At 42.7% G+C, this 63,870-nt stretch overlaps 1 protein-coding gene across 3 annotated transcripts; it reads left to right on the top strand.

Moving 5' to 3' along the window:
- The first annotated feature begins 23,310 nt into the window (after positions 1-23,310).
- Positions 23,311-48,067, top strand: LOC115435685 (catenin beta-1). Of its 3 annotated transcripts, none has more exons than XM_030158261.1 (17): positions 23,311-23,472; positions 35,666-35,716; positions 38,208-38,435; positions 38,532-38,785; positions 38,873-39,111; positions 39,499-39,700; positions 39,869-40,013; positions 40,118-40,221; positions 40,661-40,795; positions 40,913-41,116; positions 41,568-41,726; positions 42,093-42,212; positions 42,467-42,617; positions 42,738-42,859; positions 45,941-46,001; positions 46,591-46,839; positions 47,330-48,067. In XM_030158261.1, the coding sequence occupies exons 2-16, from the start codon at positions 35,704-35,706 to the stop codon at positions 46,803-46,805; spliced, it is 2,352 nt and encodes a 783-aa protein (XP_030014121.1). In that variant the 5' UTR covers positions 23,311-23,472; positions 35,666-35,703; the 3' UTR covers positions 46,806-46,839; positions 47,330-48,067. The 3 variants fall into 3 exon arrangements, with proteins under 3 accessions (XP_030014121.1, XP_030014120.1, XP_030014123.1); XM_030158260.1 differs by having other exon boundaries at positions 35,666-35,720; positions 38,200-38,435; XM_030158263.1 differs by lacking the exons at positions 23,311-23,472; positions 35,666-35,716 and adding an exon at positions 37,953-38,013.
- The last annotated feature ends 15,803 nt before the right edge of the window (positions 48,068-63,870 follow it).

Genomic DNA, 63,870 nt, shown 5'->3' with positions numbered 1-63,870 from the left:
TTAGTTTATAAAGCTCTGAATGGTTTGGTGCACCGTCACCAAGGAGCCCACCGTCACTGAGGAGCCCAATGTCCCAAGGAGCCCACTGCCACTAAGGAGTGCACAGTCACGAGGAGCCCACCGTCACCGAGGAGCGCACCATCATCGAGGAGTCCACCATCACCAAGGAGCCTAACATCATGAGAAGTGCACGGTCACAAGGAGCCCACCGTCACCAAGGAGCCCAGCATCATGAGAAGTGCACGGTCATGAGGAGTCCACTGTCACTGAGGAGCCCAACGTCACTGAGGAGCGTGCAGTCACAAGGAGTCCACCATCCTCGAAGAGCACAAAGTCACCGAGGAGCCCACTGTCACCGAGGAGCCCACTGTCACCGAGGAGCACACCGTCACCGAGGAGCACACCATCACCGAGGAGCACACAATCACGAGGAGTCCACCATCACAAAGGACCCCAACATCATGAGGAGCCCACCTTCACCAAGGAGCCCAACATCATGAGGAGCGCACAGTCACGAGGAGTCCACCATCACTGAGGAGCCCAACATCATGAGGAGCCCACCGTCACCGAGGAACCCACTGCCCCTAATGAGTGCACAGTCACGAGGAGCCCACTGTCACCAAGGAGCTCACCATCACCGAGTAGCTGTTGTTATAAAACCTCAGATCCAGTGACAGATCCTCATAAAACAAATACACCATCGAAGAACCAAATAGACTGGATCCCACAGAATAGAGTCCAAGTGTTTTTGTTTAGTTTTTGCATCAGTGGCTAAAGGTTAGTGTGTCTATCCTGTGTTTTATTTAGTTAGTGTTAGTTTTTCTTGTTTTTTGTCGAATCAGTGTTAGTTTTTCCTGTTTTTTTGTTAAATCAGTGTTAGTTTTTCTTGTTTTTTGTCACTGAGTGTTAGTTTTTCTTGTTTTATGTCAGCTCAGTGTTAGTTTTTCTTGTTTTTTGTTGGATCAGTGTTAGTTTTCCTTGTTTTTTGTTGGATCAGTGTTAGTTTTTCTTATTTTTTTGTTGGATCGGTGTTAGTTTTTCCTGTTTTTTTGTTAAATTAGTGTTAGTTTTTCTTGTTTTTTGTCATTGAGTGTTAGTTTTTCTTGTTTTATGTCAGCTCAGTGTTAGTTTTTCTTGTTTTTTGTTGGATCAGTGTTAGTTTTTCCGGTTTTTGTTGGATCAGTGTTAGTTTTTTCTTGTTTTTTGTCAGGTCAGTGTTAGTTTTTCTTTTGTTTTGTTGGATCAGTGTTAGATTTTCTTGTTTTTTGTTGGATCAGTGTTAATTTTTCTGTTTTTTTTGTCAGCTCAGTGTTAGTTGTTCTTATTTTTTGTTTGGTCAGTGTTAGTTTTTCTTGTTTTTTGTGGGGTTAGTGTTGGTTTTTCCCGTTTTTTCTTGGATCAGTGTTAATTTTTCCGGTTTTTTGTCAGGCCAGTGTTAGTTTTTCTTGTTTTTTGTTGGATCAGTTTTAGTTTTTCTTATTTTTCGTGGCATCAGTGTTGGTTTTTCATGTATTTTGTGGCGTCAGTGTTGGTTTTTCTTGTTTTTTGTTGGATCAGTGTTAGTTTTCCTTGTTTTTTGTGGCGTCAGTGTTGGTTTTTCCTGTTTTTTGTGGCGTCAGTGTTGGTTTTTCTTGTTTTTTGTTGGATCAGTGTTAGTTTTTCTTGTTTATTGTGACGTCAGAGTTGGTTTTTCCTGTTTTTTGTTGGATCAGTGTTAGTTTTTCTTGTTTTTTTGTGGCGTCAGTGTTGGTTTTTCCTGTTTTTTGTTGGATAAGTGTTAGTTTTTCTTGTTTTTTTGTGGCGTCAGTGTTGGTTTTTCCTGTTTTTTGTTGGATAAGTGTTAGTTTTTCTTGTTTTTTTTTTGTGGCGTCAGTGTTGGTTTTTCCTGTTTTTGTTGGATCAGTGTTAGTTTTTCTTGTTTTTTTGTGGCGTCAGTGTTGGTTTTTCCTGTATTTTGTGGGGTCAGTGTTGGTTTTTCCTGTATTTTGTGGGGTCAGTGTTGGTTTTTCTTGTGTCTGTGGGACAATGAGCCCACTGGGTTCATAATGTGAGTGTAGTGTTGACACATGTTAGTGCCGCCTGATTAGTTGCAGCTCCTCCGTCACCATTCAGCCATTTTGTGGAAGGACGTATGAGATTGGGAAGCTTTTGTTAAGGTAATGCATGAGAGAGAAAGAGCATGGAAAAGACACCGTAAGAAATGACTGCGAGCATCAGCCGCTGTGTTTTTACTGTCATCTGTTGACATCTGCAGCATTTTACCTGTTTGGACTGTGCGATCAAACAGGCCGTAAATGAAATAAATATCTGTTAATGGTCCGGTTCGGTCCAAGGCGCTTTCGGAGCAGATCAGTGGCTCTGTTGTCTATTGGTGTCTGTTGTTGTCTATTGTTTTCTATTGTGAGTTAAGTGGATTAACTGAGATGCACAGCGACGTGGCAGCCGTAACCGCCCTTTTTCACCGCCGTCCACGCACATTTCACACTAAAATGAGCTGTTTTTCAACACGCTGTCACAATAGCAGGTGGATCTTCTGCAAAATGTTGTGTAATGTTTTTATTTATTGATGTTTTTAACTAAACATATAGGTGACATGTCACATATTTACAGACATTTCTGTCTAAAGTTTATTTAGATGACGTTGACAGCCTGTACATATTAAAACTAAGCTCTCTTTAATATTCCAGGAAGCAGAAACAGGCCAAATATCAAGGGAAAATTATAATCTACAAGAATCTGAATCCCAGGAAAAACTGCAGCATTACTATTTGGAAATAATCATTGTTTTTTATCAAATATCACAAATGTACACTTTTGTTTTGTCAAACTGTAATAAGGCAAGACAAATGTATTTCTATGGCACCATTCATACACAAAGCAATACAAAGTGCTTTGTAAATCATAGAATTACATCCAAATCATAGCGAATAAAACATTAAACAATAGGACTATAATTATACAATATTTCTGAAACCAATTAAATGAGCTATTCATTGAAAATAATGTCACATCAATCAATGAAATCTGAAAAATAGTTTTTTCTCTTTTTAGAATCAAATTATATAATTTACAGTGTGGCTTTTTCATTGAACATTTTGTGATATATATAATATATATATATATATATATATATATATATATATATATATATATATATATGGCATTTATTTTAAAATAATTTAAAAATATATCAATCATCAAATGAAGTAAATTATTTTTTGGATTCCATTTCAGTTCATTTGTCTTTCACCATTTTTAATCTAAATATCAAACATGAAAACATGATGTTCTGAATCCTTTATGAAATTCAATAAAACTACATTTATGTGTTGAATTTAAAGAACATTCTTGTGGGGGTTTTTTGTTTTTGTTTTTGCTTTTTTTTCATTTTAATAAACTCTAACTTTATGTATGTGCATGTGAATAATGAGGGTTGGTTCAGTGTTTCCACCTGCACAAACAATCTGCTGTTTATTTGATCATTTTATTTTAATTTGATCATTTCATTTTTATTTGATAATTTTAATTGTGTTTTCATTTAATTGTAGTTTTATTTGATCATTTTTATATTTATTTGATCATTTTAATTGTATTTTTATTTTAATCATTGTAATTTCATTTTTATTTGATCATTTTATTTTTATTTGATCATTTTAATTTTATTTTTATTTGATCAGTTTAATTGTAATTTTATTTGATTATTTTGATTTCATTTTTATTTGATCATTGTAATTTTATTTTTATTTGATCATTTTAAATGTAATTTTACTTGATCTTTTTTTTTTTTCTTTTTTTTTTTTTTTTTTTTTTTTTTCATCATTTAACATTATTTCTGACCAGTTAAACTCACTGTTTTTAATTGCTGAAGTGGGAAAAACAACCACATATTAACAATAATAATTGTGATGAAAACTGCATTAATCCTTTAGTGTGTGACCGTCCGTTCATAGATCCACATTTAGACTGGACAGATCTAAGTCTATATTTGTGGTGGATCTTCTTTATTTCTTCTCTAGATCCATATTTATCAGCTCTTCAGACAATCATCGGTCTGATCTGCTGCGGGTTTTTGTTTTTTTTTTCCTTCTACTTAACCTCGTCTACATTCACGTCTAGAGGATCTGCATCACATCACAAAGGCTGCACACACTGGACTTTTAATTTATTTCATTTATTGTATTTTATTTTATTAGTTAATTAATCCTTTATTAGCCTTTAGTAATATTTGGGTTAAACCTGGTTTGGATCCTGTGTGATGCGTTCACGTGTTTTTCATGGGCCTGGATCCGATCCTTGGCTTTGTGTGTGTGTGTGTGTGTTGTGTGTGTGTGTGTGTGTGTGTGTGTGTGTGTGTGTGTGTGTGTGTGTGTGTGTGTGTGTGTGTGTTCAGTCGGGTTTAATCGGGTTTTTACGGGTTTTCGTCCGAGGCCTTTTCAAGAAAAAACGGAAACCAAACCTCTTCAGTCTGTGGAAACGGAGACTCAGCTTCAGCTGCAGCAGCGGCTCTGTGTGTGTGTGTGTGTGTGTGTGTGTGTGTGTGTGTGTGTGTGTGTGTGTGTGTGTGTGTGTGTGTGTGTGTGTGTGCGTGCGTGCGCGCGCGTGTCCGTGTTTCAGTGTCAGTGCGTCGGTCCTCTGCGTCCTCATCCTCATCTTCTTCCTCATCTTCTTCAACTTCTTCCTCATCTTCTTCCTCGTCCACGGGCCGATGCACGCGCTTGTCTAAAAGGACTTGAAAGGCTCTGTTCCTAATAGTTTCTTTTAAAAAAGGATTTTTCACGTCACCATCGGAGTCCGTAAACGCCTCACTGTTTGTGAGGGAGGGGTTCGGGTTCAACAGATCCCGACCTAAAAATGAGCTGGACTGATTTACTAATGATAAGTGTTCTTGGTTAAATAGACGAAGAGAACCGCCGGGTCTGCGGCAGTAAAAAGATTCAAGTGAAGATGAAAGCGCCTAGACCCGGGTTTAAAGCCGCCTTAAAGATGGGCCACATCAGCCACTTCATATGTGTGTGTGTGTGTGTGTGTGTATATATATAATAGTATAATAATAGTGTATATGTGTGTAATAATATAAGAATAATAATGTGTGTAATAATATAATAATAATAATATATATGTTTGTAATAAAATAATAATAAGGATAATAATAATAGTATATATGTAATATATGTGTATATATTTCCCTTTGTCATAATTTCACGTAAAATCAATTGTATTTGATGGATTTATTGTTGTGTGTTTTTCTCAGATTTGACTCAAAGAATATAATAAAAAGACAATTATTATTTTTATATTTGGTTTATTGAGTAATGAAGGATGTCTTCTTCATTTACATACAGTGTAATTTAAGGATTGATGACACATCTGTCAGATGAGACATGTAAATATATAATAATAATAATAATAATAATAATAATAATAATAAAGGTTGCAGGTTTGGTCAGTCCATAACACCTTCTTTCAGTCTTCAGTAGTCCACTGGTGGTGTTTCACGGCCCAGCCAAGCCTCTTTTTCTTCTTCTGAAGTCTCAGCAATGGCTTTCTTGCTGCAACTCGACTCGTCAAACCTGCAACTGGAAGTCTTCTCTTCACAGTTGAAACCGAGACTTACTTACTATGACCACTATTGAGCTGTACTTGAAGCTGTTGTCCTGTGAGTCTCCTATCACAGTGTTTCTCAACCACTGTGCCATGGCACATTAGTGTGCCATGAGAAATCATCAGGTATGCTGCTAAAAATTTTCCAGTTTCACCTGGTCGGTACTGGAAGCGAGCAGCGTGATATAGATACATACGACTGCATGATCCACTCTACAACAACAGTCTCCTGTTTCCCTTTGCAAAATAAAAGTGAAAGTGAATCAGCCCCAATGCAGTGTGTTCTGCTGATAAAACCCCCCTCACTAGTGATGTGCAGATCAGCGAATTACCCACAAACCCTGGGTATCGGGTTGGGGCAGGGGGGATGTACCTCCCATACTATTATACAAGGGACCTCAATCCGAGGGTCTTTCCAAAAGATCACTAACGCACCCTCTCAGGTTTCTTGTTCCAAACACCCTGTGACAGTGTTGCCTGTGCACCCCCAATGAGCCCCCCCACACATACACACAAAAAGAAAGTGACCCAGAGCTGTTGAAGATTCATGTGTGTCTTTCTTCAGTTCCTGCAAGAATATCACCTTTGTGTTCAACTAAACAGGCCCAGGTTTCACACTGAGTAAACTGAGACTTAATTTGCATTATATTTCAATAAATATACGTTTTGTGACATTTTTGTTTGGTGTTGTGCCTTGTGATTTCTCTAATGTAAAATATGTGCCGTGGCTGAAAAAGGTTGGGAAACACTGACCTATCAGACAAACTGTTGACTCTCAGAAACTTGTCTTCTGATTACCTCCACCAGGAGGTATTGTGATCACTTTGCTTTGTGTGCATGCATGTGTGTGTGTTTGTTTGTCTGTTAGCAAGATAACTCAAAAAGTTATGGACAGATTTTCATGAAATTTTCAGGAAATGTTGATACTGGCACAAGGAAGAAATGATTAGATTTTGGTGGTGATCGGGGGGGTGGGGGGCAGATCTGTCTTGGCAGAGGTCTGCGCTCTCTGAGTGCTTTTCTTGTTCTGTTGTGTCTTTGGCTCTGCCAGACCTCTTCCTATCAGCAGTTCCCAGTCCAGTTTCTGAGTGCCTTTGGATGGTGAAGGAAACTGGACTCACTGACACCTGGACTTTCTTGGACATTTCTCTGTGGGACAGACCTGCATTTTTCACTGTTATGATGGTCTGTCTCTCTTGTATCGTTAATTGCCTTTTCCTCTTTTCCATTTTTATAGTAACACACTACTTTCTGCGGTACAATACTGTTCAAATAATGCTCCCAACGGTATGGTACCAAAGGGTGTTCCAACACTACTTTTCTGCAGACAGAGGGGGTTGGAAGGAATTCACAAACGTTGGGACACCTGGAGGAATTGGTAGCACTAGCTTACCTTTTTTTTTTTTTTTTTTTTTTTTTTACCTCTGGCAGTTCACCTTTGTACCATTTCAAGCTGTTCATTGGACTTGAACTGCTTGAATTTCAATACAAAACTGGAAAAATTGGGGTGTTCTAAAACTTTTGACCGGTAGTGTGTGTGTGTGTATATATATATGTATATATATATATATATATATATATACATATACACACATATATATACCCCCTCACCCGTCAGAGGGAGGCGGAGCCTCAATGCCCGGGGCCTCGCCTCCACACTGTTGCTGCGTCGGCTACCATGTCCCTGTGTTTCAATGCAGAGCGTATTGATTAGTATTATTACTGAGACTTATTATTGATACTTATTATTATTACTATTATTATTGATTATTATTGATTATCATTATTGATACTTATTATTATTAAGTGTTATCGATACTTATTACTTCTGCAAAGGAATAGCAGAGGTTATGTTTTCATCAGGGTTCTTTTGTTTGTCTGTTAGCAAGATAACTCAAAAACTTATGGACGGATTTGAATGAAATTTTCAGGAAATGCTGATGCTGGAACAAGGAACAATTGATTAAATTTTGGTGGTGATCAGAGGGGGGAACTGATCTGCCTTGGCGGAGGTCTGCGCTCTCCAAGTGCTTTTCCAGTTATTATTGATTATGATTATTGATACTTAATGAGATTTGACAGGTGCGTTTCAGCTGCTTCCGTCCTTTTCCTCTTCCAAAGCAGTGAGTGTTTCCTCTATTGTTTGCTTAAGATGGAGGATGGTCACCATGGCAACCACTAATGCAGTTTGGATGCAAGACTGAGCCTCCACGTGGCTGGAATCACAGACTCATGGGTGCAGGTGGAATGTCATGCAGGTAGTGCATGTGCAGCGTTCGGACAGAAAGATACACCTCCACATGGGTTTGGCTTTTTATGAATGACCCTTAGATTCTGGTCTCAGCTTAAAATTACTGTTTTTTCAGAGTGTCGGCTCCTCTGGTCTCACATTGTTTCCTACATTGGCTTAAAATGTCCAGCTTTCTCAACCCACTGTAGATGGGTCAAATAAACCCACTGTAAACAGGTTAAAAAAAAAAAAAAAAAAAAAAAAAAAGGTCAAATAAACCCACTGTAAACAGGTTAAAAAAAAAAAAAAAAAAAAAAAAAAGGTCAAATAAACCCACTGTAAACAGGTTAAAAAAAAAAACAAACACTCAAAAAAGGTCAAATAAACCCACTGTAAACAGCTCAAAAAAACCCACTGAAAAATGGTCAAATAAACCCACGATAGATGGGTTGAAAAAAAAAAAAAAAAAAAAAAACACTGAAAAAAGGCCACATAAACCCACTGTAAACAGGTAAAAAAAAAAAAAAAAAAAAAAAAAAAACTAAAAAAAAAGGTCAAATAAACCCACTGTAAACAGCTCAAAAAAACCCACTGAAAAATGGTCAAATAAACCCACGGTAGATGGGTAAAAAAACAACAACAAAAAAAACACTGAAAAAAGGTCACATAAACCCATTGTAGATGGGTTAAAAAAAAAAAAAACATGAAAAAAGGTCAAATAAACTCACTGTAGATGGGTCAAAAAAAACCACTGAAAAAAGGTCAAATAAACACATTGTAGATGAGTAAAAAAAAGAAAAAAACACTGAAAAAAGGTCAAATAAACCCACTGTAGATGGGTAAAAAAAACAACAAAACAAAACACTGTAAAAAGGTCAAATAAACCCACTGTAGATAGGTTAAAAAAAAAAAAAAAAAAAAAAAAAAACACTGAAAAAAGGTCAAATAAACCAACTGTAGATGGGTAAAAAAAAAAACACTGAAAAAAGGTCAAATAAACCCACTGTAGATGGGTAAAAAAAAAAAAAAAAAAACACTGAAAAAAGGTCAAATAAACCCACTGTAGATGGGTCAAAAAAAAAAAAAAAAAAAACACTGAAAAAAGGTCAAATAAACCCACTGTAGATGGGTCAAAAAAAAAAAAAAAAACACTGAAAAAAGGTCAAATAAACCCACTGTAGACAGGTTAAATAAACCCACTGTAGATGGGTAAAATAAACCCGCTGTAGATGGGTCAAATAAACCCGCTTTAGATGGGTCAAATAAACCTGCTTTAGATGGGTCAAATAAACCCGCTGTAAACAGGTCAAACAAACCCGCTTTAGATGGGTCAAATAAACCCGCTGTAAACAGGTCAAATAAACCCACTGTAGATGGGTCAAATAAACCCACTGTAGATGGGTCAAATAAACCCACTGTAAACAGGTCAAATAAACCCACTGTAGATGGGTCAAATAAACCCACTGTAGATGGGTCAAATAAACCCACTGTAAACAGGTCAAATAAACCCGCTGTAAACAGGTCAAATAAACCCACTGTAGATGGGTCAAATAAACCCACTGTAGATGGGTCAAATAAACCCACTGTAAACAGGTCAAATAAACCCACTGTAGATGGGTCAAATAAACCCACTGTAGATGGGTCAAATAAACCCACTGTAGATGGGTCAAATAAACCCACTGTAAACAGGTCAAATAAACCCACTGTAGATGGGTCAAATAAACCCACTGTAGATGGGTCAAATAAACCCACTGTAAACAGGTCAAATAAACCCGCTGTAAACAGGTCAAATAAACCCACTGTAGATGGGTCAAATAAACCCACTGTAGATGGGTCAAATAAACCCACTGTAAACAGGTCAAATAAACCCACTGTAGATGGGTAAAAAAAAAAACACTGAAAAAAGGTCAAATAAACCCACTGTAGATGGGTCAAAAAAAAAAAAAAAAAAAAAAAAAAAAAAAACACTGAAAAAAGGTCAAATAAACCCACTGTAGATGGGTCAAATAAACCCACTGTAAACAGGTCAAATAAACCCACTGTAGATGGGTCAAATAAACCTGCTGTAAACAGGTCAAATAAACCCCCTGTAAACAGGTCAAATAAACCCACTGTAGATGGGTAAAAAAAAAAACACTGAAAAAAGGTCAAATAAACCCACTGTAGATGGGTAAAAAAAAAAAAAAAAAAAAAAAAACACTGAAAAAAGGTCAAATAAACCCACTGTAGATGGGTCAAATAAACCCACTGTAAACAGGTCAAATAAACCCACTGTAGATGGGTCAAATAAACCCACTGTAAACAGGTCAAATAAACCCGCTGTAAACAGGTCAAATAAACCTGCTGTAAACAGGTCAAATAAACCCGCTGTAAACAGGTCAAATAAACCCGCTGTAGATGGGTCAAATAAACCTGCTGTAAACAGGTCAAATAAACCCGCTGTAAACAGGTCAAATAAACCTGCTGTAAACAGGTCAAATAAACCCGCTGTAAACAGGTCAAATAAACCCGCTGTAGATGGGTCAAATAAACCTGCTGTAAACAGGTCAAATAAACCCGCTGTAAACAGGTCAAATAAACCTGCTGTAAACAGGTCAAATAAACCCGCTGTAAACAGGTCAAATAAACCCGCTGTAGATGGGTCAAATAAACCTGCTGTAAACAGGTCAAATAAACCCGCTGTAAACAGGTCAAATAAACCTGCTGTAAACAGGTCAAATAAACCCGCTGTAAACAGGTCAAATAAACCCGCTGTAGATGGGTCAAATAAACCTGCTGTAAACAGGTCAAATAAACCCGCTGTAAACAGGTCAAATAAACCCGCTGTAAACAGGTCAAATAAACCTGCTGTAAACAGGTCAAATAAACCTGCTGTAAACAGGTCAAATAAACCCGCTGTAAACAGGTCAAATAAACCCCTTGTAAACAGGTCAAATAAACCCACTGTAAACAGGTCAAATAAACTCGCTGTAAACAGGTCAAATAAACCCGTTGTAAACAGGTCAAATAAACCCACTGTAGATGGGTCAAATATATTCTCTTGCCCACTCCCACACCTTCCATGTGTCTCCTCACCCTCCTCACCCTCCTCCTCCTCTTACCCACTGAACCAGTTACAATAGATGCTCAAATGAAGCTGAAACTCGGTGAATGTAAATACTCTTGTGCTTTTATTACCTCCGCCAAGGAGGTTATGTTTTTGCCAGGGTTTGTTTGTTTGTTTGTTTATCTGTCTGTCTGTTTGTCTGTCCGTTAGTGTGCAACATAACTCAAAAAGTTATGGACAGATTTTGATGAAATTTTCAGGGTTTGTTGAAAATGGGATAAGGAAGAAATGATTAAATTTTGGTGGTGATCGGGGGTGGGGGGGCCCACGGGGGGGCCCATTTCCAACAAACCCTGAAAATTTCATCAAAATCTGTCCATAACTTTTTGAGTTATGTTGCACACTAACGGACAGACAAACAGACAGACAGACAAACAAACCCTGGCAAAAACATAACTTCCTTGGCGTGGGGGGGGGCCCACAGGGGGGGCCACTGATCAGCCTTGGCGGAGGTCTGCGCTCTCCAAGTGCTTCTAGTTCATTCTGTGGAAGAGGGTTAGAGTTAGGGGGTTAGGATAAGAGTGTTAGGGGTTAGGGTTATCATTAGGTTTAAGGGTTTAGGGTTAGAGGATTAGGGTTAGGATTAGAGGGTTAGGGTTATCATTAGGGTTAGGGTTCGAGGGTTAGGGTTAGGTTTCAGGTTAGGGTTATGATTAGGGTTAGGGGGTTAGGGTCAGAGGGTTAAGGTTATGATTAGGACTACGGGGTCAGGGTTATGATTAGGGTTTGGGGTTAGAGGGTTAGGGATTAGGGTTTAGGGTTAGGGAGTGGATAAGTGTATCCAGGGTTAGAATTAGGGAGCAGATAAGTGTGTCCAGGGTTAGGGTTAGGGAGTGGATAAGTGTGTCCAGGGTTAGGGTTAGCGTTAGGGAGTGGATAAGTGTGTCCAGGGTTAGGGTTAGGGAGTGGATAAGTGTGTCCAGGGTTAGGGTTAGCGTTAGGGAGTGGATAAGTGTGTCCAGGGTTAGGGTTAGCGTTAGGGAGTGGATAAGTGTGTCCAGGGTTAGGGTTAGGGAGTGGATAAGTGTGTCCAGGGTTAGGGGTAGGGAGTGGATAAGTGTGTCCAGGGTTAGGGTTAGCGTTAGGGAGTGGATAAGTGTGTCCAGGGTTAGGGTTAGCGTTAGGGAGTGGATAAGTGTGTCCAGGGTTAGGGTTAGCGTTAGGGAGTGGATAAGTGTGTCCAGGGTTAGGGTTAGGGAGTGGATAAGTGTGTCCAGGGTTAGGGGTAGGGAGTGGATAAGTGTGTCCAGGGTTAGGGTTAGGGTTAGGGAGTGGATAAGTGTGGCCAGGGTTAGGGTTAGGGTTAGGGAGTGGATAAGTGTGTCCAGGATTAGGGTTAGGGAGTGGATAAGTGTGTCCAGGGTTAGGGGTAGGGTTTAGGAGTGGATAAGTGTGGCCAGGGTTAGGGTTAGGGTTAGGGTTAGGGAGTGGATAAGTGTATCCAGGGTTAGGGTTAGGGTTTGGGTTAGGGAGTGGATAAGTGTGTCCCGGGTTAGGGTTAGGGAGTGGATAAGTATGTCCAGGGTTAGGGTTAGGGTTAGGGTTAGGGTTTGGGTTAGGGAGTGGATAAGTGTGTCCAGGGTTAGGGTTAGGGTTAGGGTTAGGGAGTGGATAAGTGTGTCCAAGTCAGAGTGTGGGAGCAGTGGTTTGATTCTAGAAATGGTTCGTACATGGAGAAAACAGGACTGGATCAGTTTATTGATGTGTGGTTGGAAGGTGAGGTCTGAATCAAATATTACTCCAGACAGCAGCACGCAAACCCTAACCCTAAACCTAACCCTGTTAACCCTAACACTGTTAACCCTAACCCTAAACTCTAACACTAACCCTAAACCCTAACCTTAACCCAAAACCTAACCCTAAACCCTAACCCTGTTAACCCTAACCTTAACTCTAAACCTAAATCCTAACCCTAACCCTAAACCCTAAATCCTTAAATCACTTCTTAAAATGCATTTTTATAGACTTGCCTTTATGTGATATTGTCTCTTTTTAATGTTTTTAATGTTGAATATTTAATTTGACCCTGTTTTGGTTATTCATTTATATTGACATACATGATGGTGTTTTATTCCATTCCTTCATTTTGCATTTAGCATCATGTTCTGTTATGTCTGCCCTCTCCACTACGATACATTCAGAGTTAGTCATGATTTTGTGTTTGCCGTACTCATGTCTTTTATTGTGTTGTGTTATTTTTTATGTTTTTAATCTGATGTTGTGCACTTTTACTTTGTCTGTCAAAGCAGTTTGTAAACACAGTTTTTAAAGGTGCAATATAAATAAAGTTATTAATATTAATAATAATAATAATAATAATAATAATAATAATAATAATAATAATAATAACTAGAAGCACTCGGAGAGCGCAGACCTCCGCCAAGGCTGATCAGTGGCGGAGGTAATAATAACAATAACAACAACAGTTGAACAGACATAGTGTTTGATTAGGGTTAACAGGGTTAGGGTTAACAGGGTTAGGGTTAGCATTAGCAGGTTTATAAAAACAGCAGTTGAACAGACATGGTGTTTTTCCCAGGGCAGATCATTTAATCCCTGATCTTTAATAGAACGAACAGTAAAAACAGGACAAACATTCTCTTTTCTTTCTAAATCACTTCATCTATTGTCAGTGGATCAGCGCTTTGTGAAGGCTGTAAGTCTGCGACCGCCACATGCACAGTCATGTCCTGACCTGCCATGGGGGGGGTTGTTTAGTCTGCCCCTATCTATAGCTCTGTCCTGCCCCTTTCTTTCACAGCAGGAGAATGGGACCCCACCCCCGAGGCCTCAGCCCCGCCCATGTGAGAGCATAAGCACTTCCTCCTCCCTGGCTTTGATGTAACTACACTTGAATACATGAACATATGAAAATGTGAACATATGAACACATGAAAATGTGAACATATAAAGTAAGTAAAGCTTTATGTATATAGCACTTTTTAAAACAACATGTTACAAAGTGCTTCACATAAAGGGGAGACAGATCAAATAAAATTTTAAGCCACTTTACAGAAACCCAACAGAATCCTCCAGAAGCAAACACTTATGACTGGCGACAGTGGCGAGGAAAAACTCCCCTTTAACAGGCAGAAACCTCAAGCAGACCCGGACTCCTGAAGGATGGCCGTCTGCGTTGGCCAGTTGGGGTTAGAGCGAGAAAGTAAAGGAGGAGAAAAGAGAGAGCGATAGAGATAGAGAGAGACTGGGGCAGAGGGTGGAGAGGGGGGAGGTAGGGGGAGACACATGCACAGATAACTGAACTAGAACATATATAGAACAGTATAATAAACACTATCGTAACAATATGGATAAGTGAGTGATGACGATAAAGGTGGAGAGAGGCAGGACCACAGCAGCAGGTCCAGAGATGATCTTAGGAAAACCTGTGTAAATCCAGATTTAATGAATTGCTTGTTTATAAAAGTGAGTTTTTAAGAGTCGTTTGAAGGTGTCTATAGAATCTGATGATCTGATGTCATGGGGAAGACTGCTCCAGAGGGTTGGGGCCAGAACTGCAAAAGCATGGTCGCCTTTTGTTGAGAAGTTGGAGCGGGGGATGGATAGGAGGTTAAAGTTTGATGAATGGAGTGGTCGTGACGGTGAGTAAGGAACTAGGAGGTCAGAAATGTAACTAGGGACATATGACATATATAAACATATGAAAATGTGAACACATGAACATATGAAAATGTGAACATATGAAAATGTGAACACATGAACCTGCTTTCACACCGGCCCACCTGTGCACCATACCCTGCACACCTCATGCAGAAGGGGAAAGTGAGGAGGTGTGTTGGTAAAAACCAGGGCTAGCTGTGACCCAGACAGAATGGCTCTTTCTGTCCCATGGACTTCCAGCTACAGCTCATCTGAGGAAGCGCTGGTTTGCACCTGTACCGCCAGCCTGGATCTGCACCAGGACTCAGCTGTTGCCACAGCCCCTGCTACGACACATAGGATGGTAGGGGAGGGTACCGCCTTTCCTGCCTCTGATTGGCTAGAAAGGCTGTTCTGCGATTGGCTACTTGATCTGGGGTGCTTACTCATGTCCACGGCAGGCCGTGAACAGGGTTTTTTCGAATTTTACAATCTAGCCAATAGCCAGGCTGCAGAATGTACAGTTCAAACTGTGGGGCATGGCGTAGTTTTCAGCCAATCAAATGAAGGCGTCCACACAGCACCAAAAGGTATAAACAGGACCCATGTCCCAAAGAGGTTCACTCCTGTATTGGGGGGCATGTTGGCACTGTGCAGACTATCTGGGGCTGGTGTTGGCTGGTGGGTTGATAGCCCCCTGCAGGGGCGGGCGGGTGGGCAGCAGCAGTGGTGGGCACATGCTGAAAGGCATGAGGACCACGGCGCTGTCGGGGTTGGTCAATAGCGAGATAGTGTCCAACCAATGTCTGGAAGTGTGCCGACCCTGACAGGGGGGGTGGGAGGTTCCCATTCCCATTAATATCCAAAAAATAATAATCAGTAAAGTCATGTGTTTCCCTCCTTTCGGCCAATCCCAAGAACGTACCCCATGTGGGGGTGGGATGTACTTTTCAGCCAATCATATGAACGCTCTGCACAACACTGTAAATGCCCACCAAAGCAAAATTCGAAAAACCCCTATTGACAGCCTGCTTTGGACAAGGTGCAAGGTGACTTTACGTATACCTGTGGGTAGATTTGTTTTGCAGCAAGCTCTCACTCACTGCCGGTCACTGCGTGTGCATGCGCCCAACATAAATCTTCGAAATTTGCAGTGAAGAACAGAGGATAATGTAAACACAAATATAAGACATCATACAGTTTTCCTACATTACACGTGGACACATGCTGGTACTTTTTCAATGGGTTTGGTAGGATTTGGGGGACAGGGTGAAAAACAGTTTGAGGGCAGATGATTGGAGTAGGGAGGGGGAAAATATGTGTGTGTGTGTGTGTGTGTGTGTGTGTTGTGTGTGTCCTTGGAAGACTGTGTGCAAAATAATAGACACAATAGGTCCATCTGTCCTTCAGTAGATGTCAGTCCTTATCAGTTCACTCCCTACTGTGTCTTGAGCATGGAAATGTTTTGACTGCAGGGGGAGTAGATTAGAGAAAAATCCAGCAACTTTTCCTCAACTCTTGGGGGAAACAATTTGACCAGGGAAAACTTGATTTCTGCTTAATTTAGTTATAACTCACATTTTTGTTATAACCTAACCTCAGCATTGCTCCTCACTTCAGAGCAGTAAGGTCTCTACACAGTTCATCCATTTTCCCTCTCAGTCCCGCAGTTTGGCGAAGCCCCTCCACGGTCTGTCCAGCGATGTAATCCAACTTCTTATGCAAGTCCACAGCTCATCTGACCAGATCTCGCACACTGTCCCCCGACTGCGTCACCACCCGTTGTAATTCCTTCACATTGTCACTCAGCGCTCCAAAGTGCTCCTTAATTTTGACCAACAGCAGCGGGGTCTCTTTGCGTGCTGCTGTCTTTCCAATTTTGCGATAGACCAGGACAACTCCAAAACCAATTAGAAGGTGACCCGCTATCATCATAAATCCAAATAAGTAGATGTCTTCGATATCCTCCACCGACAGAACCAACAGACACACCACTCTCCACTTGTCCCAAGCATCAATGGTGTATCCGGCTGCGAATGTTCCGTCAGGGCACGCGGGCTCCCCAGGGCCCATCTTCCTGGTTGAAAAAATCTTGTCTTGCACTGAGTGACCAGTTGATGAATTCCATATTTGCTGTTTGAGAGCTCAGCAAGCAGGGGATCCAAAAGTTAAAGTAAGACAACTGTGAGACAACTGCAAGGGCAAATCAGTAGGAAGCAGAGTGGGGGAGGCAGAAACAGCAGGACAGCTCAGAAAACACGTCTGCTCTCTTCGAAGGACAGTCAGATATAAGGTCACGAACAAACACCCCAGATCTAGTAGCTAATTGCGAAAGAGCCTTTCTAGCCAATCAGAGGCACGAAAGGTGGTACCTTCCCCTACCACAATACGTTTTGCAGATTTGCACTCCTGCTGTGGTTCCTTTCCTGGAGCCGTGGAGCTAGCCACTGCGGTGTTGACTTGGACAACTTCCGAATTCTAGCTCAGACTCGCATCTCTAACAGCAAGGACTGACTTCGTACGGCACCACTGAATGTCCCATCACTGGACAATAAGACCTTTATACTCGGTGACTTGCGTCTCGGCATCTGGCTTTTCCACACCCCTTATGTGTGGAAGAAATATGACAAGTATGTTCAATTCTATATGCACAGCCATTTTACAAGCCATTGGTCCTTGGAATATGTGTGGACCTAAGCCTGCATCATGGTTAAATGACACCACGCATGCACTGAGAGAGGATGCAGTTGCACTGAAAGGACATGGAAGAAGGACAGACTGCATGTTTCTGTGGACATGTTCAAGGACCACTGGTCTGCTTATCAGACAGTGGTTAGGGTTAAGGTGAGTGTCAGTCCATGTCCAACCTGGTATCTACAGACAAACTGTCTGACCCTAACCCTAACCCCAGTATTGAACTGTCTGACCCTAACCCCCCCCCCAACCCTAACCCCAGTATTGAACTGTCTGACCCAAACCCTAACCCCCCCAACCCTAAACCTAACACCAGTATTGAACTGTCTGACCCTAACCCCCCCAACCCTAACACTAACCCCAGTATTGAACTGTCTGACCCTAAACCCCCACAACCCTAACCCCAGTATTGAACTGTCTGGCCCAAACCCTAACTCTAAACCTAACCCCAGTATTGAACTGTCTGACCCAAACCCTAACCCCCCTAACCCTGACCCTAACCTGTGTGAAAAATTTATAACATTTGTTGTTTTTTGCCCTGCTATCAGGGCCTCAACTTCACCTTTCACAGCAGTAGACCCCTCTGTCTGTAGGGTTAGACCTGTGGTCTGTAGGGTTAGGACTGTTAGGGTTAGAACTGTAAGGACTGTTAGGGTTAGGACTGTTAGGGTTAGAACTGTAAGGACTGTTAGGGTTAGGATTAGGGTTAGGACTGTAAGGACTGTTAGGGTTAGAACTGTAAGGACTGTTAGGACTGTTAGGGTTAGGATTAGGGTTAGAACTGTAAGGACTGTTAGGGTTAGGATTAGGGTTAGGACTGTTAGGACTGTTAGGGTTAGAACTGTAAGGACTGTTAGGACTGTTAGGGTTAGGATTAGGGTTAGGTCTGTAAGGACTGTTAGGGTTAGGACTGTTAGGGTTAGGACTGTTAGGACTGTTAGGGTTAGGACTGTTAGGACTGTTAGGTTTAGGACTGCTAGGTAGGGTGCATCAACCCCCCCATTTTTTTTGCGAAGTGTTTACTTTTTACTTGTCCCTAGTCTAACTTTTTTCCATTTACTGAAAAAGTAATTCCTGCAAAATTTTAGCAAAATTTGTATTTGTTTTTTAAGTGGGCCACCAGGCATTTGAAAATTTGACTTGCAAGGCTGCCAAATTCGGCAGGTTCAAAAATCCAAAGTTTTGGCTGGTTTGTTTTTTCATTCCTGTTTGCTATAAAATCATAAGAAGTAAATAAACAAAAAATGGCAAGATTTTAGTAGATTTGAGATGAATTTGAAACTTTCGACAACTTTTTCAAGCAATTATTTTAAAAATTCGCACATAGTCACTATATAAATGTAACAATTTTAGCTCAACTTACAAGTACAGTACATTAAGACATCAGTGATATCAGATGTGTTTTGCCTTACAATGTTCAACTTTATAACGCGACAGTTCGTAAAATAATTAGGTGCTAGTCTTTGCCTTGTGTTTCCGCAGATTTGGAACAGATGTCCTGGATTCTTCAACAACTTGTAGAACATTTTGGTAGTGATCCTCACTTTTTGATGCAGAGAGATAGTCTGCACTTAACTCCCCTCTCAGCGCAGTCGTTGAGGACATTCAATGCATCAATTAGGGCTTCTCATTTTTGGGACTTCTTTTCCGATCCATCCCATCTTTAGGGTGCCTATCAGCCCAGTGCAGAAAACCCATTTTTCAATGGAAAATCCTGCATTTGTGGGTTAGTTCTGCCATATTTGCTCATGCAAATGTCATATTAGAGGTTTTGGGGGATGGAACTGTCGTTTATGAAGGTCTCAAATCACGTACAAGTCAAAAGTCACATGATTTTAGACAAGGTCAAGGTCATTTGACACTGAAAAATGGGTCCAATCACAGGTTTTTGCTGATTTCTTTCTTGCCTAGTCTTATTTCACGATCTGCACTCAGGGCTTTCACTGGAGAACATTTGATCCTAGATTACCCATCTGGTACCCTCCCTTTTCTTCAGTTCAGCAGGTACCAGGTTTCCTTTTTCAGACAAGGGTGGGTGGCTGTGGCTCAGTTGGTAGAGCGGGTCACCCAATGACCAAAGGGTTGGCAGTTCAAATCCTGGCTCAGACTGTCCACATGTGGAAGTGTCCTTGGGCAAGACACTGAACCCTAATTTGCTCCCAGTAAGGCCTGGCAGTGCCCTGCTTTCTAGCTGTGTGTGATGTGATCAGCCAGAGTTCTGACAGTCTGTCCAGAGGCTGATCACATCACACCCAGCTAGAACACAGTTATGGTGGGCCATTGGTGGAACTCTGGCTTTATTCCATATTGCCTCAACTTCTACAGATATTTCTTTTGCTATGAGTAACTTCCTCCCATTCATCTGCAGGGCCACCTTTTCTCTTCAAAGGGCCCCCAGGGTGCTTCACCTTCTTCTCTTCACTACCTTTAGCTTATTTGGCATATTTACACTGAAAATGTGTTATGGTAAATGGACTGAATTTATGTAAGGCGCAGCCAGGTCCTACTGGGAGCAAGGGTTTAGGGTTCAGGGTTCACACTTCGACATGTGGACAGTCGGAGCCAGGATTCAAACCGCCAACCCTTTGGTCATTGGGTGACCTGCTCTATTAACTGAGCCACAGCCACCCAGCCTTGTCTGAAAAAAGAAACCTGGTACCTGCTGAACTGAAGAAAAGGGAGGGTACCAGATGGGTAATCTAGGATCAAATGTTCTCCAGTGAAAGCCCTGAGGGCAGATCTGTGAAATAAGACTAGGCAAGAAAGAAATCAGCAAAAACCTGTGATTGGACCCATTTTTCAGTGTCAAATGACCTTGACCTTGTCTAAAATCATATGACCTTTGACCTGTACATGATTTGAGACCTTCATAAACGACAGTTCCATCTCCCAAAACCTCTAATATGACATTTGCATGAGCAAATATGGCAGAACTAACCCACAAATGCAGGATTTTCCATTAAAAAAATGGGTTTTCTGCACTGGGCTGACGGGCATGCTGAAGATGGGGGGGGGGGGGGTGTCTAAAACTTAACAGATCATCACCTAAAAGGTAATCCCCATTTCAAAGAATTCATTCATATGTTTTTACATGCATTTATTTTAAAACACATACTGCAAATGGACAACGCAAATGGGCAAGACATCAGTTTGGCACTAACAAGAGATTATGGCATTTTTAGGTCTTTTTCCAATAATTTCTTTGAAAATTTATTGTATTTGTTTAAATTTATATTTTAATTAGGGCTTAAACTATTGATAGTAAGGTTTATAAAGCATATTTGAGCAACTTAGGAAGTTTTACTTGACTTAAGTGTATTGAATGGTATATTCACTTTCTGAACCTGCCAAATTTGGCAACCTTGCAGTTCAAATTTTCAAACGCACAGTGGCCCACCTAAACATGGTCAAAATTAATTAATATTTTACAGGTAGTGTTTTCTACTCAAATGGAAACTTTTTAGACTAGGGACAGGAAAAAACTTGACAAAAGGGGGTTTGATGCACCCTACTGTTAGGGTTAGGACTGTAAGGATTGTTAGGGTTAGGACTGTTAGGGTTAGGGCTGTTAGGACTGTTAGGGTTAGGACTGTTAGGATTGTTAGGACTGTTAGGGTTAGGACTGTAAGGATTGTTAGGGTTAGGACTGTTAGGGTTAGGGCTGTTAGGGTTAGGACTGTTAGAACAGCTAGGGTTAGAACTGTTAGGACTGTTAGGGTTAGGACTGTTAGGGTTAGAACTGTAAGGACTGTTAGGACTGTTAGGGTTAGGACTGTTAGGATGGTTAGGGTTAGGACGGTTAGGGTTAGGACTGTTAGGGTTAGGACTGTTACGACTGTTAGGGTAAGGACTGTTAGGACGGTTAGGGTTAGGATGGTTAGGGTTAGGACTGTTAGGGTAAGGACTGTTAGGACTGTTAGGGTTAGGACTGTTTGGGTTTGGACTGTTAGGACGGTTAGGGTAAGGACTGTTAGGACGGTTAGGGTAAGGACTGTTAGGGCTAGGACTGTTAGGACTGTTAGGACTGTTTGGGTTAGGACTGTTAGTTTTTAGGCACGGCTGGCTAGAGCTTCCCGCCTAAGCTGCCATCTTGTATGGGTCATGTGACCACCCCCCACTGTGTCTGTTTTTACTCCTGTTTTGTCTTTAGTTCATGTAGACCGCTGTGCATGGACATAAATGATGACTTCATTGACCAACTACTGAACTGGACAGAACAGAGAAAGGATAAAAAGATCAAATAAACCAAATATGAAGGATGATGATGTGGAAACACCTCAGAAAAGCCTTATTTTATATCAAGTAAATACACACAGATCCTGTTAAGCAGATGTAGTGGGCACTAATTAGCTAAAATTCAAACATTCGCTAGCACCAAACTTCCTTCTTTTCTCCTTTAATCCTTGGACCTTCACTTATCAGCTCCATCCTCTACCTCTGAACTGGATCATCATGTGAACTTGGTGGAGTATTTCCTTTGTCTGTCAAAGAATCTCTGTTTTCACCTTTCCCTCTATTTACACGCAAACACAAAGACTTGCTGAAATCTCCACTTTGGCCAGAGTTCTTAAAAACCATCGATTACTGTGTTTGTGCCCGTCGTTGTCATGTAAATGACAGGTACAAACACAGACACAAATCTGCGTTTACAAAGTGCCCGGCTTCGTGTAAACGGCCACTCAGTTTCTGTGGAGTTAAAGCAACAGGATCACTACCCCCACCCCCAGCTCTGACACATTGTTTCCAGTGACTTTCTTGTACCAAGGGCCCAATATGATTCTGTTTTTGTTTTTTGTTTTTTTTGGGGAGGGGGGAAAAACCAGCCATGAAACTGAATAAAGATGATGAAGAAGTCTGTTCTGAGCCACTGTAGAAACATGGGAATGTTCCTGTTCATTATTTCACAGCAGATTCAACTATTTACTGATGGAATGTCACATTTATTTATATTCTGATATCAATGTTGATACCGGTATTGATGTGTTGCATGGCTGCCTAACATTATTATTATTATTATTATTATTATTAATAATAATAATAATAATAATGTTACTATTATTAGTATTAGTATTAGTTAGTAGTAGCAGTAGTACAGTATTTGTTTTATTGTTGTTGTACTTGTTGTTGCAGTCAGGTGAAAATGCCATTGTGCCTCTATATGTTAATCAGGTCTTCGCAGTCCAGCAGGTCCAGCGGTTTTCAGGGGGTCCAGGAGGAATCAGTAGGGGTCAAGAGGTCCAGGGGTTTTTGGCAGGTTTCAGGAGTTCCAGGAGTCAGGAGGAATCAAGAGGTCAAGGGGTTTTTAGAAGGTTTCAGGAGGTCCAGGGGGTACCAGGAGGAGTCAGGAGGTCAAGGGGGTACCAGGAGGCATCAGGAGTAGACAGGAGGTCCAGGGGTTTTTAGAAGGTTTCAGAATGTCCAGATGGTTCCAGGAAGAGTCAGGAGGTCCAGGAGTTCCAGGAGGAGTCCGGATTTCCAGGGGTTTTCAGAAGGTTTCAGGTGGTCCAGGGGGTTCCAGGAGGAGTCAGGAGGTCCAGGGGTTTTCAGGGGGTCCAGGAGGAGTCAGGAGAAATCAGGAGGTCCAGGGGGTTCCAGGAAGAGTCAGGAGGTCTAGGGGTTTTCAGGGGGTCCAGGAGGAGTCAGGGGGAATCAAGAGGTCCAGGGGGTTTCAGGTGGTTCAGGAGTTCCAAGAGGAATCCGGATGTCCAGGGGTTTTTAGAACTTTTCAGGAGGACCAGGGGGGTTCCAGGAGGAGTCAGGAGGTTCAGGGGTTTGCAGGAGGTTTCAGGAGGTCCAGGGGGAATGAATCGGATTTCCGTATTCTAGTCCCGCCGGAACTTGATTCATTTTTATATTCCTGCTCATGCCATAAACGTCTGTTTTTGTGCCTTTACTTGCCTAAGTGGCTAAAGTGCTCATGTGCTTGACTGTAGTTAATATATATACATAAGTGCGGGAAAATGACGCATAAACATGGCTTGTATGTGGTTTGAGTTCAGTTCCTATTTTGTTGGGGTGCGCGGCAGGATATGTATCCACTGGAGGCGTTCTTCGGTCTATAAAAAGCTGCCGCCATCTTATGGGCTCCAGTCGTGCGCCTCTCGGACGAGCTCCAGCCTGACGGACCGCGGAGGGAGGGGACCCCGACTCCCGCTGACGCTGCTTCACCCCGGCTTTTTCTCCTTCGGAGTGGCTTTTCCCTCACAGGACGGAGCGGACGGACTTTGCTGTGTTGACAAGGGTAGGCTCCGTGGTTCGGGCTGTGGCTCCCTACACTTTGTTTGGTTGTCGGGGTGTCCCCGAATGCTGGAGGATTGCAGACGGCTGTTGTGTACGGGCCAGCCGGGGATGCTGCTGCTGCGGCGGCAGCTCCGAACAGCTGCTTCCCGGGCACATATGTGGATTTATCCGCCGGGTGGGATCGATCCCGTTTTACCCGCAGTTCGAAGTGACTTTACCGGGCGGTTTTTGTCACGTAAACGGACAAGTTCGCCGTTGTTGACTAGATCCGCTAGATGTGGTTTAGTTTGTTAAAGCTCCGTGTGTGTGTGTGTGTGTGTGTGTGTGTGTGTGTTTCTTTGGGTCTTTGATGCTGTTCATGTGTTGTGGAACTACTGGTTAACTGCTGGTTACCGTTAGCTAACCACCCACAGGTTAGCTCCAGTTAGCACAACTACCATTAGCCCGCTGTGGACACATTCCTCCGTCCTGACTCACCTTTGTTCGGCTGTAGTTGGTATTTTTCTTGGCTATTTTTGTTCCTGTTTTAAAACAAACAACCTGATGACTGTCGGTTAACACTAGTTAAGTGGTTAAAACTGGTTAACACTGGTTAAACTCGGTCAGTGGGTTAAAGGTTCTTTTACTAACTCGTTCCCAGTAGCTTCAGTTGATGATGTGGGCTTTCGTCGAAAGTTGTTGAAGTTGTATAGTGAAGTCCGTTAAAAGTCGTATTGTTTGATTAAACCGTGTCTGGTTTTTTTTTTCGTGTGTGTGTGTGTGGGGGGGGGGGGTCAGGTCCAGGTTTAATTTGGGTTTAACTTTTGGGTTAAAGGGTCCGTGAGTGGGTTAAACAAAGACCGACAAAGACCCACACATTCCTCCAGCCGTCGGGTTTGGAGGAGGGAGACGAGGCGGAGCCAGAGTGAAACCCGAGCCGAGCTAGGCCGGGCTGGGGTCGGGGTGGGGGGTCCGGGACCGGGGTGGGGGGTAACGGGGTAAACTGGTCCGGACCGTCAGGTCCAAACACCGGGACCAATCACGGGTGAATCAGAAAGACGGACCAGAGATAAAACGGGCTGAAAAGCCTGTAATAAAAACTGACTTCAGATCAACGTTATCATGGTTTTTATTCTTTAATATTAATTTATTATTGTTATTGTTATTTTCACGCAGGTGGAAACAGGAAACAGCGGCTAGAAAACCTCCATCAGTATCTGCTGATGTTGGACATTCTATTGTAAATATGATGATTGAACTATGGAGTTAATTTAAAATAAAGACAGATTATTTATGCCTTTTAATGAGGCTGTGGTATTTTCATGCACCATGTGTTTCTATGAGATTATTATTATTACTATTAATAATAATAATAATAATAATAATAGTATAAAGGGTTTTCTTGTGTTCTTTATCAAACACCCGCTGGTTTCCGTCGGTGAAGTTTCCTTCTCGTGGTGCGTTTACGTGCTTCCAGGCTGAGCCGTGGCGGTAGAGGCATCCGTCCACATCCACCCGTGGTCTGTTTGAGGTAGTTAACATTGTAATTTCCCTTTGTGTTTGGAGGAATAGTTTAATTTATTTTGATAGGTTTTAACTTCTTTTTCAAAGACCAGCGGTTTAAACAGATTTTATTTTTGGTCTTTTTGTCCTGTGTTCCTAAAGAAAATTCTAGGTTTCCTTGGATTTAATTTGAAGGCGCATTAATTACCTGCTTAAAAAACACTGTTAACTTACTGGTGGAAAAATGACATGGATGCAGCCGTTTGTGGTGGTGTTGCAGAGATGGTGTTTTAATTTTACTTTTCAGTTTTAACTGAAGCTCGTTTGAGCCCTCGGTGCATTGGACCTGTTCTGGTCCTGTTCAGTCCTATTGTTGGTCTTTTAAATTAGTGTTGTTGTGTTCTGGTCCTATTCAGTCCTATTGTTGGTCTTTTAACTTAGAGTTGTTGTGTTCTGGTCCTGTTCAGTCTAATTGCCAGTCTTTTAAATTAGTGTTGGTCCTGCTCTGGTCCTGTTCTGGTCCTGTGGCTGTTTGCTGCTGTTTGTGGCTGAATGCGTCTGCAGACCAAACACTGCAGCGGCTGCAGACTGCGTTGAGCTCATTGTGTGGTTGGACGCTGGCAGTGGAGCTTGCTGACCCTGCACATTAAACCCAGACATGGGCCCACACATTAAACCCAGACCTGGGCCCAGTGTTGGACTGCTTTCACTCATTTATTCATGCGCATTCATTCCACAAGCGGTTTCTTCTGTTTGAAAATGGACTGTGCAGGACTTCAAATGTATTTAATTCTAAGTTCTGTTGTGACATTAATGTTTTTAACCCTTTGTATTTTCACATCACAAAATAACTTCTATGACCCAATCTCAATTCACCCCTTGGCCCCTCCCCCTTACTCATACCCCTCTGTTTTGTGCATTCATGTGAAGGGGTAGTGTTGTCCAGATTCTTGATTAGACTGAGGGGAGGGGCTAAGGCGGAGGGCTGTGTAGCTCTCGAAACAGAGATTTTCCAGGACCACACTACGAATGGAGGGGCAGGAGAAGTCTCCCATAATTCGGTTCCACTCATGGGTCAGATGGATGTAAACACAGTCAAACAGAGTGACCAACAGTCACCAAAAAACCACATAAATGGATGGACTTTCTTTGTAAACAACTGAATCATGTGATCAACTGTTTAATGTGGTTTCAATGTGTTCTAGATGTCAGTGTGGTGGTTTGTGGTTGATAGTGGTAAACAGATGTCGTTAGTGCGGTGGTTTGTGGTTGATAATGGTAAACAGATGTCGTTAGTGTGGTGGTTTGTGGTTGATAATGGTAAACAGATGTCGTTAGTGCGGTGGTTTGTGGTTGATAGTGGTAAACAGATGTTGTTAGTGCGGTGGTTTGTGGTTGATAGTGGTAAACAGATGTCATTAGTGCGGTTGATAGTGGTAAACAGATGTCGTTAGTGCGGTGGTTTGTGGTTGATAGTGGTAAACAGATGTCATTAGTGCGGTTGATAGTGGTAAACAGATGTCGTTAGTGCGGTGGTTTGTGGTTGATAGTGGTAAACAGATGTCCAAAGCCAATGGAACACAGACGGTTCCAGCTGCTGACCCATGGAGAGTTCTGTCCCAAACAAAGTTAGAACATCTGTCTATAATGACATCCATGACAGATGATGACGGAACAGGTCTGGAAGGGTTGGACCATTTCAGAGAGGAATGTTTACACCACTACCCCCTTAGAACTGGGGTTAAAGGGGGAGGGGCCAAGTGGTGGATTAGGATTGGGCCTAAATAACTTCAATTTCTTCAGACGTGTAAAGGAGACCAATGAAGTGTCCTGTTTTTTAGGGTGAATGATGTGGTGCTCCTCTAGTGAAGGTCTGTCTTCAGGCTCATTTGGACTCAGTGTGTCCTAGTACCAATACTGAATGTACTGTAGAACACCTCAACTGAATTATATCGGGTTAGGGTTAGGATCCAGGTCTGTTTAGGTTTAGGGTCCAGGTGTGTTTAGGGTTAGGTTCCAGGTCTGTTTAGGGTTAGGATCCAGGTCTGTTTAGGTTTGGGGTCCAGGTTTGTTTCACATGTGGAATCAACACCTTCTATTCTACCTATTCAATAAGGATTTGTACTAGGGCTGCACGATTTTGGCAAAAAAAAAAAAAACCCGATTTTTTTTATTTTTTTTTCCTCTAAAAACTCGATTTTCGATTTTGATTTCAATTTTTGGGTAAAACTACAAAAGACAACAGAAATCCGCATGTTGTTTTCGTGAGCAGCCCACAATGCAAGGCACTGCTCTGACCTCAAATCTGTGATGGTATCACATGATGAACCCACAGAAGTTTATTTTTTTTTAATTAAATCTTTATTGAATGAAGTAGAGTATACAAACAATGTATACAAGAAGAAAATAACATAAGTTTGCCAGGGGGAATACACTATAATACAATGTCCAAATCAGAGCAAATACTTACGTTTTTTATACCTTTTTTATACCTGCCTTTTTGTTTCCAGATTTATCTAACAGCTTTAAATAAAGTTCAACATCTTTCAAAAAATAAACAATATTTGGTTTTGTGTTACAGAACTTACATTTGTGAATGAAAAATTTAGCAAGTAAGAGGACTAAATTAATTATTTAAAAATAAATAAATAAAACATTTATTTATTTATTTATTTATTTTTCTGGGTATCTGGCCCACAGAAGTGATACCAATGTAAGTCAGTGACAGGCATCAGTCATGCGTGCGTGGACCACGTTAATATGAGTGATCCACATGCAGTTCTATTTAAATTGGGGGATCTCTGCGTGGAACAGACCGACCCAGGACACGCTGGAGGGATTCTATCTGTGGAGCTGGTGGATGTGTGTGGGCACAGGGCTGTCTGGGCTCCTCAGCTGAGGCTGCTGACCCCGAGACCCGGACCCAGATCGGAAGAAGACAGTACAGTACGGATCCGGGACAACGGAAGATGAGTGATCCGCATGCAGTTGTATTTCAGTTGCGGGATCCGTGCGTGAAGCCACGGCTTACATTGCTATAAGTACTGTGGGTTCATTAACAGATTTAAAGTCCGGTCATTGCACGGACTTCTGTGACAGACTGCTGTCACTGATAGGAGGAGGAGCCTATGGGAGCCCGCAGGCACAAGAGAGATGAAATCGATTTTACAATTTCCCTTTTTTAAAAATCGTCCTAATTAAAAAATCTGATTTCGATTTAAAATCGATTAATCGTGCAACCCTAATTTGTACAGATGTAGTGGTCACTCATACATCAGGATTATGGTATTGTACAGACGTAACATTCACTCATACATCTGGATTATCGTACTTGTACAGATGTAGCGTTCGCGCATACATCTGGATTATCGTATTTGTACAGATGTAGCGGTCGTTTATACATCTGGATTATCGTATTTGCACAGATGTAGTGTTCGCTCATACATCTGGATTACTGTATTTGTACAGATGTAGCAGTCGCTCATACATCTGGATTATCGTATTTGTATAGATTTAGCGGTCGCTCATACATCTGGATTATCGTATTTGTACAGATGTAACATTCGCTCATACATCTGGATTTTTGTATTGTACAGACGTAACATTTGCTCATACATCTGGATTATCGTATTTGTTCAGATGTAGCGTTCACTCATACATCTGGATTATCGTATTTGTACAGATGTAGCGGTCGCTTATACATCTGGATTATCGTATTTGCACAGATGTAGCGTTCGCTCATACATCTGGATTATCGTGTTTGTACAGATGTAACGTTTGCTCATACATCTGGATTATCGTATTTGTTCAGATGTAGCGTTCGCTCATACATCTGGATTATCGTATTTGTACAGATGTAGCGGTTGCTTATACATCTGGATTATCGTATTTGCACAGATGTAGTGTTCGCTCATACATCTGGATTATCGTATTTGTACAGATGTAACGTTCGCTCATACATCTGGATTTTTGTATTGTACAGACGTAACATTCGCTCATACATCTGGATTATCGTATTTGTTCAGATGTAGTGTTCGCTCATACATCTGGATTATCGTATTTGCACAGATGTAGCGTTTCCTCATACATCTAGATTATCGTATTTGCACAGATGTAGCATTTGCTCATACATCTGGATTATTGTATTTGTACAGATGTAACAGTCGCCCATACATCTGGATTATTTTATTTGTACAGGTGTAGCGGTCGGTCATACATCTGGATTATTGTATTTGTACATATATGTCCGTAGTTTTCATATTGTTTTTTTACTTTCCATGGTAACATTCCCATTAGTACAGCCCACCTTAACAGAATGTTTGGACAGTTTTGTGGGTGATTGAATCCTAAACTTAAACCCATCAGACAGATGTACTGGTTTGGCCCTTAACTGTATTTCTGTGTGTTTAATTATGTAGTGGATGCACTTTTGACATTAACTTGTGAATAGTCATACATAAACGTTGCATGTCAAAGTGCAGATATGCGTGACTACCGCTCTTTTCCCATGGTTTATTTGTCCTTTAACAGCGTATGTCTCCATTTGTCATCTCCTTACTCTTACAGTTTCCACTCAACCACACATGTTCCATTTTGTGTCTGTCTTCAAAGGAACCTCTGGTTTTTGTGACCTGATAATGGGAGGAGCTCCGGGCTCACAGGCACAGTCTGTCCTGACGGTCCGTTGTACATGTGATTGGATGTTGGATGTGTATGTGGGCCTGGATGGGCCACATGGTTCCCATCAGGCCTGGCTTCTGCCTGCTGTTCTGTGGTTAGGAGCTGCAGTCTTGGAGTCTGACTGTGTTTTAATGACACAGAGGGAGGTGTGCACCGTGGGGAGGAGGAGGAGGAGCTGATGCAGAGCAGGAGTTTGTCCTTTGGTGTGTTTGAATATGGACCACCATTCAACTCCAACACACACAGGTTTACTGTGACGGGTGGGCCTGGACGGGGTTTCTGTGTGGTCCACGTCTCCTCTGAAGGCCAGCTCGTCTATACTACTTGGACGATGTCAATCATTTCTGTTTATTGGGGTTTTTTTGTAGATAAACAAAGATCTGATCAATAATAAAATGAAATAATCCATTTTTATAATGGGCCATTGGTAAATGTTATGTTGCTCCAGCCTCTTGGTTGGACCGTCATCCTTTGATCGAACATTTAGGAGTTTGGATCGGCTTCACTCGATGTTCTCCAGGAAAATAAATGACCACCGTTAATGAAACTAAACAGGTAAAGGTCCATATTTAGGATACAGACTCTTATTGTATGTGTGAAACTCCTGAAAACGGGGCTTCCGTTGGACCTTTGAGGTTGGCTGTGGGTGAACAGTTTTAACTTAAACTAGGTGAAGTTTGCTTATATTAAGTTCAGTTAGTGTTTTACTCGGGTCATTCAATTACGTTCTAACTAGCACGTTGACCCGTGGGGAACCCTGAGTTCTAGATCCTCTGATCCAGTTCATTCCTTTACTTTCTTGGTAAATTCCACAGTCATTTTCAGTTGAATAACCTCTCAGTTGACATGTCTGTTTCTGCACAGGAAATGTGACACCATGGCAACATGGCCCTATTCTTTATTTGTTGCTAGGTAACCCACTTCAGTGATGATTCTATGATTCTGGGCATAGCAACGTGATTGTAAGGCTATTGTATTCCAAAATTACTAATATGCGCCAAAATGTTGGTCCTATCAACTTGCTGTTTTCACTAGTCTGTTCCTGGACTAAAAATCCATACACATGTCAAACTACAGCGGTCAGCGGATTCTGTGTGATGCTCGAGACACACACACACACACACACACACACTTCATCCACTTCCCTTATAGAATATAGATGAATTACTTGTTTTAAAGTTAAAAGCTATATTTCTCTTTTATTTGTTTACTTCTTCATATTTTATGCATTGTCTGTTTTATCTTGTACAGTGTCCTTGGGTGTCTTGAAAGGCGCTTATAAATAAAATGTATTATTATTCTCACTTCCACACACCTGTCATTCAGTGTTTTGTGTATGCATAGATCCACTGTGATCTGTAAGTCGTAACGTACATGTGCAAATGATAAACTGAGGCAGATTATTATTAAAATTACACTTATTTTACTGGTGACATTTGAGGTCGTTCATGGTTGTTTAGGGTTTCCACTTTTTTTATGAAAGGGTAACATTTACATACTGTAATTTAAAAGAGTTTTTACACTAAAACAAAGAGAAAAAATGGGAGTTTTAATTTTTTTTTTTTTATTAAGTTATGCTATTATTTTACTGGCCTATACTGACTTGAGGTCAAATTAGGTTGAATGTGGAACCTGAACTAAAATGAGTTTAACTTTTTTTTTTAATGCACATTTTCTTGCACTTTATTCTGTTGCTGCCTTGACTAGTGATTTTCCCTGTTGTGGGATCAATAAAGTCCCATCTATCCATATATTTATCTATAGGTTGGTATTTGGGATGTAACGATATGAAACTTTCATATCACGGTTATTGTGACCAGAATTATCAGTTATCATTGTCATCATGGTATTGTTGAAATGTGCTCGAAATGTTGAAAAAGTACTTAGACGAACACCGAAATAATTCAACCAGGTTGTATTTTGAAAAAAAACAAAACAAAAACTAATAGAATAATAGGCACTTTCTGTGGCAGAAACATTCAAATATTAACATGCCAACATCAAATGTGCAATCTGCATCAGGGCTGGAACTGATAGGATCTGATCAATATCAAGGCCATTGTCGTTTCTGCTTACCAATCCAATTCCAGATCAATTCTCCTATTGATTCCTGAGTGGGTTTTTGAGTGGGAATAAAAGTAGATGGACAGATCGGAGTGGAGACGGTTTGACCATTTTCCAGATCAAATCATTTACAGTGTCACACATATACACTATTATACACACATATACTCTATTACACACACATACACACTATTATAAACACTTATACACACATATGCACCATTATACACACATATGCACCATTATACACACATGCGCTATTATGGACACATATGCACTATTATACACATATATACTATTATAAACATACATAAACTATTATAAATACACATACACTATTATAAACACATATACACCATTATACACACATATGCACAGTTATACACACATATACGCCATTATACACACACATACTCTACTGTACACACATACAGTATTGTACACACATATATACTATTGTACACACATATACACCATTATAAACACGTATGCACCATTATACATACATATACACCATTATACACACAAACAAGATGTTTAATGAATAAATGTAAATATTCTGAAAGAATGAGGATTTAAAACATGTTGGTGTGATCTGGTCCAGACTGGTCAGTAGTTCAGTCCTGGTCAGTGACAGACCATCAGTGGCCTATGGTCATTTGACTCTGGAGGTCAGTCAGTGGATGTCCAGTTGCAGTTCCCTCAGGTCATAAATGCTCCTGTCCTCTGGTTTTTACTCAGATCATGTGTCTTTGTCTAGTTGAAGTTCACTGGTTTGGACCCATTTGAACTGGTATGAGTTTGTCCTGATGATCTATACTGTGGGCGGGTGAGGATCTGAAGCAGCGGGGGCCGGGACGGGGTTAACACTAGCGTGGACCGGGTCCGTGTGGGAGCTCTGTCCTACAGGTTCCTTCTACCATGTTTTCAGAAGCCAAACATTCCAAACTGCACACACACACACACACCTGGCGTGGAGCTGCTTCTCCAGGAAATGAGCAGTATTAGCCTCAGTTTCAAAGTTCGCTAATCGAACACAGTTATCATGGTAATTTAAAACGGATAATTTAAACGGTAATACTAACTGCCAGAAATATATCATTATACCGGTAAATGTTACATCCCTAATTGGTATACATATGCATGTATTTGTGTGATTTCAACATTAATCTTAGCAGTTCCAGGGTCTAATTCATCTGTGACAGAGTCAATAACACATTAGTATTTAATAATCCACTATCAGTCAAACACTATCATATATGCATTATTTCATGCTGTGGTAATTAACACTAGATTCAGAATTTTCATTGACTTAATTGCTCTGGTAAAACATCAGTCTATATCAGTGGTGTTAAACATGCGGCCCGCGAGCCAAAACCAGCCCGCCAAGGGGTCCAGTCCAGCCCTTCAATACAAAACTTACACAGAAGATATTAACAATCAGTGATGTAAAACTGGTTTTAGTTCAGGTTCCACATGAAGACCAATACAATCTAAAGTAAAATAATAGAATAAAAACCTATAAATAATGACTCCAAATTTTCTTTTTGGTTTAATGTTGAAAAAAATAACATTACATTTTGCCTTTAAAGAATAAGAACTCCAAATTTAGTGCAAAAACACCCAACATTAAATTATGAAAAAATTTATATTAACTATCCTTGAACAATAAAATGTGAATAATCTGAACGAATATGACCAATATTCTGCCTGTTACTAAATATTTTCTACCTTTGTAGAGCTAATCCATGTACATGTATAAATGATAAGTTGAGGTATAATATTGTTAAAATTGCACTTATTTTTCTTAAACTTCAGTTTTTTCAGGTTATTCACATCTCTTTTGTTTGGATAGTTTGTAAATGTAAATATTTTCATAATTTAATGTTATTTTTTTGCTCTAAATCAAAGAGAAAATGCATAGTTGTCATTAATTATATATTATGTTATTTTACTGGTCTGATCTGCTTGAAAGTGGAACCTGAAAGAAAATGAATTTGACATTCTTGATCTAAATACAAACAAACTATCCTTTAACAATAAAATGTGAATAACCTGAACAAATATGAACCACGTTAAATGTCTACAGAAACTTAAGTATAATTTTAACAATATTCTGCCTGTAACTAAATATTTTCTACCTTTGTAGATCTAAGCCGTATAATGTACATGTATAAATTATGAGTTGAGGCATAAAATTGTTAAAATTACTCTTACTTGTCTTAAGAAATTTCTAATTTTTTCAGGTTGTCAACTTTTTTTTTTTTTTTTTATGGGATAGTTTGTAAATGAAAATATTTTAATTTAATGTTATTTTTTTGCACTACTACAAAGAAAAAAATGTGTAGATGAATTTATAGGCTATTATGTTATTACTAGTGTGTTGACCCGTGGGTCATATTAATACCGATATGTAGGGACTGAAGTTGGTAAATGCGTCGTTCCTGGTTTTAAACTTAATTTCCCATCATGCAGCATGGTAGTGTGCTTCCCATCAAGCATCATGGCCATAACAATGTGATAATAAGACTATTGTATTCCAAAATGACTAATATCTCCCAAAATATTGGTCCTATCAATTTGCCAAGACATTTAATGTGGAGATACAGTGTTTCCGGTGGAATTGATCTGTTGGTGTGGTGGTTTGTAATTGGCGGGGGGGTTCAGTCGGTGGGGGGGACTCGGCCTCACGCATGCAGTTTGGGTGTGGGGGGGTACACGCCTGTGCATTGTGGTTGTTAACCGCACGTGTGTTGGTTTCCATCCTCCTTTCAATACTATGGGGGTACAGGGCGGTGCATCTGTGCCCCCCCCTGCAGATGTGAAAGTGAAACTTTACGCTTATTTATCTTTTCTCTACCTCCTGAAGCTTTGCAGACTTTCATTTTTTGGGGGGGGGGCAGGACGTTTGTCCTGGCCTGTTATCTATTGTACATATGTAGAATAAGTCTAATGCGACAGTGATGATTTTTTTTTTTTTGAAGTGTTTGGTGTGGTGGCATGGGTTTTGCTGTGGCACTGCACCACGGCAAAACCCATGCCAGTGGAAACGCTGAGGTGGGACTATTCCCTAACTGCAGGTACCAAAGTGAACAGTTAAAGACATGTACATGTATCAGAACTGTGCAGACACACACACACACACACACACACACACACACACAAAGAGCTTCCAGTATTAGGATGTAGATGACAGTATGACGGCAAGGCCAGGTCATGTTTGGTTATTCAAGTCTTTCTGTGGTTGCGGATGAATCACATCTAGACTTTTCTTCCACTGTCTTTTGTCAGAACATGTCAGAACTGGTCTGAGGTCATTGAAAAGGATTTCATCTACATTTTGGGAATGGCTTATCCAGAAATAATCAGACGTTCTTTTGAAACTGTTTGACGAGGGGTTTTCTGACCTACAGTGCTATATCTGTTTATCCAGGATTTTCTGGAGCGTTTTCCCCATTTCCTGTTTGTGTGAACTACTGTCACAACAGTTTTCTTTGAGTAGTGGTGAATTGGCTGTGTTTAGGTTTCCTTGTTTTTTTCCTGAATAATTCCCTCACTCTGCGCTCTCTTGCCGTCGCCACTGTTTACTGTTTGTGCACAGTGTGGTTTCAGCTTCAAAGCCAGAGGAGGAATGCTGGTGCCCTCCCCCTCCCTCCTGCTTTTCTCCTCCACCCAGTGCATCACTTCCTTCGTCCTTCCTCACCCAAAGTGTTGCTGGCTGTTCTACTTAATGGTGGCTTTGTGTGAGAGCTGCTGCTGTTTACATGTCTGGCTTCAAGAAAGGGAAGAGGCCCAAAACTGCACCTTCACTTCCACCTTCTGTGCCCTTCATTTCCACACACATGCCACTTCTTTGTGCTGATGCTTGTGCTGCAGTCTGAGAAGATGGATGTTAGACTGTCTGAGATTATGCAGACTTGATAGAACACAAGTACTAACACAAATTGGACTTTTTTTTCTCCGTGTAGATCAGGAAGCTGTGCTGGCCGTGGTTTGAGAAAGGAACATGGCTTCCCAGGGTGAGTTCATGTTCACCTCGACTGCCTTCATCTGTTTGCTTCTAACCTGGTCTGAAGCACAAAGACACCATGACCTGTACACAACATACTAATTCTTTTCCTCATTCAGGTTCAAATAGGCTAATTCATTCATTTCCATTTGTAATTCTGCACATATAGTCAAACTCCATGTCCAAGTAGATGCACAGTGAGGTATATCATAAGATGTTTCTGTGAAACTGGTCCCTAAAAGCAGGACAGGGGGTCTAAACATTCAAACCAGATGGAGATGATTGTTCTGAAGCAGGTTTGGAAGCACTTTGAGTCTGTTTGAAAAATAAATATTTACTGAGATAAAAGAAACTTTTTTTCAGATAGAACACATTTTTATATTATTTTTACATGATTTTTATACAAAATCTGCATGTAACATGGTAAAAAGGACACAAAAATTACACGCTACCATTTTTTTAATATCTCTGTTCTCTCACAGGTGCATTTTGGGAATCGAAGTGAATATTTAAGGCAGAGTGGTTCACAAAAATGACCGCTGTTGTAAAATCACTGGTGGTTTAAATGTGTTTAAATGTTCTGGATCCACATGTAACACCAGTGGACACGATGGGTTCTACATGTAACACCAGTGGACACGATGGGTTCCACACCAAACCTGGAATGAGACTGAGATTGATGAAAAACCCACTTGTGGATTAGAAAAACCACTAGGATCGACACATTGAACACAGTGTCTTTATTTAGAGTCTATAGAAGACCATTTACACATGTTTACACATCTAATGCACTGACCCCTAGGGAGATTTAATGTCCATATTTGGGTCCTATTTTTGGACCGAATATTTGGTCAAAAATACATTCATTATGGGATGGCTCAGGGCAAAAGGATATTTTTTTGCATTTATCTGAGGTCATCATTGGGTCCGTCCTGGGGTAAATATGTCTACATTTACCTTTTATTATTGGGTCTAAAAAGATGGAAAAGTGACAGATACTAAAATAAACCCAGTTTCATGGAAACACCTAACTACAGGGTCCAGCAATTCTCCACCTTCATCATCATCACTCACCTATCCATATAGTTATGATAGTGTTTATTATATAGTTCTATAGATGGTAGAGGTTTATAGTATTTGTACAAACTGTTGTAGTAGTAGTATATCCACTGTTAGTACTTGTATTTGTGGTAATAGTATATCCACCATTAGTACTTGTATTTGTAGTAGTAGTATATCCACTGTTAGTACTTGTATTTGTGGTAATAGTATATCCACTGTTAGTACTTGTATTTGTAGTACTTCTATCTGATCTCCTTTTATTAGTTCTAGTTCAGTTTTCTATTCATCAGTTCCATCCATGTGTCTCCTCCTACTTCCCCCTTCTCCCCCTTTTCCCCAGTCTATCTCTATCTCTCGCTTTTTCTCCTCCTTTACTCTCTCTCTTTAACCCTTTCTCTCCTCCTGTCTCTCATCCATCCTCCTCAGTCTGGGTCTGCTCCAGGTTTCTGCTGTTAAAAGGAAGTTTTTCCTTCCACTGTCTCCACTCACTAGTGTTTGCTCCTAGAGGATTCTGTTGGGTTTCTGTAAATTAGTTTATGCCGCGTTTCCACTACATGGAACCGGCTCAACTCGGCTCGACTCGACTTGGGTACCAGGTCCTATTCCAGACCATTTCCATTACAGGATACTACCCATTTTGCAGTACCTGGTCGTCATAGCGTTGCGCCGCGTTACTTCCGTGTTGTCTGCTCAGATTTGCTGATAAACTCACTCGTTGCATGTTGTCTCTTCAAGCTCACACTGAATTTTTACGTCTGAACCTCCTTGACAAACCATGGTGTAGTTTTACAGGCTGTCATCATGTGGATTAACCTACCGACATATTACTATAAACTTCCGCATCTGTGTTTGTAAAAGGGCGGGTCACAGAGACGACTCTCTGACCAATCAGTGGTCTGCAGTGTTTACACGTCACATTTTAGTATCTGGTCCCCAGTCCTGGAACCTCGGCGGAGGTGATACCAAAAAAGTAGTACCGGGTACCAGATTCCAGGTCCTTTTTCGTAATTGAAACGCAAAAAGACCGAGTCAAGTTGAGTCGAGTCGAGCCGATACCATGTAGTGGAAACACGGCATTAGAGTCTGGTTTGAACCAACTCGATATGTAAAGTGTCATGAGATAAATTTTGTTATGATTTGGAGCTATATAAATAAAATTTGATTGATTGAACAGAACAAGAGAAAATTTCAGTAGTTCTGTGTCCCCAAACAACTCACCTAAAATGAACCCCTAGCTTTTCCAACGCAAAGAAAAACCTGTTTCTCTGAATTGTAATGTGCTGTAACTGTCATTGGACCAGGTAGAAACCGGTTTCTCATTTGGAAGTTGTATAAGTTGATCAACTAGGCAATATTCACATTGTGTAATGAGGGTTTAACGTGTGCATTAAACAGACAAAACAAAGTGTGCTGATTTTTCTAATCCTGTTTGTTTCCAGCTGATCTGATGGAGCTGGACATGGCCATGGAGCCAGACCGTAAGGCAGCAGTCAGTCACTGGCAGCAGCAGTCCTATCTGGATTCAGGTATCCATTCAGGAGCCACTACAACAGCGCCCTCCCTCAGTGGGAAGGGTAACCCAGAGGAGGATGATGTCGACAACAACCAGGGCATGTACGAGTGGGAGCAGGGCTTCAACCAGAACTTTTCCCAGGATCAAGTACAAGGTAGGACATTGACCCCTACATATCTGAGTAATGACAGCCTTGTATTGGTGTAGATTAGTGTAAGAGCCAGTGTAGAAGGACTTGTTGGTTTTCCAGACATAGATGGTCAGTATGCCATGACGCGTGCCCAGCGGGTCCGTGCAGCGATGTTCCCCGAGACTCTTGAAGAGGGCATGCAGATCCCGTCTACACAGTATGATGCAGCAAATCCAACCAATGTCCAGCGACTGGCAGAGCCCTCACAGATGTTGAAACATGCTGTGGTCAATCTGATCAACTACCAAGACGACGCTGAGCTGGCAACCAGAGCTATTCCGGAACTCACCAAACTCCTCAATGATGAGGACCAGGTAGAAATCATTGAAACTTGGAGGTCATGGTACCGGCAACTGCATTTTTCTGTTTCATCCTCAAACTTTTGCATCTGTCTTCTCAAGGTTGTAGTAAACAAAGCGGCAGTGATGGTGCACCAACTTTCAAAGAAAGAAGCTTCACGCCACGCCATCATGCGCTCCCCTCAGATGGTTTCTGCCATCGTCAGGACCATGCAAAACACAAATGACGTAGAGACAGCTCGCTGCACTGCTGGAACCCTCCACAACCTGTCCCACCACCGAGAGGGTCTGCTGGCCATCTTCAAGTCTGGAGGAATACCAGCGCTAGTGAAAATGCTGGGGTATATAAGAACAAGCATGGCTCTTATACATCTAAATGATATCTGAAGTGTGTGTTCCTCTAGTGCAGGGGTGGTCAACCCTGGTCCTGGAGAGCCACTATCCTGCATGTTTTAGATGTATCCCTTTTGAACACACCTGATTCAAATGATCATCTTATGATCCAGCTCTGCAGAAGCCTGAGAACGACTGTCAGGTGGACTGCAAAAGGGAAACATCTAAATCATGCAGGACTGTGGCTCTCGAGGACCAGGGTTGGACACCCCTGGTCTACGGTATATTGTTTAATCCATTCATGTCTTTTCAAGCTTGACATGACAAATTTAAATGGAGGTGGTTAGAAATTGAATTTAATACACATCCTGTGGTCATGAACATCAAATCTGCAGTTCACCGGTGGATTCTGTCCTGTTCTACGCCATTACCACCCTCCACAACCTCCTCCTACACCAAGAAGGAGCCAAGATGGCAGTCCGTTTAGCTGGTGGTCTACAGAAAATGGTTGCTCTGCTCAGTAAAACCAATGTCAAGTTCCTGGCTATCACCACTGACTGTCTCCAGATTCTTGCCTATGGAAATCAGGAAAGCAAGGTGAAGGCTCCATCACTCCTCAGTGGGAGGGGTATAGGAGTGAACTGAACACAAACCAGATTAATGTTTAATTGATTTATGCTCATATGATATTGAATGTTTATATTATGTAAAATAATACTTTGACGTCTTTGAAAGGCCTAACCCCATGGTGTTCTCTTGGTGTAGTTGATCATCCTGGCCAGTGGAGGCCCCCAGGCACTGGTCAACATCATGAGGACCTACACCTACGAGAAACTGTTATGGACCACAAGCCGTGTCCTCAAAGTTCTGTCAGTGTGCTCCAGTAACAAGCCTGCCATTGTAGAAGCTGGTATGTCTGACCTCACTATTACATGTGTTGAAGGTGGTGCGAAAGGATAATTTTATTGTGCAAATCAAACTAATAGTTGTATGATTGTGTGTCCCTCTGTCCAGGAGGCATGCAGGCTCTGGGACTCCACCTGACCGACCCCAGCCAGAGACTGGTCCAGAACTGTCTCTGGACTCTCAGGAACTTATCAGATGCTGCCACCAAACAGGTGAGCTGAAAGAACTGCCACCAGCCTCAGTCAAGAATCAAGAAACTTTATTATCCCAAAGGGGCAATCCTCTATGCAGCCAGCAATAAAACACTGACAAAACACACCACACAACAGAATTCATAAAAACACAGTTCAGACAATTCATAAATACAGTAGTTAGATTATCAAGTGCTGTTTAAGAGGCCAATGACTATGAGTACAAAGGAGTTTTTATGTCTTTTCATCCTGCTTTTAGCCAGACTAAACCTTTGCACTGACCGGAGCAGCTTGAATTAGTTTTGAGTTGGTTTAATAATTCTCCATAAAAATGGGTTAGACCAACATCTGGGAGGTGATTAATCAAGGATTTACTAGTAACATTTAGTAGAATATTGAAAAACAGTGGAATCCATCAAATCATAGTGTGTTTTCAGACTTCATTACTGTTTGTGTCCAGGAGGGAATGGAGGGTCTTCTTGGAACCCTGGTCCAGTTGCTCGGCAGTGACGACATTAATGTTGTGACCTGCGCTGCCGGCATTCTGTCAAACCTGACTTGTAACAACTACAAGAACAAGATGATGGTCTGCCAGGTAGGTCCTCTCACATACCTGTTAGTCAGTTTGTTCCAGTGTACTTTCTGCTACTACACACTGTTTTTATTGTTTCCCTGTTTTCTGAATAAGCCATCATACTGTGTTGCCCTTAAGGTTGGAGGTATTGAGGCGTTGGTTCGCACAGTGCTCCGGGCTGGAGACAGAGAAGACATCACAGAACCAGCTGTTTGTGCGCTGCGTCACCTCACATCTCGACACCAGGATGCAGAGATGGCCCAGAACGCCGTCAGGCTGCACTACGGTCTGCCTGTTGTTGTAAAGTTACTGCACCCCCCCTCACACTGGCCACTCATTAAGGTATGTTCACACCTTCTGCAGTGCGTCATTTACTTTGTGAGGTTAAGAGGTAGGTTGCACTGGACCACATCTTAAAGATGACATAACATGGCTTGAAATGCACATCGTTGTGTCAGTAAAAGTGGAGTTGGGCTCGAATCCATGTTGGCAGCTGATCTCCTTCTAGCCTTAAAGGCAGGAGTGTTTTGTTGTGCGCTGAGAAAGCAGTGTTTCACTGATGGATGTTTCTACAGCCTGAAGCACATCAGCAGATCTTATTGTTTTGGTCCGAGTCCAGTGCAGATACAGCTAAATGCACCTGTAACTCCTGGCTTTGTACTACTGCTTATCTTGGACATTTGGACATTCTCTAGCTTAGATTATTTATCCACTACTACAGTTTGGTGCTAATGAGTTGACTCTTGTTGTATGACTGTTTATGCATGCTTAATGGGCTGTTTGTGTCCATCAGGCTACAGTTGGTTTGATCCGTAACCTGGCTCTATGTCCTGCCAACCACGCCCCCCTGAGGGAGCAGGGCGCCATCCCCAGACTGGTCCAGCTGCTGGTCAGAGCCCACCAAGACACACAGAGACGCACCAGCATGGGGGGGACACAGCAGCAGTTTGTGGTGAGAAAACACAGTAGAGTACTGTAAAAAAAAAATAAAATAAAATAAATAAAAAAACCACACACACCACACTGACAGAAAAACATCAGACCCTCAACTCTGCCCAACGACGGTACGCAGTCCAAAAGGTCGTAGGGTTAACAGACGTCCAATCGGTCAACTATAGAAATGGATGTTCAATTGGTCAACTTTAGAGGTGGATACTGTAAAAGGTCAGCCTTAGAAGTGGACACTGTAAACCAGACATGGGCTCAGTGGTTTGTTTTTCCTGCTACTTTACCGTATGAGAGTAAAGCCAAACCGGTTCCAAGGGCGGGTCTGTAGTGGAGGCTCTGTTTGGACACTGAACCTTGGGTTTGTCTTCAGGAGGGGGTTCGTATGGAGGAGATCGTGGAGGGATGCACAGGAGCTCTTCATATCCTGGCCAGAGACGTCCACAACAGAATAGTCATCAGAGGACTGAACACCATTCCACTGTTCGTACAGGTAAACACATGTTGACCTGTACTACCAGGTCTCGGTTAAGTCCAGACTCAAGTCCAGCTTGAGTTTAACATGAGTCTGAATGTGTTGGAGATGGGATCATAGTAGGGTGGACGTAAATGTCCATGTTAAGTTCAGTAATTGTAGAAAAAGTTTGTGGTGCATCCTCACATTTTTAGGCTCTGTTCAGATGGCGGGTTTGATGTTGCTGAATTGTGGAGGTTGTTGGTGAGAATCCCATCTTGTTTTGCACACAGCTCTTGTATTCTCCCATCGAGAACATCCAGCGTGTAGCGGCCGGCGTCCTGTGTGAACTGGCCCAGGATAAAGAGGCGGCTGAAGCCATCGAAGCAGAGGGCGCCACCGCGCCGCTAACGGAGCTGCTACACAGCCGCAACGAAGGAGTCGGTACGTGGACAAACGCAACACACAACCTTCAATCATCAGCAGGAACCGAGTCAACGCTGAGCAGTTCTGAGACCACCAGTGGGTCTGAAACCTGTAAAAATGTCCATGGTGTCTTCACAGCCACGTATGCAGCAGCTGTTCTGTTCCGTATGTCAGAGGACAAACCCCAGGACTACAAGAAACGCCTGTCAGTAGAACTCACCAGCTCCCTCTTCAGGACAGAACCAATGGCATGGAATGAGGTATGGCTATTTAGCGCACCGACACCGCTCTGACATGTTCAGGCCTCTACCATGTTGGAGTGATTGCCCTTATCCTGGTCCTGAAACTTCATTTGGCCACTCCCACATCGTGGGTGTGGCCATTGCAGAAAATTAAATGTTTTGCATTAAATATAAATGTTGAACTGCTCAACATGTAATAGGGCCTACTGTTAACTTCAAAAAGAATTAGGCCTGTTGAGTGCTTGTTTTTTCATGATAAAAAAACAAAACAGACACCCCTGCCTGTCTTTTGACAAATTGTACTCTTCTGCATACTCGGGGTGTGTGTGTGTGTGTGTGTATGTATATATGTGTGTATATATATATATATATATATATATATATATATATATATATATATATATATATATATATATATATTAGGGCTGCACGATTAATCGATTTTAAATCGAAATCGGATTTTTTAATTAGGATGATTTTTAAAAAAGGGAAATCGTAAAATCGATTTCATCTCTCTCGTGCCTGCGGGCCGTGCACTTGCGGGCTCCCGTAGGCTCCTCCTCCTATCAGTGACAGCGGTCTGTCACAGAACTCCGTGCAATGGCCGGACTTTAAATGTGTTCATGAGCCCGCAGTACTTATAGCAATGTAAGCCGTGGCTTCACGCACGGATCCCGCAACTGAAATACAACTGCATGCGGATCACTCATCTTCCGTTGTCCCGGATCCGTACTGTACTGTCTTCTTCCGATCCGGGTCCGGGTCTCGGGGTCAGCAGCCTCAGCAGAGGAGCTCAGACAGCCCTGTGCCTACACACATCCACCCGCTCCAGGATAGAATCCCTCCAGCGTGTCCTGGGTCAGTCTATTCCACGCACGGATCCCTCAGTTTAAACAGAACCGCATGTGGATCACTTATATTAACCTGGTCCACGCACGCACGCACGCACGACTGATGCCTGTCACTGACTTACATTGGTATCACTTCTGTGGGCCCAGATACCCAGGAAAAAAAATAAATAAATAAAATTTAAAAAAAAAACAACAACACACACACACATATATAAAAAAAATTAAATAATTAATTTAGTCCTCTTACTTGCTAAATTTTTCATTCACAAATGTAAGTTCTGTAACGCAAAAACAAATATTATTTATTTTTTGAAAGATGTTGAACTTTATTTAAAGCTGTTAGATAAATCTGGAAACAAAAAGGCTATAAAAAACATAAGTATTTGCTCTGATTTGGACATTGTATTATAGTGTATTCCCCCTGGCAAACTTATGTTATTTTCTTGTTGCATACATTGTTTGTATACTCTATTTCATTCAATAAAGATTTAATTAAGAAAAAATAAACTTCTGGGGGTTCATCACGTGATACCATCACAGATTTGAGGTCAGAGCAGTGCCTTGCATTGTGGGCTGCTCACGAAAACAACATGCTGACTTCTGTTGTCTTTTGTAGTTTTACCCAAAAATCAAAATCGAAAATCGAGTTTTTAGAGGAAAAAATCGGGATTTTTTTTTTTTTTTTGCCAAAATCGTGCAGCCCTAATATATATATATATATATATATATATATATATATATATATATTACACATACACACACACACACATAGATACACGAATGTGTTGGAGATGGGATCATAGGTTTCAGTCATTTCCACTGACTGTGGAAAGTCCAAAGTCCTCTTTTCAGATTAAAGTCCATTTTGCATGTCATTTGGAAATCAAGGTCCCAGAGTCTGGAGGAAGAGTGGAGAGGTACAAAATCCACATTGCTTGAAGTCCAGTGTGAAGTTTCCACAGTCAGTGGTGATTTGGGCTGCCATGGCATCTGCTGGTGTTGGTCCACTGTGTTTTCTGAAGTCCGCAGTCAGCACACCCATCTACCAGGACATTTTAGAACACTTCATGCTTCCTTCTGCTGAGAAGCTTTATGGAGATGCTGATTTCATTTTCCAGCAGGACTTGGCACCTGCCCACACTGCCAAAGGTGCCAAAAGCTGGTTCAATGACCATGGTGTTACTGGGACTGATGGAGCAGAAAACTCATCTGAGTTGAACCCCATAGAGAATCTATGGAGTATTGTCAAGAGGAAGATGAGAGACACCAGATCCAACAATGCAGATGACCTGAAGGACACTATCAAACCAACCTGGGCTTCCATTCCACCTGAGCAGTACCACAGGCTGATCACCTCCATGACACCACACATTGATGCAGTAATCCATGTAAAAGGAGAACCAACCGAGTCTTGAGTACATAGAAATGAACACACTGTTCAGAAGCCTGACATTTCTGTTTAAAATATCCTTTTTTAATTGATTTTATGCAATATTCTAATTTTCTTAGACACAGAATTTTGGGTTTTCATTATCTGTAAGCCATGAACATCAAAATTTCAAGAAATAAGGCTTGAAATATTTCACTCTATGTCTAATGAGTCATATAATATATGGGTTTCACTTTCTGAAATGAGTGACAAAAAATATTGAACTTTTTCATGATATTCTAATTTTTTGAGCTGCACCTGTATGGATGTGGATCACCGGGACACAATGGGAGAACCGGGTCCAGCTGTGATCAGACACTAACAAGTTGGGTCTGGTTCTTACCGTGGCCCGGTTCCACTCCACCGGTCCCCGCTCAGATCCGGCCTGTTAATGTAACCCTCCCATCATAACACAGTGACAGAGCATTGTGCGCAGACTCAGATCGCAGTGACTGGGGTTCAGCAGATCCACACACAGGATGTCAGTGGGTCTCAGTAAACAGTCATGTTCAGTCCTGTGTCAAAGTCTCTGGTCCTCGTCCTCATCCATGTTAATACAAAACAAAATGAGGGCCACTCTATTTTGGAAAGTGCTGGGAATTCGAACTCTGTGATTGATTGATTGGTTTGTAATATTAAGTCAAGCCAAAGCTACTTACAGAGAGGTGAAACATTTGGAAAAATAAAACTGTCAAAAATGTTATGTCCCGAGATGCTCCAGACAGGACTGAAAGAGGACGTGTACAGGTAAAAGAGGACGTGTACGGGTAAAAGAGGACATGTGGACACCCTAACCTGAGTGGTTGTTTGTCTCTGCAGACTGGAGAACTTGGTCTGGACATGGGCGCTCAGGGAGAACCTCTGGGATACAGACAGGAAGGTAAGTCCCCTAAAGGCTCTGTGGACCAGAACAGCCATGTCTAAGTATACTGGATGACTTGGACACAGTGGACACTGGACACTGTCCAAACATGGCCAGTGTCCATCTGATGGCTGGTTAGGGTTAGTGGTGAACAACACCCGACATGGATTTGAACCTGATGACAGTGTCACACTGGTGGCTTTGACAAATCCAACAGTCTAATCCAGTCCAGTGTAATCCAGTCCAGTCCATTCTAATCCAGTCTAGTGTAGCCCAGTCTAATCCAGTCCAGTCCAGTCTAGTTGACTGTCACCAAGTCATTGGTCCAGTATTTCATCCAGGACCTGGAAACCACAGGCCACTTGTAAAGTTTGTGCTGGAGGGCGTGGATGTTCTGTGACATGGACGTTCTGTGACATGGACGTTCTGTGACGTTTTGCTGTGTGGGTTTGATCAGAACTACCGTGTGAACGCTTGGTTTGTTAACCTGCCTCTAACAATGCTCTGCTTCCCCTGCCCCTCCTCCTCTACCTTCATCTTCTATCTTCTCCTCTACCCTCCGCCATCCTCTCCTCCTCCATCCTCTCCTCCTCCATCCCCCTCCCAGACCCCAGTTACCGTTCTTTCCATTCGGGGGGGTACGGAGGGGACTCGATGGGCATGGAGCCCATGATGGACCATGATCTGGGTGGGGCCCACCACCCTGGCCAGGACTACCCCCCTGTAGAGGGTCTTCCTGACCTGGGCCACGCCCAGGAGCTGATCGAAGGCCTGCCCCCCGGAGACTCCAACCAACTGGCCTGGTTTGACACCGACCTGTAAATACGAGCCCAACATTAACTACACTTTGTACTAGGTAAGACTAACTAACCCACCCAGCCAGCAGGTTAAAGAGGAGGGGGAGGGGCCAGTGTGTCAGACTAACTAACCCACCAACCCAGCGGGTTAAAGAGGAGGGGGAGGGGCCAGTGTGTTAGACTAACTAACCCAGCAGGTTAAAGAGAAGGGGGAGGGGCCAGTGTGTTAGAGCAACTAACCCACCTAGCCAGCAGGATAAAGAGGAGGGGCCAGTGTGTTAGACTACATAACCCACCCACCCAGTGGGTTAAAGAGGAGGGGAGGGGCCAGTGTGTTGATTGATGGGGCTGATGCATGTTCATACTCCTCTAATTCCACTACTCCAATCTGGTGTGTGTGTGTGTGTGTGTGTGTGTGGGGGGGGGGGGGGGTCAGTGTATGTGTGTGGGTGTGTTTTGGTTTGTGTGTGTGTGTTTGTGTGTCAGATTCTTCCCATCCTTGGTGCTCTGCCTCCTCATCACCTTTTTCCTCTTTCTGCCTGTGTACAGCTGTATCATGTGATCTGGATGAACCTGCATGGTGATTGGCCCATCTGGAGGAGGCGGGGTTTCAGAAAGTGCCTGAAGACGACTCTCCAACAGCGAGCAGAGGTTCCTGTAGTTCTGCAGGAGCTCCACAGGGTTGTGTATCAGCCCGACCGTGGGCAGATCTGACCCTGACATGACACACAGTCTGATCTGATGTTGAATTATTATCCGTTTGTCTCTTATGTTTGACTTTTCACTTTTGCTTTTACTTTTTTATTCCGTTTTTCTCACGTCTGTAATGGTACAGGTTGATTTTTAACTTTGTCCTTATTCTGAATTTATGATACTCATCTGGGTTTTTTGTGTCTTTTGAATATGTTCAGTTTTTCTTTTTTTTCATTTTTTTTTTTTTTTTTTTTGATAATGCGACGCTCCAAGTACAAACCTGACATTTTCAGTGGTGTCCAAACACTCGAGTTCATCATTTGACTTGTATTCTGATCAACCGGTGTAACATTGTGTAGCTTTTGTATAAAACAGGAATTGGAAACATGGTCCAAATATGAAGCTATTTTCTTGCTTTAAAGGCGGCATTGGGGTGTCTCTTCTGTTCCAAAGGGGGTGTGCCTGACCGAGCTGGTGGGTGTGTCCGGACCAGATGGAGGAGGGCTCTTACTTGTCCGCTGTTACTAAGGGGTGGGGTTGTGGGAGGAGCTGGTTGCTGTAGCCTGCTGTGTTCAATAAAATGGACTCATTTCATGTGGATGCCTCCATGTCTCATTTACAAACATCTCCAACAGGTTCCTACCAGCCCCAGTCCCCCCCCTCCCCCCAGGCTCTGTAGCAGTCTGGAATCTACAAATCTGCATTTAATACCTTCAAGTCTTTAAAAGGTATTCATTGTGATATTGGAGGTCTTCAGTTCTATTCCCATAAACCTGTTGTGTTGACTTTAAATGTCTGTTAGAGTTTGTTTATGTTCTACATTGAAGACGCAGACAGACACAGTGTTCTGTTCCTCCCATGCGTACATTATGTGCGTTATTCTGTCCGTTTTCCAGGAGCTTACAGATGCAAACCCGGACGGATGAAAGAGAGCAGTACCACCGGGAACAGTGGAGGCAGTGTTGAACAGAATAATTTAAATAAACAGCGGAACTTTTCAAAGAGCGACTGTGAGTTGGTGAAAAACTACCGACATATTTATGAAAACTATCCTTCTGAATATGAACTGTGTTCGACCCATTCAGACCGCACAATTTATACTGAAATTAGAACCAGTTATCACTAACTGAAGAAATGATCACAGGACATTCAGCCCAACATATGAGCAGCTGTTAACCACGCCACTGCACCCGGAAACTAACCAATGAGCAAGTGTAAATGGGTTATAGGCACGGGTACAACCCAAACTCTACTGTTAAGGTAATAGGCACGGGTACAACCCTAACTACTGTTAAGGTTATAGGCACGGGTACAACCCTAACTCTACTGTTAGGGTTATAGGCAGGGGTACAACCCAAACTCTACTGTCAAGGTTATAGGCACGGGTACAACCCTAACTCTACTGTTAGAGTTATAGGCACGGGTACAACCCTAACTCTACTGTTAGAGTTATAGGCACGGGTACAGTGGTTAGGGTTCATATGATCAATAGACTGGTTAGTTATTATGTTATGGTTTCAGGCCTGGGGGCTTTTCTTCAGCATGGAGGACAATGATTGTCCTCCATGCTGAAGAAAAGCAGCATGGAGGACCCCCACCCCCCCGACACCTGGGCAGGCTTTAGTTTTGAAAGGGCATTCCTCAGGTTGCCATGGCAAAGGCTGAATGACGTTATCCTCCTCCCAATTAAAAGCCTCCCTCAGCCATCCCCCCTACCTCCTCACAACTCCTCTCATCTCCTGGCCTTTGTCCTAAACCTCTGCCCCCCCCATATCATTCTGGATGGGCGTCTCCACCACTTCAAAGATGAGGCTGATCTCTGCTTTTATCTGCAGAGGAGGAGATGCAATGAGACCAGAGATGGAAATAGAAAAAAACAGGAAATAGAAAAAAAACAATCTGAAGGACCTTACACCTCCATTATTGGTGCAGAGTTGGTGTGTAGAGAAGCACTCTGTTAGTGTGTGTGTGTGTGTGTGTGTGTGTGTTTGTTCTTACTGCTTTATCCTCCAGAGGGTCTGGGGGCGGAGCCTATCCCTGTTAGGTGAAGGTAGGGTTGATCCTGGACAAAGTATACAACCAACCAACCAGTGTCCCATCCACACCTATGGGTGAGTTACAGTAACCAACCAGTGTTACAGTTAGGGTTTAGGGTTACCCTACGGACCTGACCAGGTAGGATAGATGGAAGAGACAGATCAAAACATTGACAGAGATTCCATACCCCCCCACGAGTACCCATGAACATCCAGGAGTACCCATGAACACCCATGAGTACTAATGAACATCCAGGAGTACCCATGAACATCCAGGAGTACACATGAACATCCAGGAGTACACATGAACATCCAGGAGTACCCATGAACATCCAGGAGTACACATGAACATCCAGGAGTACACATGAACATCCAGGAGTACCCATGAACATCCAGGAGTACCCATGAACATCCAGGAGTACACATGAACATCCAGGAGTACCCATGAACATCCAGGAGTACACATGAACATCCAGGAGTACCCATGAACATCCATGAGTAGGTTCCGCTTCCGCTTTGCAGGGAAATGGCAGCATAGTGCTTAAGTTCCCGACCAAAAGCAAGAAATACACCCCATAAGCCAAGAAATTATACATGCCTTGGGTTGATCTAAACTTCTAGGAAAGGGGAAAAGATGGCACCGACACCGAAAAATAAAAATACGAATAAGGGAACAGCTAGCGACACCGAAGTATCGCACCACGAGGAAGCTAATGCTAGCTTCATGGAGGGGCTAGAAGAGGCTATCCAGGACAAGCCAGTGACCATGGCAATGATTCTCAAAGAACTGCGGGAATACAGGAAAGAACTCTGGGGGGAACTTGAAAAGACCAATTCAAGAATAGGTAACGTGGAGGAAAGGATTGTGGAGAACGACGGTAAGCTACAAGGCATGGAGGAGGTGCTAACGGAAATGCTAAATATACAAGAGAAGCTTCAGTTGAAAATATCGGATCAAGAAAGCTGCTCAAGAAGAGAAAATGTGAGAATTTATGGCATTCCTGAGGGAGCAGAAGGAAGTCCAAAGACAATCACATTTATTGAGAAGCTGTTTAGAGAAAACCTTGGTATCCCTGCATCAGAAGACATGCAGATAGAGAGCTCACTGGGCGCTAGCTCCACAACCCCCACCCGATGCACAACCAAGATCTATCCTGGTAAGATTTCTGAGCTACAGAATGAAAGAAGTAATTCACCTGGCATGGCAAAAGAAAGGGTTTATGCTGGGCAACAAGAAGATCAGCTTGGACCATGATTATGCTCCGAACATTTTATGCAAATGCAAAGAATATGCAGAGGCTTGACGTGTCCTGAAAGAAAACAAATACAGTTTCAAACTCTCTACCCAGCCCGTCTGAGAGTTCACTACGAAGAAGGAACAACAATCTATGAGACGGTCGAACAGGCGACAGCGGACATGGCGAGCCGGGGTCTACCGGTAAACATGACCATGTGTCGTCGCGAATGAAACGGCTCTGAGAGCCAGCTCTTTGACGTGAACGACGGGAGCCGGCTCATGATTGAGAGCCGCTCTCGCTCTCTCTCTTTTCTCTTCAAGCCACATTTGATTGGTTAGTATGTGTGGCGTCGTCTGTGTCTGCACACAGCAGAGGGGCGGAGTTACACACACAGCAGAGGGGAGAGGGGCGGAGTTACACACACAGCAGAGGGAGAGGGGTGGAGTTACACACACAGCAGAGGGGAGAGGGGCGGAGTTACACACAGTAGAGGGAGAGGGGTGGAGTTACACACACAGCAGAGGGGAGAGGGGCGGAGTTACACACACAACACAGCAAGCACGAACAGCAGGGAGGGAGAAGAAAGAGAGAGCAGGGAGCAGAACGCAAATGGACTGGAAAGGTAAAAAAAAAGTCGAGAAAATGAGTGACAGCAGGAAACGCAGCAAAATCTGGACACATTTCAATTACACTGACCAAACTAAGGCAGAATGTAGAGTGTGCAAGACAAAAATCTGATAAAGAGTTGGCTCCACAAACAAACCTGCAGACACATGAGAACAGTTCAACCATCAGTGCAACTGGAAGAAAAAACACAAGCAAGTGAACGTGATATTAATGAAGGTGGCAGTGTGTCTACTGCAACTGCAGTATCTACAGCATCGCTGTAAAAGCTAAAAGTTTAAAATAGTTAAAAGTTAGTAAAGGTCATTTGTAAATAGTTAAGCGTTTCTTTTGCACTTTCTAATTAATTTTTTATCACTCTGTAGAGTGTATAAATAAAGTGTATTTATATAAACATTTGATGTAGTGCATGTTTTTTTTTACATTAGTAATTCATATTGTGCATAACTTTACATCATTGTTGGTAATAAATTAATTTAAGCACCAAAAAATATGAAGAGCCACTTGGGAGCTGAAAGAGCCGGCTCTTTTTAGTGAGCCGAGCCGAAAGAGCCAGTTCTCTAAAAAGAGCCGGAATTCCCATCACAACACTTATGGAGAGGACTGGGCAGGGAACAGGGCACTCAGCACAACCCAGGAGGACCCCAGCAGCCGGGAGAACACCACTGTACAAGCAAAAGCTGCAAGGATTCAGACGTACGCCAGTGGAGAATACAGGCTGAATCTATACTATTGGATTATAGTAATACACAGTCTGTGGCTCTAGCGGTTACTCATGAAAAGAAGAAACGAGCCACAGTTAACATGATATAATTTAACAGACTTTGGTCGGGAATCGCAAAGAAGGAGGAGAGAGACTTAATGACTGACGTTCCTGATGAGGACCTGCTAATCCCAGTCAGGGACAGAAGCTGTCCTCAAACCTGAGACAGGTCAGTAGATGGACCGATGGGTTGGAAGTTTGGAGAGATGGAATCTTTTCTGCGTTCATATTGTTCATTATGTTGATTTGGTTTTCTTTTGCTAATTCATGCTTGCAGTTTTTCTGGGTAACAACATATATCATTGCACTTGTGTTAAAATCTTATGCAAGGAGATCCAGTTAATATCATTTAATTTAATGTAGACGGGGTTTTTAATCCCATCAAGAGGAGTAAAATTCTGTCAAAATTAAAAAGGGAAAAGGCACAGGTGGCCTTTCTTCAGGAAACTCATCTGAGTCAACACGAGCATGCAAAATTTAAAAAGAGGCTTTAAGTATGTTTTTTCCAACTTTTGTAAAGTAAGTCATAAGAGAGGAGTTGCTATACTGGTTGCAAACTCACTCTATTATGAACATATATCTGAAGTGCAAGACGACTATTTTTATATGTTCAGTAATGACTGTTTCAGAGTAAGAGAATGTAGTATTAAGACTAGATCTGTCAGATCATAGCCCTATTTTAATGTCTATAATTCTAGAAAGGAGGACAAGAAAAACTTTGTGGAGATTAAATTCACTTATACTAAATGACCCAAAATTAAAAGGAAAATTAAAGGGAGAAATTAAGGATTATCTGGAGTTGAACGACACTGGTGAAGTACCCCAGCCAATCGTGGGATGCTCTGCTCTAAAAGCTGTAATAAGGGGTAAGATCGTCCCGATAACTTCCCACGAGAAAAAATTAAAGGGGCAAAGATTTGCAGATCTCTAGGGTAAACTAAAACAACTTCAAATGATTGCTATTAATAAAAAAAAAAGCCCTTGGGTGATAGGGGAAAATTAAACAAAAAAAAAAAAAAAGTGAAATAAATGATATTTATATACAAGAAACTCAATAAATGACTTTTTTGAAACATAGATACAATGAAGTTGGTGCTAAATCTACGAAGCTATTAGCTTATAAATTACGCAAACAGAGGATGGAAAACACAGTTTACGATATAAAGAATCCCCAAACTAAGTTGGTTGAAACCAAACTTGAGAAAATTCAACAGTATTGAAATATTTTACAATGCCCTTTACTCGCAGCCTCAAGCACCTAATGAGATAGAAACTGAAGCATTCCTGAAGACAATGAAACTACCAGTATTGTCTGACTCCCAAAATGAGAAATGAGTCCAATTAATAGCAACCAAAGAACTCAATCAGGCTATTTCCAAATGAAAGGTGGGGAAATCACCAGGTTCAGACAGTTTACACTGCGGAGTGGTATAAAACCCTGAAACAGGAGCTACTCCCTCTTTTATTGAAGACATTTAATTGGATTATACAAAAGGGGGAAATCCCTCCATCATGGAGGGACACAATTATATCTGTCATCCCTAAAGAGGGTAAAGACAGACAAGACTGTGGCAACTACCACCCTGTCGGTGTACTCAATCTGGATTACAAATTATTTACTGCAATTATAGCACGAAGGTTTGAAAAACTCCTACCTGATCTGATTAATCTAGACCAATGTGGATTTATTCAGCAGACACAGACACTGGACGATATAAGAAGAACTTTACATATAATAGAGGATATGCACGTACGTCACTTCCCCTCCGGGCCACGCCCCTCTAAGTCAGACTGAGTGTCAAAAACCAACCTGCCCAACATGATGGAGTATAGCAGTAAACACAGCGAGACTGGGAAAATGTGAAATATGAAATTAAATGAAGGACAGATGGACTGGACATGGATCTGTTACCAAAGAACAAGTGGTCCATGAACACTGACATGTGGACACAAATGGAGGATCCTGACATCCAGGGTGGAGGGGATCAGCACTATTTTGACCTGAAACAAATATACATGGTTTCATCATCACTGACAACCAGAGTCCAAAACTAGGGCCCAGAACCAGCTGATCCAAAGGGCATTTACAGTAGACCGTGGACTGACCCCAGTGAATATATGCATGATCGACCGGTACTGAGGAGATTTACTGAGTCTAGTTCAGATCAAGTACTTTATACAACACACATACTACTGCTGTGGACCAGCAGGGCACCACTGGATTCTGGGAAACTAGGAGATTTTTACACCTGTTTTTAAATTAACACATTATTCTGGTAATATTATGGCTTTATTGTCGGAATATGACGACTTTAATCTCATAAACGAATGACATTTTTGTTAAATTATGAGGTTTTTTTAATAACTACGACTTTATTCTCATAACATTGTGATTCTTTTTGTATTTGACTTCATTATCATAAAATTACAGGTTTTATGTCAATATTTTATGATTTTATACTCATAGTGACAAGTGTTTTTATTTTCTTATGTGGCCCTAATACGTTGTCGTAGCTTTATTCTCCAGTTCCCCCGTATTTGAAAAACTAGGTTAGCCTCAGTTTAAGTTAGTTTACTAATCATGAAGGAGCACAAGGTTCAGAATCACAAAATGAAGACAAAAACCATGAAGACAAAAAAAATGAAGACAAGAACCATGAAAGATCATGAATATCCATGAGTACCCATGAACACCTAGGAGTACCCAGGAGTACCCATGAACCCCTGGTCCTGATGCTGCCCTGTCTGACCCTTTTTTGAAATGAAGCCCACTGAATGGTGAACTGGTGTTCAAACCATCTGTTGCTGTTTCTCCTGTTCATCCTTCAGCTGAGGTGTGTGCGCCTTTGGTGAGTGTGTTTTGTCTGATCTTCAGTGACATCATCACCTCTGTCTCTGTGGCGACACAGCGTGGCTGTTGCTAGGCAACGGGGTTAGGAGGAGATGAAAACATGCTCTCCTCACTCTGGTATTTTTCTCAAACACACACACAAGGACACACACACATGCACTTCTGCTCCAGCTCTCCACCTCGACCCCCACCCCGCTACCTTTCATCCACCGCCGTCTCCGTGACGACCTGACCAACACCGCCACTCAATAACTCACAACTGAGTCGGACGAGGCTCAGACGAAGCGACCAACAACACGGATACAAAAGAATTCACGTGACAACAAGAGACCTGACGTCAGAACCAGAAGGAACATGTTCCTGAACTTAGAACATAAACACACAACACACACGTCTGATACAAGTGTGTGATCAGACACACAACACACATGTCTGATCTATGTGTGTGATCAGACACACAACACACATGTCTGATCTATGTGTGTGATCAGACAGAACACACAACACACACGTCTGATACATGTGTGTGTGTAGGTGTGTCATTTGGGTGTGTAACAGTGTGTTAATGTTGTCAGTGTTGGGTCTTTAGTGGAACCTACAGTGGAACCTAGAGTGGATCCTACAGTGGAACCTACAGTGGAACCTTCAGTGGAACCTACACATGGGTTCTTCTTGGTGATAGTGTCTGTGTGGGCGTGGTCTGTGGTGTTTGTGTTTTTGATTGACATATAATTTGCTCCTCCTCCTTTGGACCCGTACCCTTTGTGGATCCGGCTCCAGTCTCGTCTCTCTCTTTTCAGACCTTTTTACCCAAATGAGTTTGGTTTGGGTCCAGTTTTCTTTTTTAATGACTTTTGTGTTTCTGGCAGAATTGATTTCTGCTTCACATTCTGCCTCGTCTCTTTCCCTTCTCTGCCTCTGCTTCTGTGTCTCTGTCCTTCGCTCATTCCTTCTCTGTTCACCCCCCCCCGTCCCCCTCCCCGTCCACACATTAATATGTATGTATTGGGCTGGGGTGCACACAGTGGGGAGGTGGGGGGAGGTGGGGGTTGCTGTATGTGAACGTGTGCAGGAGGCGAGTTGAGGACAAAGCCAGCGGTGCTAATGAGGCCTCAGGGATGTGGGCAGACTGTCCCTCTGTGGACTCTGTGGGTTCTTAGGGTTCTCAATGCAGAACATGCAGACGTTCTACATGCAGAACATGCAGACGTTCTACATGCAGATGTTCTACATACAGATGTTCTACATGCAGATGTTCTACATGCAGAACATGCAGACGTTCTACATGCAGATGTTCTACATACAGATGTTCTACATGCAGATGTTCTACATGCAGAACATGCAGACGTTCTACATGCAGATGTTCTGCATGCAGAACATGCAGACGTTCTACATGCAGATGTTCTGCATGCAGAACATGCAGACGTTCTACATGCAGATGTTCTGCATGCAGAACATGCAGACGTTCTACATGCAGATGTTCTGCATGCAGAACATGCAGACGTTCTACATGCAGATGTTCTACATACAGATGTTCTACATGCAGATGTTCTACATGCAGAACATGCAGACGTTCTACATGCAGATGTTCTGCATGCAGAACATGCAGACGTTCTACATGCAGATGTTCTGCATGCAGAACATGCAGACGTTCTACATGCAGAACATGCAGACGTTCTAAATGCAGACGCTCTACATGCAGAACATGTAGAACGTGTGTGTCCGTGTGTGTGTGTGTGTGTGTGTGAGTGTGTGTCTGTGTGTGTGTTTGTGTGTGTGTGTGTTTCCATCTGCATTAACCCTTTGTGCTCTGGGAGGCGGACCTGCCACTCAATTAGACTCCCTCTAATAGGTCAAGGCTGCTCCAACTCATTTGCATAATGAGTCTAGAAGACGTGGAGCAACGGAGGAAAGACTTGAGCAGAACAACACAGACATTCCATCAAACGGAACTGAGTTTGATGAATGGGTTTGATTAACACATGGAAACAAAGATGGAAACAAAGACGGAAACAAAGACTGAAACACAGGAATGAATGAAGATAGATGGAGACGGAGAGAAAAGGGGGGGGGGTAGGGTTCTAGAGAGGGGGGAGGGGTTAGGGTTCTACTGAGGTAAAGCAGTCCAGTAGAACCCAGAACAACTACCATGAAAAACACACACAGACACACACACACACACACGTTGACGATCTGCTACAACATCTGACTTGAACCAGTGGAACTTGATGAGAACAAACAAAGTGAAAAAGATGTGAAATAATAGATTTACATAAAACATCCGGTGTCGTTCGCAATGTGTTTACAGAGAGTCCAGTAGAAGAACCCCCCACCAGTAGAAGAACCCACCACTAGTACAAGAACCAACAACCAGTGCAAGAACCAACCACCAGCAGAAGAACCAACCACCAGTAGAAGAACCAACCACCAGTAGAACCAACCACCAGCAGAAGAACCAACCACCAGTGGAAGAACCAACCACAGGTAGAAGAACCAACCACCAGCAGAAGAACCCACCACCAGTAGAAGAACCAACCACCAGTAGAACCCACCACCAGTAGAAGAACCAACCACCAGCAGAAGAACCAAAGCACCAGTAGAACCCACCACCACCAGTAGAACCCACCACCAGTAGAAGAACCCACCACTAGTAGAAGAACCAACCACCAGTAGAAGAACCCACCACCAGTACAAGAACCCACCACCAGTACAAAAACCAACCACCAGTAGAAGAACCAACCACCAGCAGAAGAACCCACCACCAGTACAAGAACCCACCACCAGTACAAGAACCCACCACCAGTACAAAAACCAACCACCAGCAGAAGAACCAACCACCAGTAGAAGAACCAACCACCAGCAGAAGAACCCACCACCAGTAGAAGAACCAACCACCAGTAGACCCAACCACCAGCAGAAGAATCAACCACCAGCAGAAGAACCAACCACCAGTGGAAGAACCAACCACCAGTAGAAGAACCAACCACCAGCAGAAGAACCCACCACCAGCAGAAGAACCAACCACCAGCAGAAGAACCAACCACCAGTAGAAGAACCAACCACCAGTAGAACCAACCAGCAGCAGAAGAACCAACCACAAGCAGAAGAACCAACCACCAGTAGAAGAACCAACCACCAGCAGAAGAACCCACCACCAGTAGAAGAACCAACCACCAGCAGAAGAACCAACCACCAGTAGAAGAACCAACCACCAGTAGAAGAACCAACCACCAGTAGAACCAACCACCAGTAGAAGAACCCACCACCAGTAGAACCAACCACCAGTAGAAGAACCAATCACCAGCAGAAGAACCAATCACCAGCAGAAGAACCAACTACCAGTAGAAGAACCAACCATCAGTAGAACCAACCACCAGTAGAAGAACCAACCACCAATAGAACCAACCACCAGTAGAAGAACCCACCACCAGTAGAACCCACCACCAGCAGAAGAACCAACCACCAGTAGAACCAACCACCAGTAGAAGAACCCACCACCAGTAGAACCCACCACCAGCAGAAGAACCAACCACCAGTAGAAGAACCCACCACCAGTAGAAGAACCATCATTCTTCACATTAAATTAAGTTATCACAGAATAATATCATATTCTATGATAACAATAATCTTGACTTTTCAAACAAACATCAAAGTGTTTTACAAAGGAAATGGATAAAACAGTGAAGCTGCTCTGATGCCCCCCCCACCACACACACACACACACACACACACACACCCCACCCTGACCCTACCCCACTCCCACCCAGGGAAGTGAATCCCATACGAGTAAAAGTATGACATCACAGAACTACACTGTGAAGCAGGAAATATTTACGGTACAGAACCATCCCAATAAATGCAGCATGTTTGAGCAGATGTGTCCGATCCTGGAGAAACGCTCACATACGGACGTTCAACATCCGCTCAGACGCACATGTTCATGGAACACACACAACAGGCTTGTGTGGCTTAAAGGTCACAGTAAATGTAGTGGATTGAAGGTGTGTGTGAGCTGTGATAATGCAGACAGAGCCAGCGGAGCGCCCATGTGTTGGACGTGCGTCTAATTAGAGCAGCAGCGGCTTCACAGACACACTTATCTACCCCAGAGCCAAGCAATTTAAGATGTGACTGTACAAGCAGCGCCACGGAGGGAGAGGGCAAAGGAAGACCACTGTTAATAAATGAGAGATGGATGGGCCCAGAAAAAAGAGCCAAAGATAGACACAGAATGGTAATAATGTCAGAGGAAAAGGAGGGAGAGAAACACCAAGAAAGAGAAGAGAGCTGACACCAATTTGAAGAGTTCATGTCAGTCAACTTTCACCGAGAAACCCAGAGAAGAAGAGACGAGAGGGAGGGTAAGAGGACCAATGAGAGGAGGAGGAGGAGGGGCGTCGACCAGGGTGACCTCTGACCTTTAGACGGAGGGTAAGAGGACCAATGAGAGGAGGAGGAGGAGGGGCGTCGACCAGGGTGACCTCTGACCTTTAGACGGAGGGTAAGAGGACCAATGAGAGGAGGAGGAGGAGGGGCGTCGACCAGGGTGACCTCTGACCTTTACAGGGAGGGTAAGAGGACCAATGAGAGGAGGAGGGGCGTCGACCAGGGTGACCTCTGACCTTTAGACGGAGGGTAAGAGGACCAATGAGAGGAGGAGGAGGAGGGGCGTCGACCAGGGTGACCTCTGACCTTTAGACGGAGGGTAAGAGGACCAATGAGAGGAGGAGGAGGAGGGGCGTCGACCAGGGTGACCTCTGACCTTTAGACGGAGGGTAAGAGGACCAATGAGAGGAGGAGGGGCGTCGACCAGGGTGACCTCTGACCTTTACAGGGAGGGTAAGAGGACCAATGAGAGGAGGAGGAGGAGGGGCGTCGACCAGGGTGACCTCTGACCTTTACAGGGAGGGTAAGAGGACCAATGAGAGGAGGAGGAGGAGGGGCGTCGACCAGGGTGACCTCTGACCTTTACAGGGAGGGTAAGAGGACCAATGAGAGGAGGAGGGGCGTCGACCAGGGTGACCTCTGACCTTTAGACGGAGGGTAAGAGGACCAATGAGAGGAGGAGGAGGAGGGGCGTCGACCAGGGTGACCTCTGACCTTTACAGGGAGGGTAAGAGGACCAATGAGAGCAGGAGGAGGAGGGGCGTCGACCAGGGTGACCTCTGACCTTTAGACGGAGGGTAAGAGGACCAATGAGAGGAGGAGGGGTGTCGACCAGGGTGACCTCTGACCTTTAGAGGGAGGGTAAGAGGACCAATGAGAGGAGGAGGAGGAGGGGCGTTGACCAGGGTGACCTCTGACCTTTAGATGGAGGGTAAGAGGACCAATGAGAGGAGGAGGGGCGTCGACCAGGGTGACCTCTGACCTTTACAGGGAGGGTAAGAGGACCAATAAGAGGAGGAGGGGCGTCGACCAGGGTGACCTCTGACCTTCAGAGGGAGGGTAAGAGGACCAATGAGAGGAGGAGGGGCGTCGACGGAAACCAGGGTGACCATATTAACTATGTAAACACTTTACCCTAACCCAACACTTAACTCTAACAGTTAACTCCAACCCAACACTTAATCTAACCAACACTAAACTCTCACCCGACACTTAACCCTAACAGTTAACTCTAACCCAACTGTTAACTCCAACAGTTAACTCTAACCCAACTGTTAACTCCAACAGTTAACTCTAATCCAACTGTTAACTCCAACAGTTAACTCTAACCCAACTGTTAACTCTAACAGTTAACTCTAACCCAACTGTTAACTCTAACAGTTAACTCTAATCCAACACTTAACTCCAACAGTTTACTTTAACCCAACACTTAACTCTAACTAACAGTTAACTCTAAGCCAACACTTAATGCTAACTAACATTTAACTCTAATCTAACACTTAACTCTAACCCAACAGTTAACTCTTACAGTTAACCCTAACTAACAGTTAACATGTGGTTTAAAACTGGGTACATATGTTAATAGTAATGGGTGACTGGTTAAATGACAGACTTACCCTTAATACCCTTTTTTACCCTTACCTTTACCCTTACCCTTACCTTTACCTTTACCTTTACCTTTACCTTTACCCTTACTTACCCTTACCTTTACCCTTACCCTTACCTTTACCCTTAGCTTTAACTTTACCCTTACTTTTACCCTTACTTACCCTTTTCCTTACTAATCAGCATTTACAACGTCCACATTCAGCCTGTTAATCCAATATAGAACATGACATTGTCTGTTCAACACCCAGGGACTGTTTAGTGGGACCACATAATGAAGAGTGTGCCCCCCACCACCACCACCACCACCTCCCCCTTTCTCCCCCTGGGACCTGGTACAATGGTCTGTTCCTCCATTCCCCAGGCTGGGCGGACAAGTTCACTAATGAGCCCACGGGGGAGAACGGAAAACCCACTGTCTGTGTGTTTAATAGACTGTAGCTGCACAGAGACGGGGGGGCACAAGGAGAGAGAGAGAGAGAGAGAGAGAGAGAGAGAGAGAGAGAGAGAGGATCATAGATGGAGATGGGGGGCACGAGGAGAGAGAGAGAGAGAGAGAGAGTCGGTGATAGATGGAGATGGGGGTGCACAAGGAGAGAGAGAGACAGAGAGAGAGACGGTGATAGATGGAGATGGGGGGGCACAAGGAGAGAGAGAGACAGAGAGAGACGGTGATAGATGGGGATGAGGGGGCACAAAGATTCAGTAAAAGAAAGGAGTTCCTCCATGAAACCCACTCATGTTCTCGTCAGTGTTGGACCAAAAACTCACCTGAACTTTCACACTGGCTTCAACTCTTCAGACTTCCTCCTGTAGGAGGAGACACATGACGACCACACATCTGACAGTCGAACAGGAACAACAAAGGAACATGACAACACGTACACAGCTGCTGGGTTGTAGAAGGTTCTGTTGGGTTCTTTGCGGACAGAACCAATGTGTACTAAACCATGAAGATCAAACCATCTCCCGTCATTCAAGACCTTTGTGTTCTGTTGTGGATGTTCTGTTGGGTTCTGTTGTGGGTGTTCTATACAGTATATATTAACAGTATGTTCCACTGTGGTTCTATGTGTTCTATTGTCGCTGACGTGGTCGTCGTATGTTCCATGCTTGTGTTCTATGCTTCGACCCATGCCTGTCTGTTGGAGTTCCCCTGTGTTCTTCTCTCCTTTGTGGAGAACACTGATAAATCATTAATAGTGTTTCCTCTGCCTCTGTGTGTGTGTGTGTGTGTCTCCTTTTGCCCCCTGGCTTCCATGGCTCTCGTACACACATCAGTGCCCCCCCCACACACACACACACACACACACACTCACACACACACACACGCGCACACACACACACGCACACACACACACGCACGCACACACACACACACACACACACACACCAGCATCATCTTGTTCAGGTTCATAAATAATTTCCTGTAGTTTAAATCGTGTCTGAATCCTGCCTTTCACTCCATGTTTCCACTGGCCCTCAGAGGACAACTGTCTCTGCCTCAGTGTCCTCAGCCCATGTCCCACCTTTACAGAGGTGTAAGGAAAACACCCTAACCCTAACCCTGTCCATAACCCTAACAGTAACCCTTATTCCAACCCCTAACCAGGGTGCGATGTGTGTGTGTGTGTGTGTGTGTGTGTGTGTAGGGGGGGGGGGTTACATCCCTATGTCTGCCACCTGAATTTCACCCTTGGGGTGGACGACAACCCCATCAGTGATGAAAAACCACTGTAAATAACAGCAGGTTGGACAGTTTTCTTACACCTGTATCTGACATCAGCAGCACCAACGTTCACCTGAACCCAACTGTCAGCAGCACTACGGCGCATCAGTGTACGACAGTATACAATATACGACAATATACAACAGTATACGACAATATAAGACAGTATACGACAATATAAAACAATATACGACAGTATGCAACAGTATACGACAATATACGACAGTGTACGACAATATACACCAATATAAGACAATATACAATAATATACAATAGTATACGACAATATACAACAGTATACAACAATATATAACAGTATACAACAATATACAACAGTATACAACAATATATGACAATATACAACAGTATACGACAATATAAGACAATATACAACAATATACAACAATATACGACAATATACGACAGTATACGACAATATATGACAGTATACGACAGTGTACGACAACATACGACAATATATGACAGTATATGACAATATACGACAGTATATGACAGTGTACGACAATATACAACAGTGTACGACAGTATACGACAGTACACTACAATATACGACAATATACAACAGTATACGACAACATATGACACTATACGACAGTACACTACAGTATATGACAATATATGACAGTATACGATAGTACACTACAAAATGCGACAATATACGTCAATATACGTCAGTGCGCTGAGCCCAGTGACAGCTCAGAGCTGTCCATCACAGATGCGCACATGTCTTTGTCTGATGTGGGTGAGCGTGGACATCAAGGTATGGGAGGACACTGGGGTCAACACTAATTCATTGTTCAGTCAGTGTGTTGCCTTTTTTGTCTGAGACTGGTGGTCTTAGACTTGGACCTGGCTAAAGATGATCCTCCAGACCTCTACCTAAAGAAATGTCCTCCAGACCTCTACCTACAGAAAAATCCAGGTTGTGGTTCCTGCTGAGTTTGGAGCTTAAGTGTTTGAAACAGCATATGGACATTTTGGGGTGAGTCAAACCATCTGCACGTCCTTAAACACTGGCATTAAAGACCAGTGATCAACTGTTGGACCTGTAGTAGGTCCAACCGTTAACTTAAAAAAGAATGAGACCTGCTGACTGCCAGTTTTTTTATGATACAAAAACCAGAAACCACCACCCCCTCTTTTT

This window comes from Sphaeramia orbicularis, chromosome 16 (assembly GCF_902148855.1).
Source record: "Sphaeramia orbicularis chromosome 16, fSphaOr1.1, whole genome shotgun sequence".
In the NCBI taxonomy this organism is placed as follows: Eukaryota; Metazoa; Chordata; class Actinopteri; order Kurtiformes; family Apogonidae; genus Sphaeramia; species Sphaeramia orbicularis.
Note: the sequence above shows the minus strand (reverse complement) of the source record. Positions and strands in the feature narration are given on the sequence as shown.

What these genes read in the sequence shown, in the direction of transcription:
- LOC115435685 (XM_030158260.1), top strand. An exon ending in TCCTCAATGATGAGGACCAG is followed by an intron (nt 38,786 to 38,872) that starts GTAGAAATCATT and finishes TGTCTTCTCAAG; the next exon opens with GTTGTAGTAAACAAAGCGGC. An exon ending in AACCAATGGCATGGAATGAG is followed by an intron (nt 42,860 to 45,940) that starts GTATGGCTATTT and finishes TTGTCTCTGCAG; the next exon opens with ACTGGAGAACTTGGTCTGGA.